The sequence below is a fragment of the Python bivittatus genome, unplaced genomic scaffold, assembly GCF_059951505.1.
Source record: "Python bivittatus isolate LINGU-HERP-01145 unplaced genomic scaffold, Pbiv_v1 ctg000080_np1212, whole genome shotgun sequence".
Classification (NCBI taxonomy): Eukaryota; Metazoa; Chordata; class Lepidosauria; order Squamata; family Pythonidae; genus Python; species Python bivittatus.
In genome coordinates this window covers 5,193,058-5,265,146 of record NW_028277035.1, presented here as the reverse complement: position 1 = coordinate 5,265,146, position 72,089 = coordinate 5,193,058, and the positions used below count along the sequence as shown (strand labels likewise).

The 72,089-nt window shown below is 41.2% G+C and overlaps 1 long non-coding RNA gene across 1 annotated transcript; it reads right to left on the bottom strand.

The window, feature by feature from the left end:
* Nucleotides 1-25,277: 25,277 nt before the first annotated feature.
* LOC148216606 (uncharacterized) lies at nucleotides 25,278-47,461 on the bottom strand. Its single transcript, XR_015795038.1, has 4 exons — nucleotides 47,392-47,461; nucleotides 42,991-43,222; nucleotides 30,843-31,020; nucleotides 25,278-26,505 (listed from the first exon to the last, which is right to left on the bottom strand). It is a non-coding gene; the product is annotated as an uncharacterized LOC148216606 (long non-coding RNA).
* Between the last annotated feature and the right edge of the window lie 24,628 nt (nucleotides 47,462-72,089).

The window sequence follows — 72,089 nt, the reverse complement described above, 5'->3', positions numbered from 1 at the left end:
GTGAGATGGGAAGGGGGAAGTCCTTAGAAAGGAACACAAAGTATAATATCCTGATGTATGTTCGTTTAGTAACAATGCGCCCCGGCATTTTCCAAACTGGTACGGGTAAGCTGCTCTGTTCTCACAGCTGAAGCAAATTCCTTGCGGGCCTGAATCGATTCAACTTTAGTTTTAAAGACATGAATGCCTTTAAAACTAGATCTCAGAGCAATGTTTTGAACCACTCTTTGATCGGCTCAGAATCTGATTATTCTTAGAGTCTTTGGGAGTTAAGACGATTTCCAGATTGAGTTCCATTTTGGAAGCTGCTGTTATGGAACTCACTTTTCCATAGCTCCAAGAGCAGTTCCCAGTTTTTGCAATTCCCGTTGATGGGAATTCTTGCCTCCCCCATCTTCTGCCTCCAAGATTCAAGCCAACTATTGGTTCAGTGTCCTGTTCTTTAAGTATCCATTGTTTAGAAATAATAATCCCCCCCCCCCCGCTCTTTCTCTGGCTCAGTCATTTTGGCAATGTGCACAGTGGTCACAGCTATTGGGAAAAGCATCCAGTTGCAAAACTGCTGACATGCTAGCTTTCCATTTTCATAAGTCAGAGCGGCATTTAATTCAAAAGGAAGCTGGTGAGTGAGTGAGAAGCCTTGGTGGGAACATCAGTGCTTCCATACAATCCACTTATCCTTGTGCAAATTCCCATCACAGCAACCTCTCCAATTCTTGTGCAGGCCACAAGACAAATGTACACACAAATAATATATTGAAAAGCATAGATTTGGCACAGGGAGTGAGGCACTTACTATTTATTTTATTTCTTTTTCATGAAGAGTACGTATAAGGGTTTTTTTGTTACTCTACAACTGGTGAGTGCTCGGGGAAAAGGACAGGAAAATGATTTGATGATGTTTTCTACATTCTCCTATTGGCTTGGTAGAAGGAGAGAGGATGAGTACTAATTGACCCTTGATTTATTTTCTTTTCTTTATTTATTACTAGATTTATAAAGCTGACCAGCTCAACAGTGTGACTCTGGGCAATGTGCAACAACAGAAAACAAAGCATAATCCAAAAAAGAACCACATAATGTTAAAACATACACAATATATAAAGATGAAATACAGAATATAAAATGGCAAACAGCAACATAATAAAAACAACCAAAAAGGGACTCTACTCAACAGGCCCCTAGTGCCTGGGGGGAAAGCCACATCTTAATGGCTTTCCTAAAGGTGAGCAGAGTTGAGGCCTGTTATACATCGGGGGGGGGGGGGGGGGAGAGGTTGTTCCAGAGAACCAGATTCTCAATGAATCCTCAGTGCATTTCAATATTGGCAGAGAACTGCCAGTAGTGAAGATGATTCCAGACTGGTTACAAACTGCTCTTTGGAAGATGGAAACACTGGTCTGTGGAAGTCTACCTAGAATGCTTCAGAGATTAGAGCAAGAAATCATTTGTAATAACCAGTAGGATGTAGTGGTTAAGGTCTTGGACCAGGACTATGGAGAGGCAAATTCAAGTCTACTTTTAGCCATGGAAAAGACTCATTGGATGTTTTGCCTCACAGCCTTACTGTGTTGGGGAATAAAATGAATGGAGATCCCTAGGTAAACCACTTTGACCTCTTGGAGGCAAGGTTAGATACAAATATAAAGATGGTGACAGGCATCAGGAAGGAAGTAGAACTGCTTAATTCCTACTTTGTATCTGTTCTTTCAGAAAAGGAAATAGCAGCCCGTTTTGTCAGAAGTGGCACTATAGGGAGTGGACAAGAAATGCAGATCAAAATAGGTAAGAATTGGTGAGAGAATACGTAGTAGCTTTGAATGAATTCAAGTCTCCTGGGCCAGATGGTTTACAACCCAGGGTGTTGAAGGAACTGGCAGATGTCATCTCAGAACCACTGACTGAAATCTTTGAGAAAGCCTGGAGCAAAGGGAAGTGCCAGAAGACTGGAGCAGAACCAATGTGGTTTCAGTATTTAAGAAAAGGAAAAAAGTGGACCCACGATATGACAGAACAATTAGCTTAACATCAATGCCTGGGAAAATTCTAGAAAAGATAATTAAGCAGTGAGTTTGTAAGCACCTAGAAATAAATAGGGTGATTACCTGAAGCCAGCATGGATTTGTTAAAAACAGGTTGTGCCAGACAATCTTACTGTTTTGACTAGATTAGTAGACCAAGCGAATGAGGTAGATATAGTATTCTTAGACTTCAGTATGGAATTTGATAAAGTAGAACATAGTCTCCTTCTTGATAAAATGGAAAAAATGCAGGCTGGATGGTCCCACTATCAGATGGATTCGCAGTTGGCTGAACAACCAGAGCCAACACATAATCCTCAATGGGTCTATGTCCACATAGAGGGAGGTATGCAGTGGGGTACCTCAGGTTCTATCCTGCTCCCAGTACTGTTCAACATCTTCATAAATGAATTAATGTAGATGAAGAAATAGAAGGCACACTCATAAAATTTGAGGATGACACAAAGCTGGGGGAGATTGCCAATACCCCTGAAGACAGGCTCAAGATTCAAAAGGATCTTGATAAACTTGAACATTGGGCCTTATCCAACACAATGTTGTTCAATATTGAGAAATATTAGATTCTGCACTTAGGCAGGAAAATCTAGATGCACAGGATCAAGATAGGTGATACCTATGTTACCAATACTACTTGAGAGAAAGATTTGGGGGTCTTAGTAAATCACAGATTAAGGGTGAGCCAGCAGTGTGATGCAGCTGTCCAAAAAGCCAATGCAGTTTTGGCCTGCATCTATAGAGGTATAGTGTCAAGATCACAGGAGGTGATAGTACTGCTCTATGCTACACTGGTGAGACCATATCTGGAGTACTGTGTCTGGTTCTGGTTACCACAGTACAAAAAGGATGCTGAGGAACTGGAAAGAGTGCTGAGAAGAGCAACAAAGAAGAGCAACCTACGAAGAGCAGTTAAAGGAACTTGGAACTTGTTTAGCTTAAAGAAGAAAAGGCTATGGGGAGACATGATAACAGTCTTCCAATACATGAAGGGGCATCACAGGGAAGAGGGAGTAGATTTATTCTCCCGAGCACCTGAGGGGAAGACAAGAACCAGTGGGTGGAAGCTGAGAAGAAACTGACTGTGAGAACTATTAGGCAATGGAACAGCCTGTCTCCTGAAGTTGTCTCCATTGCTGGAAGTTTTCAAGAAAATACTAGTATAAGTAAATACTAGTAAAATGGTATGAGCTTTGTTGCACAGGGCAGGGGGTTGGACTAGAAGACCCACAAGATTCCAAAAATGAAAAATCTAACACATACGTTTTGTAAAGTATAACATGCATACCAAGTACCTCAGCCCATTTCAGCTCTTCACCTCCTTGACTATATATCAGATGAAGTCCAACTCTTGCTTCTTACACTGAAACAGTCTTGGTCTTGTAAGCTCTTCTGCAAGGGTTCTTTTTAATCCCCAGTATTCAAAATGAATAAATGCAAACCAAGAAATGGATCCATCCACTCACCTGCCTTCAAATATGGCTTTTCATCACTATCTAATAGGGCACAAGAAAGAGTCTTCCTACCCAGGATAAAAAAAGTAACCCAAGGTTTGGCAGGTACCTCATGTTTTTAGAAAGCTAAAATTACAACTAGAACCACTTTGGTGCAGTGGTTAAGGCATCAGGCTAGGAAGTCAGAAAGCGTGAGTTCTAGTCCCGCCTGAGGCACGAAGCCAGCTGGGTGACCTTGGGCCAGTCACTCTCTCCCAGCCCTAGGAAGCAGGCAAGGGCAAACCAATTCCAAAATGTAGCCAAGAAAACTACAGGGACTTGTCCAGGCAGTCGCCAGGAGTCAACACTGACTTGAAGGCACCAAAAAAAAAAAAAATTACAACTGCCTTTACAAAAAAGAATCTGAGGAAATAGTTGGACTTAGCACCAGAGTAAAAAAACAAAAACAAAAAACCAAAATGCATAAGGGCACTCAGAAGCCCTAAATATCTGGAAGATGACACTTACCTTTACTCACATCTAATATTGGAGTAAATGGACTAAACTTTTCTATAGTTACCCTCTAGGGTTGTTGTTGTTGTTTTTTCTCTCTCTCCCTGGGCTGTCATATGACTATTAGTAAAAACCTTTTGTATATGAGCTGACCATATAAAAGACAAAAAGGTTAATGGGAGGGGAGGAATGCAATCTGCCCTCTTAGGTTACAACAACTGCTTCATTTTAAAGTTAAATTATTGAGGGGAAATCCTTTCTTTCAAGAAAATCCAGTCCGTATAGCAGAAGCAGAAATGGAAAAAAGGAGAATGGAGGAGTTATGGTACTACCTCCAAAAATCCCTCTTGAGAATATTTAGCAAGTTAGTACTCCTAATTTTGCTGCCTCAGATTAAGGGATTGGGAGGAGGCCATATTATTATTACTATTACTATTGTTATTTTCAGGGTTTTGTTATCCCGCCTTTCTATCACCTATACCATTTTTACAGATTCTTTGCCCATGGCAAAGACTCACCTCTAATAACATCTATACTTTGAGAAGGAAAAAATATGCCAGATTTCATCCTAATCTGATTTAAATGTGCCAAGTTTGCAAATACAGCTATTTAGCTACTCATAATAACAGTAGCTTAAAAATCACTGTTGCATTTGTTGTCTTTCACCCATGAGGCATCATGATATGCTAATATGCATGGCCTAATTGATGTCATTAATTCAATAAAAGGAACCACTTCACATGTACAAGCAGTGAAAGATTATTAAGAGTGCCATGCATACTACGGAGCTGTGTTTAAGTCATGCTTATTATGTTTGTTGGATTAGATTAGTCGTGAAGTATTTGCATCAAAAGAAATTTGGACTCTGGGCAAAGAAAACAAAATGTTACACTTAAGTTATTCATCTACTTTATCGGTGTAATTTTGAAGGTAGAATATTCACTAGCCATGCAGAACGTTTGACCTTGATATCAGCATATTACACAGCCATTGGATCTTCCTCCTGAAGAAATCCAAGAAGTTCTCTGTAATATTCCTCTGCTTTCTCTAATGTGGTTGTTTTGGTCCCCCGCTCTCTTCCCTGTTTTTCAATTTCCTTTTCTAGAATATAAACCTCTTTCTTGTCATATTTCATTTCATCTTGAATATTTCTACTGTCACCACTCATCTTTGTGTTCTCCTGCCAGCTGGGTTCTATTTGGTCTAGATGAAGAAGGAATGCCAATGGAACCATGAAAAAAGTTCAGGCATTGATCCTTTCCATAAGCCACCATCCTTTCCATCCTTCTTCATAACTGTACTCTAAGAACCATGTATTATTTATTCAATCGATTTATATGGCCACCCATCTCACAAATGCAGCTCCAGGAGGCTAACCATATTTTAAAACCATGCAACCAATGAAATAAAAACAGTAACCAAAGACAAGGGTAAACATACTATGGCAACCGAGGAAACTGGTAACCAATTCACCTCAGCTCAACAAACTTCCTAAGCCTGGGAAAATAGCCAGATCTTAATGGCTTTTTGAATGGCCAACATGGTTGGAGCTAACCTAAAATCAGATGAAATAGTGTTTCAGGGGGCAGGCGCTGCAGTAGAAAAGGCAGGGTCATGCCTGATGGCATGCCAAGATGGCATTCTCGAATAAGTGGGACCTGGAGCATGCCCCTCCTGCCAGATCAGATGGGATGGGATGGTTAGAGACAATTGCAGAAAGACAGTCCCTCAAATAACCCAGCTCCATGCCATGAAGGTCTTAACAGGTGACAACCAGAACCTTGAATTGCACCCAGAAACCAAAGTAAAGGAGGAAGAAAAGAGAACTGGAGGACTCAGTCTATTTCCTGTTTTTATGGGATGAGTGTCAATGGTGTTATAGCCAAAATAAAGTTTCCCCACCTTCACCTCCAGGTACAGATGGTGTCATTTTGGTGATGGTCCCTTAAATAACCCAGCCCCATACCATGAAGGTCTTTATAGGTGACAATCAGCACCTTGCAGAATTGTAAAATAAATGAATAAATAAACATCTCCCTGAGAAGACCAGAGGACAACTGTGCATCTGTGCATTGCAGGCCATCAATCAGTGACAACATTTTGGTAGCCAAAGACTGCACTTAATATTTGGGTGGAGCCCAAGAGCCACAGTAAGCAGGTTAAGGATCAAATTTTGTTTTCCCAGCTTTAGGAAGGAAGGAAGGAAGGAAACATTGAAAGTAAGGCTTATGCAGCAAAATAGGACAAGTGGGGCTGGGGAAGAACAATTCTTATTTTTGCCACAAATGAAACAATCATTTCTATGGTGCATCTTTTCTTACATATAAAAGGAACATTGACTAGTTGTGAGGGTTGCCAAGCCATACTTCTGTGTTTTAGTTTTTAAGAAGAACGTAAAGACTCATTGGTCACCTTTCTTTCAAGGGCAAATCTATCCCCACCCAGGCATTCTAATTTTGCCCAACTCTCCCTTCCCCCTTTGCCTACCCTTAGTTGAAATATCTCCATGTATTCTTTTTGCAGAGGACAAATAATTTGCAGAAGTGGGGGAACTGTTTGCATTTTCAGCCCAGCCTGAAAATTATTGGGTTTGGAGCTGTACTCTTAACAATGTCTAATCAATATGCAGATGGAGGTTAACAGGTTGGTAGGAAAGCAATCTGGGTTAACTCTTACTAGCCAATTATTCCTTTACAAAGAATATTTGCATAGCTGCCTGATAAACAGTTTGATCAAAGAAAGAACATTTTAGTGATATTTCTCAGGATCAGTTCAGCAGGGGAAGCCTAACCCTTTTGGCTGAAATCAAGTAGGATAAATCCTTCATCGTTGAAACTTATGTTAAAACTTTTTTTTGTAACTCTGCCACAAAAAACCTAATAACTATCCCCACCCCACCCCACCCCACCCCACCCCACCCAATCTTGGGTTATGTCTCTTTGAAATCAACTACATTGCCAAGTCTCAAGCTCATGTATTTCCCAGAGCTTCTGAGTAGTAGTAATTGGTATCCCACAAGACAAACTGCAAGCCTCTCAAAGGCCATAACTCCACAAGGTCATTCAATCATACTGAGGACTAAACTATCCAGTCTGCTCTAAGTGGGAAATGCAGGATCCTAAGTAGCTCTCTGATTGCCCCTCCAAACATCTGGGAGGTGAAGAGCCTGCCATTTCTCAGTGACCTCCTTTGGATAGCAGCTAATTACAGCTATCATGTTGATGGATGTTCTTGCTCCATGGCAACACATCAGCCCAATTTCTTGTTGAATATCAGATCTTCTTTTTGACATATGGAAGGCTTTTATTTTACATTCCCCCTCCCCTCCTTCTTCTTGGGTTCATCCTGCTGGTGGCTTTGAGAACCTTTACTGGAATCTAATTCACCCTACCCAATTATGCATGAGGTATTTTGCCTGGTTTTGATTCTAATCTGAGCAGCTTTCCCAGTTTAATGTTCCTTCCCTCTTAATCTGTTGCTCTTCTGTCTGAGATTCTATTAGATATTTCTGCCTTAACTAATGAAATCTTGAACTCTTGGCTGTCATCTAGCTTAGTGTCCACCTTGGAGAAGCATTTCTGTATTAGCTGCACACATTTAGCTGGTTTAAAATGTATCCATGCCAGGTAGAATGCAAATATGAACCATATCCTCAAGGCTTCCAAACTCTTGGTGTTCAGGTGGAGGTAATGGGGTATGAATAAACCCTATATGCAGTCATCGTGCCTGTGGATGCAACTAATTTATCTTCTTATGACCCTGCTTCTAAGGTGTGTTATGATCACAGACATTGGCTGCATTATATATATAATGATTGCATTCAGTAGGTTCATCATACTGCCTTGATATCAGCCTTCTCTCAGATAGGTACCCTTCCAGATCATTCAGGACTCAAAATTCCCAGCTATGCAAGGACACCAGGCTGTTTTATCTGATCAGTCGGCAAACGTGCCCAGACCTTACTCATATGATTTCTTTTGTTCATCTGGTTCCAGTTTGACTTACGTCCAGGAGATTTAGGGGGGTATGTGAAGTGATTAAGCAGGATCTGAAAGGAGCAACCCTTGGAAGCCAATAAAAGCATGTGATTTAGTGGGTTTGAACTGCTCTCTTACTCATGCACCAAATCTGGACCTCAGATGAGCTCTGGAGCATTAGCACATGACATAGGAACTTCTAATGTGGGAGACGGAGGTTTCCGAGACTTTGCTCTTAAATTTTTCATTTAGGGAATTCTGGCCTCTTCCTTTCACTGGAATTTTGTGCTTTGAATTACAGGTGCACAACCTTTGGGTGGCTGAGGTCTGAATCAGCTTTTATGGCATGTTGAGAGTCCTTTAGGTAAGCAAAGTCCTTTAGGTAGGTAAAGATAAATAGACGGGGGAAGGACAAAACTTAAATTTGATTCAATTTAATTTTAATTACAATTACATCAAGGTAATTAAATACAGTTGATATGGTTCCTCTTTGTGTGTGTTTAGTAACTCCTCTCATCTTTTAATCATATTAAAAATATGATTTGGGATAGCCTATGGGGGCTGTGGGAACCATACTTAAGGCTTTTGAAGGCTTCATATGACCTATGGCATAGCTGCACAACATTCAGCTCTTCAGAAGTTGCCGAATTACAACTCAACATGGCTAATAATCAGGGATGCTGGGAAATCATCTGGGAGCCCACATGCTGGGTCCCCATGTCCTAGTTCTCAGGTTTATAGCTTCTGCTTTAAAACATTATTGTTTGCAGAGAGAACCAGGTATATCCAAGTTGCTAAAGTAAAGAACAACAAACTGATTTTCCACCTCACAACCAAGGTTTATATGTCTGATAACTATATGGAAAGCAGGGTCAGAATGCAGTGAAATTTTGAATAAGCAGAATTGGCTCATAAGGCTGCAACTATGTTTTATAGCAAAGCTTTGATGCATGGCAACCAAACTCTGAAGAGGAAAGTTTTCTCAGCATGGAGATGCAGTGATGGGATAGGTTTGGCCACTGATGAGGCTGGTGACTGGTGTTGTCCTTATGACTTTAATGCAGGATAAATAAAGGGCAGTAATTGATGGGTTCCCTTGTGTGCTTTTTGCTACTCACCCAGCATCACCTGCAGTGGGAAAAACAACCACCAATCACTATCTTTAAAGTGTGATGGACCAGCATTGGGCAACTAGGTGCAGTTGCCTGGCATGGAGGATTTAGCCACCCTTCAAATTACCTGAGTGACAGATACTAACAGAGAGGTTTGTGTGCTATTTCAGAACATGTGTTCTGGAAGAACTTTAAACACATGTACAACAATAGCATGGCTGACAGGTTGGTATATCAGCAGACATGTTGGTTGATAGAAGACAGGTTGGTATATCAGAAGACATGGGATGGAGTTCTCCCCACACATGGGATCATCTGCAGCCCACTTCATCCTGTTTTCAGTCTTACTCCACTCCACTGGCCTGTCTGCCAAGCAATTTTTTGAAATGAGTTAAGGGTTCTTCCAAAGAATAGTAGACCCTGTTCAGAAATCCCCCAAATGACAGGTCACTTTTGTGATGGAGTGTTCCAGAGAGCATCAAGCACCTCACTCCCACCTCACCCCATGACTGTATCTATGACCTGTTACTAATGCTGAAAGGGGAAGCAGAACTCTTGTCAAATTTCATCCTAGCTCCAACATATCCCAAATCAATTATTTCAAATTATGGGAATAGCACTGAGTGGCTACAGCTGACAGCACCTAGAAGTAGCCTGCTAAATTGGTAAAATAGTAGGCAAAAGCATGCCACCTGCCCTTCCTCCAAAGTAATACAAACAGTAGAAAGGGTGGCTATGTAAAACTCCTCCTCGGCAGAAACAGTGTGAAATGCACTCATTTGGGACAGAACCAACAACGCGCAACTCTCTTCTCCAATTTAAATTGACCCTTCTGGATTAGCTTTCTCTCTAGGGAACATAAATACAAATCTAGCTGTCTTTCCCAAAACTGATAAACCTGTGAATATAAGAAGCCTGAATAAGATCCGACAGGTGCTTGGAAATGCACTAGTTGGGCATTATATTGGAAGGTCTCTGTGCAGAAGTCAGGTACTCAGGCCAAAATGATCACGAAGGCCAGCGCTCTGCAGTAGAGGTGAAGAGGGTTGACTTCATTAGCCTAAAGTTGACAATAGGAGCTAGGCAGAGCTGAACTCCATCTGGGCCATCACCAACATTATCAATGAAGCCCTGTAAGCCATTCATATATCAAGGCTTTATGTTGGAAGAAAGGGGGAAATAGTACTTTAAAACTGGAACAATTTGAGATAAATTTAAGCTGTCTCTGCCATGGGCTTAGCATAAGACAAAAGTGATACAATGAGTATATGTCCTTTAAAAATAGTTAGCATGGCATCTTCGTATTGCAGTTAGTGGGATATGAAGATGAGGCCTTTGTCAAGGTCACACTTTTCCTTGAATCTGGAATTTGCAATGGTTGAGTAGAATTCAGCTTTTCACTTTGAGCTGACCATAATCCATAAGCAGGTTTTTAATAGCTGAGAGGTAAAGCACATGTTCTGCAGGGCTCTTACTAAGTTTGCACTTCTATGTACTCTTGCATGTCTGCAGAGGGCATTGAAGGAAGATTTTTGCAAAAGTGTATTATGTACACACTGGATTTGTGCACAGTCTAGTCAACTGTTTTACTGCATCACCAGAATGCCTTATTTGTAACAAATTTATTGGACTTCCTTATTATATCAATATCATCCAGTGTCTTTCCATACCTCAAATGTATTTATTTTTTCTGAAGCCTGCCTTATTATGAGCAGCATTCAAAGATCCAGTCATTTCATGACCCTGGAGGCTTTCTTTATATCATGTTCTTCATGTATGGGAAGTTTCTCCATACCTTCGTAAGTCCTCCCCATAACATTCATACCATTCCTGGTTTTCAGTTATTCAGGCATTTCTCTCACCCCTATAATACTGAGAGATCAGACTTGAAGCACAAGTTTCACAGGCTTCAGTTTTCATTGATAAAAGGGAAATCAGTAAGGATGACCACTTTTCTTAGCTGAAGTTAATACCAGGGAAATTTTTGTTGAGGACTGCCTTTGATCTTTGAATGGCATGTCAGGAGCTAAACTCCAAAAAGTAGGGGGGCAGAGACAAAATTTAAATCGGAGTAAATTTAAATTAAATTCAGTTAGTACTTTTCCTATGCCTACTCAGCAAATATTTGCCCTTTTCTCTCACGCTAACAATTTCAATTTGATGGTAAATTTGGAATGTCTGGGAAGTTCACCCAAGCTACTCGATACTGCATGTGGCTCTGGAGTCAGAGGTGTGCATTTCTGAGATATTGATGGATTTCTATCCCTCCTGAGCACTCAAGAAAACTTACATGGAGGTCTCCACTAGTTTCCTCAACAGCAACCCTGTAAGACATGTTGAGAAGAGTGATTGGCCCAAAGTCACTAAGCAAGGTCCATGACCAGTCAGAATTTGAACCCAAGTCTCCTCAGTCCATCTCCAACATCTTAATCTCTACACTAAATTGCCTGTATTGCATCTGAGGTTTGTTTTGGACTACGTGGTTCATTTCTGACGTTGTTAACAGGATCATCAGAGTCTATATAGTGATATTGACCAGAAAGTAGAATTTCTGCAAGGTTTTGTTTGGTTTTCAATTAATCTATTTTTATGTATTAAACAGCAGCTCTGCATGCAAGCAAACTTTTCCCCCTCTTGTGGATAATGTGGTGCTCCTGGCCTGGCTGTGGACTCCCTATCTAACTGGGATTGTGGAAGAATAAACGCAAGAAAGAATATGGGGGTGGGGGAGACTTGGAGCCAGCCTGCGATGACATTCTAAATGGAGAATATGAGAGTCCTGGAAGATTTTACTGAGTCCAGTAGAAGCCAGATGCTTGCTTTTAAGCAATGAGAAGCAGCCATGAATCAGTTTCTACATGTAGTCCCAAGTTCCCAAATGGCTGACTGGCTTATAATTCATCCTCTCCTGGTGCAACAGAGAGAGCTATAAATAAGCCTCCTGATACCTCAAAGTTAATTAATGGTGGATTTCACTCTTTCTGTACTATTCTTTTCCCCCCCTTTGTTCTTTGGGTGGCAATTGCATCAAAGGACTGTTAAGATTCCCTTCTTACTTTCACCTGGATTTGCACGGCCCTTTCTCTTGGATACGGGGATTTAACTCTATTCGATTAATTGGTAAACATAAATTGTTCAGACAGCTGTGCCCCAGAAATGATGGTGCACAGGTGAGCGGATGGCAGCAGCTCGCAATGTCATCTGCCACTGCCAGTCATTAATTCAACACTAACCAGCTTTTAGGAAGGCCTTGGGCAGCGCCAGTATCTCCATTGAGGGGGAAAGCATGGAGGTAAATTGCTTCCCAAAGAGCAAAAATGGTGGGACTCCAGGACCAAAAGCATTATCTGCATCGTCTCTCTCAGGGAATTCTAACTGTGAGGAAACGACACTGACACTCAGCCATAACAGTCCTCAGGGATTTAAGTGCTCCCAGCTAGTGGAAATCACCTACTCAGATTCCTCAGGCTACTTTTGAAAACTAATTTCTATTTGTTAAAGAAAAGAGACTTTGAGTGACTTTTGTCTGGGTGCTAACTGACATGAGGTTTGTTACACATCAGCAGAGGAATAGGAAGCGGTTGAGATACATCCCCCCCATTCAAGGAGGAAGAGCACATTTTCATGTGAGACAGCAGCTTGTCTTTTATCAGTGCAACATAAAGGTTGCATGCAATGGAAGTGTACATGGAAGTGCTTTAACATAAAGGTGAAAAAATACAACAAAAAGAAAAAAAGTGTTAATATATAATTATAACAGTGAACAGTTACAATTCTATATATGCTTATCTAATGGAAATATTATTCAAGTATGTATATATTTCTAATACATTTATATGACTATCATTTTTTTTAACCCAGTGAATTTTGTATAAATGAGTCTTATTTGTATAAATAAGTATTTCATTATACTTGTCTGTACAAAGTCTATGTCTAGAGGCAATCCGCTCATAAGTAGCAAGTGCGATCAGGTCTTCAATCCATTGAATAAATGGGGCCATGCGTTTATCTTCCCAAAGTTGCAATATCAGTCTTTTGGTCCATAGTAAGGGCACGGAGAATCCATTTACATTGTCCAGTTGTCAAGTTCCATATACTAGGTATATAGTTCAAAAGAATATTATCTTCTGAAAATTTTAGCTTTTGTCGCACAGTCATATTTATATAGTCTACTACTTTCTCCCAAAACTTAGTAAGTGTAGGACATTGTAAAAAATATATGCTTTAAAGAGGCATTGTCCTTATTACATCTCCAACAAAATGCTGTTTTTGACAGTCCTTTTCTATACAGATGTAGTGGAGTCCAATAAATTCTAAATATTATTTTTTCTGTTGTATTAAGTCGCAGTTTGAAGTTCATTGACACTCTTGCTATAGAAATTAAGACATTCTCCCATTGTCTAGGCAATATTGAAACCTCTAATTCTTTATTCCACTCATCCCTTAACACCTGCATATCAAACTGATTTATTGATAATAAATATCTATACAAACTAATAGTAGGTTTTTTAGTTTTAAAGGATTTAACAAGTTGTTCTAATATCTCAGGTGTCTCAGAAGCTGAAAAGGCTGCTGGTCCAAACAATGTTGTTAACAAATGTTGTAACTATAAATATTGCCATTGGGTTACATCTGATAGATGATATTTATCTCTTAACACAGAATACATTAACAATTCATCTTTATCATCTATTAGTTGGTCCAAAGTCAGTATCCCTGCTTCCATCCAATTTTTCCATATCACCCTCTCTTTCCCAATTTTTAAAGTTGGGTTTCCCCATAAAGTCAATTTGCCTTGGAAAAAGGGTGATTTTTTTTTTTTATTAGACATTGCATTCCATAGCTTTCTGACTGACATGATTGTTTCCAGAGATACTAGATTTCTAGTGTATTTCGATCCTAATACTGTCCATCGGACCAAAGCTACTATTTATGCATATTCCAAAGTTTCCCAAATCAGAAAATCAACACCGCTTGTTGGCTTCCAGTATTTAGTTCTTGACAGTAGAAAAGCATGATGCTATAGCTCCAGATTCGGAAGACCGAATCCTCCCTCATTAATTGATAACTGCATTGTCTGTAAAGATATTCTCGGAATTGAAGAACCCCATAGAAATTTTCTAAACAAATAATTTATTTTCTGAAAATATTTTCCAGATAGAAAAACTGGAATTCCTCTCAGAATATAAATGAATCTGGGAATAATATTAGTTTTGAGAGTGTTCACCTTTCCCCAAAGGGTGAAGTCTAATGACTCCCATCTATTGATATCTGAAGAAACCTCTCTCTATATTTTATTTATATTGTATGTTGCTTTCTGAGTTATATCCTTTGGTATACACATACCTAAATATTTAATAGATTCAGTAGAAATATGGAATTGATATTCTTTAAATGAATGGGTAACTAAGTTTTCACCTATTGGCATTAATTCCGATTTGGACCAGTTAATAGAGAATCCTGCTATTTTACTAAAGGCATCTATCATTTGCATCAACACTGGAATAGTAGTGTGAGGTGTAGAAATAAACAAAAGAATGTCATCTGCAAATAAAACCAATTTGTGTTCAACTGAGTTGTGTACTACTCCGTAGATCTCCCTGTGTTGTCAACAAACAGTCTGATTCTCACAGTTGGACACAAGTTTTTCTCAGTCTTTTCTTTAAGGATTTCTGTATGTGGAAATACAATCATGAAGGTACATGGGGACCCACAAAGCAGTAGCAGAAGAAAAGGAAAAGAGAATTCTTTCTCTATCACAAGAAAAACATTAACTCGTTAACTAAAGTAAATGTGTTGTGCAAACCCAGATATTGCACCTAAGAAATAAGGCACATGATGTACTAAAAAAGAAGAGGTAGAGTTGGTTAAACTGTGATGTGAAAGTATGCTCATTTAAAAAATAAATTAACCAGAAGATCTCTAAGAATGGCAACAGTTGAAGCTGACTTTCCCAGCTGGTCAAACACATAAAATGTTTCTGGGCTCTTCTTCATGGCTTATGTATCTATCAGATTTATATGGCTGCCCATCAGTCCAATAAAACTCTGGGTGGTAAACAAACCAAGTTGACATCACCATCCCAAGAATCTCAAGATATACACAACATATACATCCATGCCAGAGTTCCACTAACTAACTTCCTGGTCCCAATGCCTGAGAGAAGAGCCAGATCTTCACAGTTTCCAAAAGGCCAATAGGATCAGGGCCCTCCATATCTCAAAAAGGAGGTTATTCCATACAGCAGATGCCATGACAGAAAAAGCATGCTTCCTAGGATATGCACACAAACATCCTGGCAACATGCTTTACCAAGGGGAATCACAGCATGCCTATTCTTCCAGATCTAATGGGCTGGGCAAAACTGTCATGCAGAAGTCCTGCAAGTAAACCCACCCCATGCCATGTGCAAGTAACTTGACCCCATGCCATCCCACAAATTCCAAAATCTTATTTCAAATTTATCTGGATCCTTAGTCTTTTTGTAACTTTCCAAAATCAAAGTTTTAATCATCCATTTGCTGTTTATTAATTTTTTTAAAGTTCTTAAATTTGTAATTAAAACTTTCTTTCTCTAAGGACTGAAAGAAACTCACCTGGTGCTGTCAAGCTTGTCAAACCAAAGGTTTCTAATAGCTGAAAAGCAGTTAACAAGCAATTTCTGAAAGTGATTAGAAAAGGAAGTATGCAAACTTAGTGTCCTTTCAAAGGCACCAACCACAGTTTGAGCAAGATGGCTATTACCTCATCTCCCAGAGAGCTCTAAACTTGATGAAGACTACTATCTTGCAATCTCCTCATGAGGAGCAGTTGTCTGGAGCACTTGTGGGTGATCTCAATTCCTCTCCTTGTTCAGAGGAATTATTGAAGAACCGGTCTACTTGCTGTCTCTTCATTCTGCTGAGGTTGTTGGCTTCACTTTTCATGGAGCCATCTTCAGTCTGCCATTCCTTCCTCTGGAAGTCTGGAAAGAGTTAACTTTTAAGATATCTATGCTCTGTTTGATTCAGAGGGAACAAGACTTAAGTTCTGTATAGCCTTTGGGAAGGAAAACACACACACACTTACCTAATCCACAAGCCTGCATGTATTATAGAGACCCACTAGAAAATTAGGTACCACTACCTGTAGTCCATCACAGCTTCTGCTCCACAGGCTATTTCTTGATCCTGTGTACATCAGTGCTTTCTGCAAGAAGGTCATTTCTTTACATTGCTTCTGTTATCATATGGCTGTCAATTAGTGCCAAAGGCATGTTCTGTGCTGTCAATTACATACCCACACAGGGCCAACTTCTGATAATGAACTGGAAGTATTTGTTGTAGTTATAAATCTTGCACCAAAGTAACACAATCATGCTGCAAACTCAGTTTTCTGTGTAAAAAACAGGCATGAGAGCTTACAGGCATGTAATCTCCAGTTCAGGAAGAATCAAGAATAGTCCATTTTCAGACCAAGGGAATCCAACAACAGCATATACAGAGAGAGAGAGTTACAGGTGGGAAATTAAAAGGTTACTTGCCGAAAAGAGCTAGTCTGTTATATAACCCTGACTATCCACTTGACTAATGGGCTGAGTCACACTTCTATCAAGTAGATGCTTGACTTCCTTTGCTCTTCTCTCTTTCCTTTGCCACACGTTGCTGGACTTGGACTTTGATTAGCTTAGGCTCCAGGTCAGCTGACCAAATCTGTCCCTGTGTCCTCTTCAGCTACTTCCTGTGATGCAGGCTGAGACTCAGTCTAGTCAATCTCTTCAGCTTCTGACTCTGAAAATTAGGGCTGATCCCTAACAAGGCACTGCCTTTTGAGATTCGTAAGCAGTTGATCTTTTGAAAAATAAGAACAAGGGATAAACTCTTGCTTTTCATAGGTCTTCCTTGCCCTGTCCAGACTCGGTTAAGGTCAATCTAGCAGAACAGTGTTTAGGTCGCTCTGCTAAATACTGAAGGCAAGAATTGCTTCTTGCTTTGCTTTTAAATTATCCCAGGTCTATACCTTGTGATAGACTCTTATTGGTCTGCTAATGCCATTGCCCTAAATGAGAAACCAACTGAGAGACTTAACCCAGAGAGGGTCAGCTTCATTCGGAAATATTCACAGTATCCTGGGATTCACTGAACATACTGGACAATAAAACCTACACTAACAATGTTGATTCTGAATAAAGTGGTGTGCAAACAACCCTTTGAGTACATACTTTGGGGACTTCAGGGAACACAGAGCATTAGAAATCTGCACATAAATAAAACAAATGTGGCTCTCGAATTATGATTCCAGATTGGCTACAGATTCTGCTTCCCATTTGGGGCTAACTAAACAGGAGAACCCTTTATTTCCAGTCATTTATGGTCTCTTCAGGAGGCCCTAAATATGAACAGAACTCCAAGTGTGTGTACTTTATCTTGAACTTGTAGAGGGTGCAAAGACCCTTGGTTTGAAGTCTTTGATCTCGGTTAGTTCTTGCTGTCAGCAACATGATTAACTTTCCTTGTCATTTCTTCTGATTTGGAGCAGATAACAAACAATGACCAAAGAATTATTCTCTTCCTCCCTCCCTATCTACCACCTCCTTGAGAATTATTGCCAATCCTAAAAGAATTGCCCCTTCAGTCAAATGTGCCTTTAATGAAAAATACATATCCACAGGCTTTCTTTCAGCCTGTATTATTAATGTGACCTTTACTGAACTGTGTCCCTCTTCTTTTGATTTCTGTGAATAAATGTAATTAGGAGGGTGTGTGAGTTACAGCTGAGCTTCAGCAAGGGGTTCGAACTCTGGGTAGGTGAGCAAGATGTTACCCAATTAACTCACTCAATAGTGCAACCATGGAGACAAGTGGAAGGTTCATGCAGTAGCTAACACTACAGGGGGAAACAGATCTTTATTTAAAAATCAGAGTGACGAGGAGGATATTTTCTTTCAATAGGTACAGCAGATTGAATGTGTGAAGCTGGAAATTTCTCTGTTTACCTAGAGGTGTGAATTAATTTCTTCAAATACATCCTTAAAATAAGAAACTATGTTTCTGTATTTCAGAAATAGACATGTTTTATGTTACCATGAGCGGGGTTAGACAATGCGATATCTTCCAAATGTTTTGGAGATCAGTTTGCATCAGCCTCAAGCAAGTATGACCAATGGCAAGTATGTATAAGGGGCTCTAGTTCAAAATATCTGGAAGGCAGGAGTGTCCCTGACTTTTCTATAACCAACTTATCAGCTTAAAACAACAATATTTTTCAAATGTTTATTTTCAGTACTAAGAAATCTTTAAAATATATATTTTTCTTCCTGCCACCATATTATTATTATCATGGTTGGTTGCACAGTCAGCCAGATGTTTAGACTGGATTTGGCATTTTTATCCACCTATCAAGTCCTTCCCAAGGACCTGGGATAGGTGGATGTTGTTGTTTGATGGTGTTAAAGGTATCATCACAGGATATAAGCTGTTCCAAGTAAAGCCGCCTTTTGCAATTGACTGATGGTGATTTTGCCAGTGCATATGGTGTTCAGGTGGTGCTCCAGATGTTTTGGGATTGCATCTAAGGCGCCTATTACTATTGGTACTACCTTTGTTTTCTTTTGCCATAGTCATTCTACTTCTATTTGCAGGTCTTTATATTTTGTACTTTTCTCCAGTTCTTTCTCTTCTCTTCTGCTGTCTCCAGGTACTGCAGTGTCCACTACCCAGACTTTTTTGTCTTTCTTAGCAACAATTGTTAAGTCTGGGGTGTTGTGTGATGGGTGCTTGTCTGTTTGAATTCTAAAGTCCCAGAGCACTTTAGCTTCTTCATTTTCTATTACTTTGTCTGTTTTGTGGTCCCAGCAGTTCTTGCTTGCAGGCAAATGGTATTTATTGCGGATATTCCCATGCACCCTTGTTGCTACTTTGTTATGCCGTTGTTTGTAGTCAGTCTGTGCGATCTTCTTGCAGCAGCGAACGAGGTGATCCACTGTTTCTTCAGCCTCTTTGCAGGTGGCATTTGCTGTCTGTTGCTGTCTTCTCAATTCTGGCTTTGTATACATTTGTTCTTAAGGCTTGGTCTTCTGCAGCCAGAATTAGTCCCTCTGTCTCTTTCTTTGGCTTTCCTGCGCTTAGCCATTGCCAGGTCTTGTTGTTATCTGCTTTGCCTGCTAGTTTTTTGGTTGTTCTACCTGTTGCCATTAGTTTGGTCTTTAGTCCCATTTTTTCACTATGCAGCTTAACTTTTCTTACTAGAGCTTGCAGGTCCTTTGTATTTTCAGTTATCAGGGTAGTGTTATCAGCATAGCACAGGTTATTTATGTACCTTCCTCCAGTTTTAAAACCATGCTCATCTTCTTCCAATCCAGCTTCTCTTAATATAGGGAAGTAGAATATAGGCTGAATAAATAAGGGGAGAGTATACAGCCTTGTTGCACTCCTTTGCCAACCTGAATCCAGTCTGTTTTGCCATGTTCTGTGGCTTCCTGACCTGTATATAAGTTTCTCATGAGGACAATGAGATGTTCTGGGATTCTCATTTTTCTAAGCACATTCCACAGTTTGACATGATCAACACAATCAAAGGCCTTTGTATATTCAATAAAGCACATAGTGATTTTGATATATTTTTAAATTCACATGTAAGTGTGGATTTGACTCCCAAATAAACATGAGCAGGATTGCAAATATTCTTATGAAAAAGCTCCTGAGGCCATCCAGTTGCTTTGCTTTGTTCATTTTTTAAGAATAAGATTTTACAGAGAGTATAAATGAGGATATATAATTGGCACTTGTACCTCATGTCAGAACAAGAGTATGGCATTGTACCTGCAAAGCATTTCAGTCTTCAGTTAAATCATGGGATTCCAACTTATTTTCTCTCTGTGTTTCTCTGTTCCAAACTTCAAAGTAGTTGTTACTCTACACATGCACTCCCCCCCACCCCCCACCCCCACACAAGCACCCTGCATCTGCTTTCCCATGGATGCATATATCTCACTGTCTCCAAGCTTTGATTGTTTTCAAGAACACAGATTGCCAATTATACCCAACCACTTGCTCCTGTTTAGAAATATCACTGAATCCGATTATTAACTGGATATCTAGTTAACACAAGAATGGTTAATGGACGGTGATAACAATGTTGTTACAAGGAAATCAGATATTCTGTACCAAAAGGAACAGGGAAATTATCCAACTGAAGCTGGAAGGGAGCAGTCAGTATGTATCATGGTGAGACAATAAAGTGTTTAACTGGTAAAACAAAAACAAAAAATATTCAAACCATGGATTTTAGAAAGATCAGTTTTAATAAATTAAGAGGAATAGTAAGGAAGATGCCATGGGGGAAAAAATTGATGCTGGCTGGAACTTCCTGAAAGGAAATTAAAGATAGTGTAGTCTCAAATAATGCCAATGAGGAAGAGAACTAGGAGACAGCAAAAGGAATTAATGTGATTGGACTGCTTAAGAAGGAGCTCAGACGAAAGGAAAATGCTTACCAGACATGGAAAGAAGGGCTAATTGATCGAGGAAGCCTACAAAACCTCAGCTCAGAATGTAGGAATGAGGCCAGAAAGGTAAGGGAGAAAATTAACTAACTCTTAACAGAAAGAGAATCTCGCAAGAAGGATTTCTTCAAATATGTCAGTAGCAAGAGTGAAACAAAAGAGGTGGTGGCTTCACTGAATAGATGATAAAGAGAAAGCAGAGGAACTCAACTCCTACTTTGCCTCTATCTTTACACTCAAAAGAAATGGTGAATTGAATAGCATAGACTGGGAACAAATACAACATATGTAGGTCAGGAAGGATGTGGTAAAGGATCTACTAACTGATTCCAAGTTTATCAGTCCCCAGATCCTGATAAAATATTCCTTAGAATATTGAAGCGAGTGGCTTAAAGACTGTCAGGACCTCTCTCAGTTGTCTTTGAAGAGACCTAGGAAGGTGCCAGAGGACTGGAAAAGAACCAGTGTGGTTCTACTCTTTAAAAAAGGGGGGGAAATGATTCCAGTAAATCTAAAATCAATACTTGGAAATATGTTAGAGCAGATAATAAAACAGGGCATTTGTAAACATCCTGAAGTCACTGCCATAATTGCTAGGAGCCAGAATGGCTTTGTCACAAATATTTCATTTCAGACAAATCTCATTGTTCAGCATTTTTATTAATGATCTTGATAACAGGATTGGTGGGTTGCTTATCAAATTTATGGATGACAGAAAGTAAGGCATGAACCAGGATGAGAGAATGTGATTACAATCTAATCTGGACAGGCTGGAAGACAGGGCTGAGAGCAACAAGATATCCTTCAACAGGGAGAAATATGAAGTATTACATTTAGGAATGAAAAACACAGGGCACACACTGAAGATGGGGGATTCATCATTTGGAAAACAACATCAGAGAAGGACTTGAGTGTGGTCATTGACAACAAGCTGAACGTGAGAGAGCAACGTGTGAGACCCCTGCTAGAATGGCTAACCATGTTGGTGTAGGTACTGCCAAAGTGCATAGCTGGAAGTGCTAGCATAGTACCAGGCTGCATTAGGAGAGCATTGTATCAAGAAATCCCCTCTGAGACCACTGCTCTATGTACAGTTGTGGGCAGCTCATCTTCAGAAGGATATTGACAGGTTAGAACAGGTTCAGAGTAGGACAACAAGAATGGTACAAGGACTTGAGGACTTTTCCTTTGAGGACAGGCTAAATGAACTTGGGATGTTCAGTCTGGATAAAAGGGCACTGAAGGGAAATATGATAGTTAATTCTCAGATACAGAAAAGGGTGCCAGAGGGAAGACTGTGAGGAACCATTCTCCATTGCTACAGAAACTAGGATCAGAAAGAATGGCTATAAGTTGCAGCTAGCTAGATTTTGTTTAAATTTATTTATTTATTTAATCAATTAATTAATTAATTAATTTCTCCCCTGCCATTCTCCCTGCAATGGGAGGGATATAACAGAAGGAAACTCTTCCTGGCAGTGAGATTTGTACAACAGTGGAACGGTCTACCTACAGAGGTTGTGGGTTCACTATTTCTGGAGGTTTTTGGATAACCACCTCTTAAGTGTGGCAACTGATTTTCCTGTACATTGCAGAAGGTTGAACTAGATGATCCTTATTGTTCTTTCCAGCTCCACAATCTTATGATTCTCTGGGACCTGCCTTCATACTAGTAATAGGATCACCTTACCTTGTTAAAAATAGAAAGACAAGCAAGTTGAATTGTTTACATTACTGACTTCCAATGAAATAGCTCTCCTACCCAGATTATCACTATTGATGGCCTAAAGACAGATAGAGGTGCATGTTATTTATTAAGCTACGCTACAATTAAGCCCAAGTGCAAGACAAAGGAGACAGCAATATCAGTAAATCAGTTGGGAAGGATAGGAAGAAGGGAATAAAATATTCTATTGCTGGAAGTCTTTCAGAGATATTTAAGGGTCATATATTAATAATTACATTGCAAAATGTAGATTTTTGAAACACTTTCTGGCATGTGTTAAGGACAACTTTCTGTTTTACCAAGCTGAGCAAACTTGTTCTTTTACACATAATTCTTATCAGCACAGAGGTAAACACTAAACTATGGGGAGAAGAGCTACATTACAAGAAATTTTCTAGATTATTCATAAAACTGGATACAGTAAGCCATGTCAATATTAGTCTGTAAGAATTCCAAATATGACAATAAAAAAGCTTCTTTACTGGGGCAACTGATCAAATATATTCAAAATTCCCCCATATTTGAAATCAAAAAATCAAACTGTTACTCCTATTTGTCTTTGATGTGACATGAAATTAGAATGGTGTATTGTGTGTGTCTTTGTAAAAGAAGGTAATTTTTATACTAGCAACACTGGGCATTTATCTTGGATAGTAAAACAAAGTAGCCAAATTAGATGGTGTTACCTAATGATTGGAGAGAAGGATATCTTCCAAGTCAAGCTCCATTTTCAGATTCTTAACACCATGAATATGTCAGGCAATCATAATAAAAGCAGAAGCTCAAAATGAATTTATAATAGAACTGATATCAGAAAGCAGCAAGAAAGTGTTCTTATATGCTTTTATGTTTGTAGAAAGGAAAATGGCTGAATCATTGCTCAGCTTGGAAAGAAAAGAAGATGAAAAGTTAAAAAGAGGGGAAACTATTCTATACCCCTTTGGTTCACTTCATCATCACACACAAAACCTGTGTGCGATGATGAAACATTTAGAAATGCAAAACAAAGGACAAAGAAATATTACAAAGGAGAATGTTGAAGTATATCTAATGTGCACAGCAACTAAGACAATGGCTTTTATTTCAACCAGCTGCTTTTCAAAAAACACTGGCAGTATGCAAGTTTTGCTTTGTGTTTTTGATGTCATGAGACCAAGACATCACAAGCACTGCAATGTACTTTAAAGAATCCTTGGGCAAGCTGAATGAATTCAAATAAGTAGGATATGACAAGATTCACTGACAAAAATCTCAAGGCCAATATTGTGTCACATAATTAGACCAATTCATGGGAACGTGAAATGTTCCTGATTTTAAAAAATGTTACTATAGCTTGGCTTTTATGTCTTGGAAAACCTGAACATACAATTTATTATATTTTAACCAATTCCAACCTTCCAAGTCATGCAAACATGAATAGAACTACCCCTTGGTTCCCTGCTTTTCTAGAGAAGTGTTAATTGAATTCTAAAATTTCAACCGCAGATTATTCAGGCATAGTTTTGTCACAAAACTTCATTCATGCCTATCCTACTAAGAAATTCAGAGTTCCTACCTAGGAAGGGGGCAGGAGTGGAAGTACCTGCCAGATGGTAGGTTTGAAAAACCCAATGTTTGCAAAAAAAAATCTTGCTGGAATGAGCAATAAGCTACCGGAATGAAAACATCCTTTGCATACCTGCTACTGATAATGTTTAATATTTTGTTGTAGTCTGGCTGTCTTTATCAAAAGCCCCTCATGTGCCTATCCAGTTCCTTATGATCCCTCAATGTGGGAAAACAAAACAGGGTATCCCACACAGTTTCAGGGTGAGGTTTGCTTTGAATTGAAGAAAGAAGTCCTTTAGGTAAATCATTGCCTTCCAATCATTTAGCAACTTAAATATTAAAATCAACATCTTGAACTAAGTCTAGGATTGTATTAGTTATGCATTTATATGGCTGTCCAACTCAAACTATGTGACTCTGGGTGGCATACAAAAAGACAAAAAAGAAAACCATAGTTAATTAATACAGCATAGCATAGCTCATTAAAACGGATTAAACAAGGAAATGACGATCAGAACCGGAAACTTCTGCCAACTCACCCATTAGGGACTCAGCCAAATTGCTTCCTGCTGCCGTACCAGAAACCAATGGAGATATATCTGTGAGCTGTCAATGGTTTATGTGCTGCATTGTGCAGCCAGCTGAAATTTCTACAAGCAGCACCTCAAGGAGCATGCATAATGTATAGTCCTCTCACCAGGGTATCACCAAAACTTATATAATTGGGACAAGTTCTGCCTTCTTTAGGAAAAGATGTATTGATGTCCCACACTATATACTCATCATGGTGGCCACTCCTCTATTCAGAAACAATGATACTTCCAGAAGAAATCTTATATGATACTGGAAACTTCCATTAGTTAAAAATGGGCAGCTAGGCCTTTAAGAGAGATGGTCATACTATGCCAATGCTTTGTTATCTGCACATAGCTGTCGGCCCATCTCTGGGTCCAATTCAAAGTGCTGGAAAGAAATAAAGTCTGAAATGGCATGAGGTCAGCTACCTGAAGGAATCTAAAATCTTTACCTGAAACCCCTTTCTAGCTGCCTCTCCTGTGGCAAGGGGGGTGCTGGTTACTCATGGAAGAGTCTTCTTGATGTGGCTCTTTGCTTGGGGAACACTTTTCCCAGAGAAAAGTTTTCTATGCATTGCCCATACATTATAATCTTTTCAGTGCCAGATGAGGACCTTTGTAAGAACTGTGAGCTGTTTAGAATGTATGTGTTTTGCTGCAACATTACTGAGATTTTATGGTTTATTTATTGCCATTATTATTGTTGTGGCTATCTATTTTTATTGTGTCTAATGTGCTGTTTTCCATGTAGATTTTTATATTGTTTTTATATTGCTTTATTTTTATAGAATATTTCAATTAACTGTGCACTGCCCAGAGAACTGCTGTTACTAGGTATAAGAGTACAATAATTGATAAGTAGAACTGCACTTGGTTCTTAAAGGGAACCATTACCCGGTCTACAACAGAATGAACATTTTCTCATAAACCATCAGATCCAAAATGTGTACAGTATATACATCTATAAGAAATGTACATGGTGATTCAGTATATGCCTCATGCTAAGCCATATTTTAACCCAGGTTTGTTGAATTAAATACAGTTGATGGGCTCATATAGTACATTCAGCCAAAACCAAATAAATCATGCTTGAGTTTAGTGCAATGTATAAATTCAGCCACTCAGCATGTAGCAAAATTATGGTACCACATCCTTTTCACTCATGCATATAGGGATTTATTTAAGGCATGGCTAATATGAATAGAAAGTTTAAGAGTTTAGAGCTGCAGCAATTACAGGGACCACACCAGAGAACACCAAGACTCAAGATCTAAGTAGACTATAAGCAAACAAGGTATATAAACACACCCAAGTCAATATGCCTGCATTTTTAAATTTGCATTTCTATTCTATTCACTTATTGCAAGACCTATATTCTGCCATCCCACCAAGACACACACAAATAAGTTTGAGTACAGTTGATGGTGGCCTACACAGATATTGTGCTCTAGAACCAAGGAACAGATTCTCTTAGCCCATAGCTGCCATTGACTGATCCTGGCTGTCTTCACCTTGATGATGAGGCAAATGTCAGACTTCTCAAAAAGATCCTCCAATGTTGTAGCCAGGTTTGGAATAGTTCATCATGTTGGGAACTGGTCAGTATTGTTCCTGCAACACCACTCATCTCATTTGACAGCAAAGTAAATCCCATTGGAAGGTACATAGTAGTGTCCTTTATTTATGTCTATCTGTAGCTGTTTTGGCTATCTAGGCAGTGAGTTTGAAAACTTGCCCTCTGCAGAAGTTTTTGCCTCCAGTTCAATGTGGAAGGAAACCAGATAACAATTTTTGGATCATGAGGCTCCAGTACAAGATTATAAACATCTCATACATTTTCAAGATTACATCCCATATATTTTAAATGTAACCTTGAAAAATGTGAGTGATGTATATCTACCTCTTAATACTTGTTTGTTGGAGAGGGAATATATTTGGTGGCCAACTCAGATTTGGCTTTGCATGCTTACAGATACTGAAAGAACATCTGTATAACTCTCACAAGTAAATGTAACATCACTGGGACAATATAAAGGGATCTGACATGGCTTTGCCATAATGCAACTTGTGATGTTTAAAACCATTCATCAAGTTATGAAGAATCTATAAAGAAAAAAAGATATCAGATTAACACAGTTGTAATAAAGGTTCTAACAAAAGGCTAAGGATTTTATATGTACAATATAAGGATTATGCAGAAAGACTACTGAAAGGATCACGCCTAGGTAAAATTAATCATTCAAGTTCTCTGTGCTCTCCTTTCTCTTGAACAGAGGACCTTTCAGAGACAGTCATTCTTTTAGTCTTACCAAATGGAATAAATGTTTCTCTCTCTCTCTGTCCTCTCTCTTTTAATCCTGAAAGAATTAATAATGTTCTAGGGGTCTGTTCCTGCTTCATTTTGGGAAAAAATTATTTTCTTCCTATCAGGTGAAAGAAAGAGTTGTTAGTTCAGGCTAAGCCAGGTGCTCGCTTAAAAACCTAGTATCTATTTCTGGAACTGAAAATGGAATTTGGAATGTGGGAAATATATGTCTTAGCTCTGTATGGCTTGTAAGATGCACTGACATTTTCTTGGCAATTAACTTCTTTAAAAGTCACATTTTGAAATTACTTTAGTAGTTGTGGAATGGAAGGGTCATTATGGTATTATTAAGGTACAAAGAGAAAATTCTTTCTCCTGCTGGTCCTTTACATTTCCTTATTTTCATCCACCTTGCCTGTCGGTGCATCTCTTTCAGTGGAACTAGTGAACAGATTTATTCAAGCTGTTGCTTTAACCAAACTCTTCCTGTTCTGGCACCCTCCAGATGTTTTGGGACAAAGGCCATTCCGACTGGGAATTCTGGGAGCTGCCATCTCAACACATCTGGAGTGTGCTAAGTTAGGGAAGACTGTTTAACTTACAGAAGTGAAATTGATTAAAAACAGGCTTATATATTTTACTTATTGTCCAGTAGAACTCAGTATATGCACAAGTTTCTCTTAATCACAGCAAAGATCCTGCATAAGTCAGGATCTGATACCTTTACATGTTCCTATTTAAACAGTATACAATCCAGGAGAATATTTAGGTATTACAATGGGGAGTTTCCAATGAGCAAGACAAAAGCTTAATGACATTCAAGCAAAGGAATTGCCTTGCTACCAGAACTCTGATCCTTAGTTTTAAAATAAAACCAATCCAAGTATTAACACACATATCTGTCTTGTATAAACTCATTTAATCTTCAGCTGTGATGATCTCTAATGTCTTAGGGGAAATTCTAATGTGAAAAAAAAAAGAGCAGAAATTGGTGGGAGGTGAACCCAATTGCACTACTATGGATTTTTCTTTATTGCTTTCACTCTGGCTTAGGGGAAAAAAGGAATTGGGTAGGAAGTGACAGCCTTCCATCCTGTTTCACAGCTACTAGGACAGTTGTAAAAATAACTACTGCAATGTATCTGGCAGCCCTTCAAAGTAGGCACGATCAGGAAACAAACATTGTTAGTGTCATGGATTCAGTCTGAAGAAGGAGCACAACACTGAGACAAAGAACCATGTTTACTGCAATGATTGTTGGGTGCCTGCCAGAACCCCAAACAATGGGAAAGCAAAGATTTTTATAGAAGTTGAGGGCTACAAAGGGGGAAATCTTAGGGTTCTGATTGGTTGGCCAGTTTGGGGAAGCAAGGCAGGTCCTTGTCAGATTATCTGGGGTTAGGTCTATTATTAGGCAAAATGGGCCTTTCCAGAGGGCAGCAGAGCTGGGAAGCCCATTGCTAAGCAGATGGAATGTTGAGGTCTTCAGCTGATAGAGGATGGAGGGGTTTCTTTGGGTTGCAATTTCCTTGTAAGGGCTGCATTTGGGCTGTACTGTGAACTGGTAAGGAGGCTTCTATTCTTTGGTTTAGATGGGATTGCAGGAGGGCTTTGTCTGGGGGCAGGGAAGGTCAATTTGGGTCTGATATGATCAGGCAAAGAAATGAACTGGTTTGACCCTGGTCATATCCAAGAGACAAGGGGGGAAAGGGTGCAGTCTCCATTTTGTTTGTTAAGATTTATTTTCTCCACTACAGTTAGGAGTCTTGGAATGTATTTTAATGTGGTTAAGGTATTGTAGCAGAATCTTGAAAACCTGTCAAAGCACCTCTCTACTTCAATGTGTACCTGACCCAACAAAGGAGTTGTCCCTGAAATGAGCTCATGGCCTGGCATGTGAATATCCAATCTACATACACTGAGAGTAGAGATTGCAAGCAAGCACAAGCACTCAATGGGATAGAGGTGCTTATATTCAATTTTGCATACAGTTTCAACAATCACAAGATTGCAGAAGTTACAAATCATTCATATGTCAATAGGCTTCAAGCTTCAGCCCAAGATATGCCCTTTCATGGTAACATTCCTCTGCTATCTTAAAGAAACCACCAGTTGAGGATGTTCCCTCCCTGCATGCACACATGTTGTTTTTCAAACTGTTCTTTCTAACAAAGAGGGGAAGATCCTTGACAGGGCATAATGGAGTAATCTGAGGCTGGTACCTCAAAGGCGGAGCCATTTTGAGTTTCCTATGCTTTCTACTTTCCCAACACTCAAATAGCTTTTCTCTACTAGCTTGGCATTTCCCTACCCTTTCTCTAAATCAGACCCACACTCTTTCATATCACACACACATATACACCATCAGAGTCACTCCCTCTTCTTACGTGCAGTGACAGGCCTAGCAGCTTGTCAAGGTCAATGGACAAATCTGAGATGGAAAATTTAGATGAAACTGGAATGTGCTCCCACACTTGTTGTCCAACAACAGCAACTGGAAAGACTTAGGAGGAAGCAAGGAGTCATCTTTTTTTAATGTCAGATGGAACTAGTAGGGAAGTTATGGTGCATGAATATACTCTGTTACTTTCCAGGATCACTCCTTGTCAAGGTAGCCCTTCCAGTGAATCAAATATTCAACCCTCCACCTCCTGCATCTAGAATCCAAGATACACTCCATTTTGTATTTCTATTCCCCGTCTACAAGGACTGGTGTGGGAGAGGAACATGATGAATGTAAGGGATAGGGAGATCACTGCCACACATGGAGAAAAGCGTGAGAAATCAGGTATTGTAACTGAGATGGGCAATAGCAAACAAAAGGTCACTGAGTTTATCTGATCTATATCAGTAAAGGGGGCAATGAACTGTGAGTCTACGTTCTAGGATAATTGGGAGGAAGGTAAAAATTATACTTTTTACCAAGGTAAAAGCTATACTAAATCCCCCATAGCAGTCTTTGCACCTTCTTGCCTATGCTCATGTTTGTATGCAACCTTGGCCAGATCTAGCTGTTATTTTACAAGAAGTTCTGCCGTCTGTCTCTCGGAGAAAATCAGAGGCTCGTGCAGCCATAGAGGCTGGATTTTTGAGGGCAAATGGTGGGGATTATAGCCATAAACTGCTTGAAAGGGAGACATGCTAACTGAGGAACGCCAAGAGTTGGTATATGTAAATTCTGCAAATGACAACAAATTAGGCCAATTGTCCTGCTGATAGGAAATGTAACAATGCAAAAATTGTTTCAGTGTTATGTTTGTTTTTTCTGATTGTCCATTTGATTGTGGGTGATGAGATGATAACAAATAGAACTTGAGCCCGCATTAATCAATTTAAGTTGAATATCTGCCAGATGGTTTGAGTGAAGTATTGCAGTGATTTTATCAACTAAATTAACAGACCATTTAATTCTTTTTTGGTCTGAAAGTATAAATATGAACATTTAGCATGTGAAAGAAGGCTTTTAAGAACTTGGATGTAAATTGAGAGCCCTAATCCAAGATCGCATGATTAACTAATCCCCACTACTGAAAATCATAGTCTCAAAAAGGTTTTGCAACCTCCAAAGCAGATGGTAGCTCCTTACATGGAATAAAATGAGGCATCTTGGTAAACAGGTCCATATTCTTGCACATCTGAAAGATTACTAATAAAATCCAGGAAAACTATGACAGGCTGACATATATTCATTGACATCTGCTCTCATCTTTGGTCAGCAGTATCTCTGAGAAAAAAATATGTTTTGAACATATCCCCATCCTAAAGTTTTATTGTCATGGCAAACATACAAATAAATCTTCCCTAAGAGTAAGAAGAATATACAGTATAAATTATTATTGTGAAACAGTTGTCTTTCAGTTGCTGAGAAACAAGAATCAGTCTGTGGGTCTTCTTGGAGGTCATCCATCTCAGTCTTATTGTGTTGTAAGTGAATCTGATTCAACAGATCCACTGCCTGCCCCCTCCCTCTAGCTTCTCTGGAATTTCCCTTTGGGAAGTGGGGGGAAACTGTTTGGTTTCAAGATCATGATGGGGAGAACAAGCAGAGAAAGTGAAATTCAGGCTTACATGAAAGAACATCTGGTAATTTACTTTCTGAGCTAAAAACATGGGTGATGAAAAAAATTATACCTACCTGATCCGACGATGAGTGAGGGTCTGCACTTTATGCAGGTGCTCCAAATTCCTGTGACCTAGCTATATCTGGATGGGTTGTTTCTTCTAGGAAATGTCTCCATTGTTGAAATGCTACTTTTATTGCCAGCAACTCTTAAGTGAAGATATCATAGTTCTGTTCATCTGAAAAAAGGAGCCTGGAATAAAAAGCATAAGGAAAGAGGTCTTCTCTCCTGCTCCACCCAAACCTGGAGCAGAACAGTTCCCAAAGTAGAGTTTGAGGCATCAGTTTGCACACAAAGGGGCAGCTAGGATCCAGATATATGAATAGTGGTTGGGATGAAAAGAGATTCTTCAAGCCCTAAAAGGTGGCTTGCTTTTCAGTAGACCATTTCAATTGGCATCCTTTTTTCAGAAGTAGAGTTGTGCCTTGTGCCCTGAGCAAAATCAGGGATGAATCTTTTACTGTATAAAAGTTGACAGAGATAGAAAACATTGGGGATCTTTAAAATCTCTAGGTGCCTTGCATGAAGTAGGGATTGAGCTAAGGCTTTGGCTGGATTGTACATCAAGCCTTTAGGAATAACCCCAAGCTCTCTCTGGAACCCAGCTGGGTTCATTAGGCACCAGAAGCAGATTGATCAAATAATTCCAGGCTCCCTGCAGTACAGATTAGCACCAGAGCATTCCAAGATGACTGGAAAGTAGTCTAACCATGGCAGGGGAGTGATGACATTTTTCTTTCTCCAACTTCAGAACACTACACCGCTATTTTGATAGGAAGATCAGGTCCAAAGTATATCAGGAATGTGCTATTGCTCCCCTGAATAAGCAGCTAAAGGTGAAAAAATAAATTAGAAAGGCATCTGAAAAAGAAATAATAATAACAAAAACAACCACTGGCAGTGGTGGTCCCAGTGCTTATCAGCACACTGAATGCCATACCAAAAAAACTTTGGATGGCACTTGGAAAATCCGCGCATTGACAAAATATCAATCTGTCAATTACAAAAGGCCACACTGCTCAGATCCGCATATATATTACACTGATACATTACAACATCCTAGGTTCTTGGGAAGAATCTTCATGCGAATGAGGGCCAACACCAGTTAAAGAACTGGCAGCTGCACTTTCACACTGCTGTGTATACAATAATAATAAGTGATTTCAGTCACTCTCCACATAAACTGGGGAAGTGTGTCAGGTTCAGTCAGCACGGGGCTTCGGGGAAGCTCGCAGCCAGACCACGCGAACTCCACCGGCGGTAGCTAGCGAGGAAAAGAAGAACTGAAAGCGCCGCTAATTAATGGGCCACCTGCGCCCAGCCAAACAGGAAAACCGCAGCGGAAGCTTTAACTATACACTGATAACGGCGCGAGCCAACAATGAACGGGGCCGCAGGCAGCGAAACAAGATCGCCGCGCAGCACAGAACCCTCGGGCTTGCACGTAACGGGGAGGGACCAACCCAAGCCGGAGGGGACTGCCAATCAAGGACAACGGACCCTGACCGAACCTGCCATCATGGACAATCAAGAGGGATTATTGGGGGGACGATAATCCGCAGCGGTAACGCGATCGCGGGGCAGAAAAAAAAGCGCGGGAAGGGGGGAATATAACGAGTGATGCAATTGTACCAAGCCAGTCCTGGCTTTGCTTGTGACTGCTACGTTACGCATGAGTAAACCTCTTTTGTGAACCACACGTGTCACAGGAGTTTCTCTGTCGAACGGGGCAAACCTCACATAAAGCCAGGACTCACCATTAGCGCTACCTGGTACCACCGAGGAGCGTTTCCCTTTCTAATACAGGCATGACCAGCGACGAGGAATCCGTGGGTCAGCTGGAGCACGAGGAACCCAGGCTCGAGGAGGGACGGTCAGAGCCACCCGGGAGCGACGGGACAGCGGCAAGGGCCGGGTACCCTCCAACCGAGCGGTGGTCGATGTGCGTGAACCAAGGGCCAGACAGCTCAGGCGTCACGATGACCCGGGGTTCGGGGCCCCGGAACCGCGAGTGGGACGAGAAGCTCGCCCGACTAGAGGAGAGGGTCGAGCGGCGCCTAGACGCTGTGGAGGTGATGCTCCAGACCTTGCTACAGAGAGTGGGACCATCGGCAGTGAGCGATGGCACGAGCAACAGGGGTGGCAGTCCGGCACCCCAGCCGGCACCGCCCACGATGCCCTGGCCGCATTTTTTGATGCACGTCAGGGGTTTTATGCAGAGGGGTGGTCACCTATTCGCTAGGGACGAGGATAGAGTATCCTACGTGGCCGAGCTGTTAGACGGCCAAGCGGCTAGCTGGGTGATCGGACTATACGACGCCAACGCGGCGGAACTGCGGAGTTTCCCGGACTTCATGCAGGCGCTCCGGGACAGATTTGAGGACACATTGAGCGCCAAGCGGGCTGAGGACAACATCCTGCAGTTCAGACAGCGGGACAAGTCGGTATCGGAGTACGCCCTGGAGTTCCAGAGGTTGGTAGAGAAGCTCACGGACTGGCCGGAGTCCCTGAGGGTGAAGTATTTTAAGAGGGGGCTCAATCCAGAGATCCTGGAGCGGGCACTGGGACGGGATGACCCGTCCACAGTGAAAGATTGGATCTGGCTGGCCGGAACGGCGGAATCGGCGTGGCGGCAGATTCAACAAAGCGCGAGGCGATGGGACCAGACGAGGGACCGGCCGAGGGAGTGACCCCCAGAGGAAAGGCGGAGCAGTCGGCGGCAGTCCACCGGGGGGTGAGAGGCGACCAGAACCCCGAACCTGTGCTTCTGGTGCGGAGGCAGAGGCCACCGAGTGGCGCAGTGCCCGACGGAGCGGGAAGGAGCCTCACCATGGCCCGAAGTCAAGCCCCCGCGTCCTACTGGGAAAAGGGCCGGCGACCGACCGCGGAAGAGTGCAGTGGCGGCGGTGACCGAAAGAGGACGGCGGGGGTGGTCGACCCCGGAGACGGCATCCTCCGGAGAGGACTTGGAGCCGGCGGGAAACGAGGCGCGCTCGCACTGAACGGCGTCCCAGTGCGAGCAGGGGAACCGAGGCGCGCGGACCCAATCGGGGATGAGGACTGCCCTCCGTTCCGGGTGAGGATACACATCCGGGGGGTGAGATCCGGAGGGGAGGCACAGCTGCGGGCGCTGCTGGATTCAGGCTGCACCCACTGCTTGATGCACCCAGCTGTGGTCTCGGGACTCGGACTACAGCTGAGGCGCCTCCGGGAGCCCATTGCATTCAGCCAGCTAGACGGCACGCTGGCGGGGGGGGCCAGCTCAGTATTACACCGAGCCGGTCCAGATGACGATCGGGAGCCACTGGGAAGAACTAAGATTTGTGGTGGTCCCGGTGGCCGACTACGCGGTGGTGCTCGGCTTGGCGTGGCTGCGGCGACGGAACCCACGGGTCGACTGGACGACGGAGGCAGTGCGATTCGGGGTCGACAGGTCAGCGGAGTGCGAGAGCAGAGGGGACCGGGCCGTGGCAACGGGCGCGACCGCAACCACAGACGGGCAAGTGGAGGATCCGAGGCACAGGGAGGCGGGGCGAGAGCAGACGGAGCCCGAGACCCGGGCGGCAACAGCAGCAACAGCAGCGCCGGAACCCCGGAGACTCGCAACGATCCCGAGGCGTGGGGAGGCAGCGCGACTGGCGGAACAACTGCAAAACGAGAGACAGAGTCCGGGGAACCCACGACGAGCGGCGGAATCCCGAGGCAATATCGAGACCTGGTGGCGGTGTTCGGGGAAAAAGAGTCCGACCAGCTCCCTCCACACCGACCCAGTGATTGCGCCATCGAGTTAGAGCCAGGGGCAACGCTGCCCAAACCGAAAATGTACTCCCTGTCAATGAGGGAGATGGGGGCTCTGCGGGAGTTCATAGACAAGAACCTAGCGCGGGGATTCATCCAACCCGCGAAGTCACCATTAGCGGCCCCGGTACTATTCCAGGAGAAGAAGGATGGCTCGCTTCGGATGTGCGTGGACTACCGGGGGCTGAACGCAATCAGCACCGAGTACAAATACCCCCTCCCTCTGATGAAGGACTTAATGTCACACCTATCTAAGGGGAGGGTGTTCACAAAACTGGACTTGCGCGAAGCTTACTTTAGGGTCAGGATCCGCGCTAAAGATGAGTGGAAAACGGCATTCAACACGCCGCTCGGAAGCTACCAGTTTTCCGTGATGCCGTTCGGATTAAAAGGGGCCCTGGGGGTGTTTATGCAGCTAATAAACGAGGTGCTGCACGACCTACTCTACCGGGGCATCCTGGTCTACCTGGACAACATCCTCATCTACACCGAAACCCTGGCGGAGCATGTGAGCCTGCTGAGCACGGTGCTCCAGAGGCTGCTGAAGGCGCAGCTGTACGCGAAGCTATCAAAATGCGAGTTTCATCGGGAGCAGCTGGACTACCTCGGCTACTGGATATCCAGTCAGGGAATTGAGATGGACCCGGCGAAAGTAAAGGATGTTCTGGGCTAGGAAGCGCCGCGAACCCGGAGGCAACTTCAAAGCTTCTTGGGGTTTGCGAACTTCTACAGACAGTTTATCCCGAACTTCGCCCAAATCGCCCTTCCCCTAACAGACTTGCTAAAAACCAAGGGCACTGGAAAACCCCCCAAGCCCAGCATGACACTTGCATGGACTGCAGAATGCCAGGGGGCATTTGAGGAGCTAAAACGGCGGTTCAGAGCGGAGCCGATCCTGCGCCATCCCGACCCAGATCGGCGGTTTATCATCCAAGCAGATGCGTCAGACGTGGCGACGAGGGCGGTCCTGCTCCAGCCCAGTCCGGAGGGGGCCATCCACCCATGCGCCTACGCCTCCCGCAAATTCACAGAGACAGAGAGAAGGTGGATGGTGTGGGAGAAAGAGGCGTACGCCGTCAAGTGGGCGTTAGCCACGTGGAGGCATCTATTGGAGGGGGCAGCTGAACCATTCGAGGTGTGGACGGACCACAAGAACCTCGAGGCCCTGAAGGCCCTGCGTAAGCTATCACCCAAACAGGCGCGGTGGTCCCAATACTTCGGGAGGTTCAGGTTCACCCTAAAACACATCCCCGGGAAGCGCAACTTCCTAGCAGACGGGTTGTCTCGCATGCCCCAGCACGCCAGCCTACGAGAGGAGATCGTGGACTCCATCATCCCTGCCAGCAGGCTGGCTGCAAAGGCGGTGACCCGGAGCCAGACCAAGGGGGAGCGACGGGACGCGGCGCCTGAGGTAAAGCAAGGGTTCGCGGAGGCGGCGGAGCGGGACGCTTGGCTCAAGCAAAACCGAGAAGTGCTAACCAACCAAGAGGGTTGTGGTGGCATGAAGGGAAGTTGTACGTGCCCGAGGGGTGCCGACGGGAGGTCATGGAAAGAGCCCACGACAGCCGGAACGCGGGGCATTACGGCTTCATGAAGATGCTCCACTTAATTCGGCGGCAGTTCTGGTGGCCAACGCTCCGGAAGGACGTGGAGGCATACTCGGGGGGTTGCCCGGTGTGCGCGATGGCGAAAGGGGCCAAAGGCAAGCCTAGGGGGTTACTCCAGTCGGTAGCGGAGCCCGACGGCCCATGGCAAGAGATCGCCATGGACTTCATAGTAGAGCTCCCGGAGAGTAAGGGGAAGACCGCCATTTGGGTGGTTACGGACTTATTCTCCAAACAAGCGCACTTTGTAGCGTGCCAGCGAGTCCCCACGGCAGAGAGGTTGGCGAGGCTGTTCGTGCAACATATTTACCGGCTGCACGGCACGCCCTGACGGGTCGTCAGCGATCAGGGTGGCAACTTCATCGCGCGGTTCTGGAGGGAGTTCCTGAAGCGGGTGGGGACGAAGCAAGCCCTTTCCTCCGCGGCGCATCCGCAGACGGACGAAGCCACGGAACGCCTGAACGGGGGGCTCGAACAGTACCTGCGCTGCTACGTGGGGCACCAACAGGACGATTGGGCGGAGCTACTGCCATTCGCGGAAGTAGCATACAATAACGCCGTCCACAAGAGTACCGGCTTTTCTCCATTCAAAGTAGCCACCGGGAGAGACTTCGTCCCCATGCCGGAGTGGCCTCAGCCGGAATCCCAAATCAACTCCCTGGACGCCTGGTTCGCCCAAATCGACGCCACCCGGCGAGCAGCGCACACGGCATTGCAAAGAGCCAAAGCCGATTACAAAAAACACGCGGACCGCAAGAGACTCCCCGAGGGGCAGTGGAAAGTGGGGGACCAGGTGTATTTGTCAACCAAAAACCTAAAGACGCACCAGACATCGAAAAAACTCAGCCCGAGGTTTGTGGGGCCATTCCCCATTGCAGAGGTCATCAATCCAGTAACCGTCAGGCTGACACTCCCGAAAAGCCTCGGGAAGATCCACCCGGTGTTCCATTGCAGCCTGCTAAAGCTGCACCAGCCGGGGAACGCCTGGCACAAGGCAGAGGGGGTGCCACCACCCATCATGGTCGGTGGGGAGCAGCATTTCGAGATCAACCAGATACTGGATGCCAGGAGGCACAAGGGGCAGGTCCAGCTCCTAGTGCAATGGAAACATTTTCCCAAGTCCCACAGCGAATGGGTAAGCAAAACCCACATAAGAGCGCCGGACCTAGTGCGGGACTTTTACAATAAATACCCCGGGAAACCGAAATAAAGTCGGGGGGGAGTTGTCTTCAGGGGGGCGGTATGTCAGGTTCGGTCAGCACGGGGCTTCAGGGAAGCTCGCAGCCAGACCACGCGAACTCCACTGGCGGTAGCTAGCGAGGAAAAGAGGAACTGAAAGCCCCGCTAATTAATGGGCCACCTGCGCCCAGCCAAACAGGAAAACCGCAGCGGAAGCTTTAACTATACACTGATAACGGCGCGAGCCAACAATGAACGGGGCCGCAGGCAGCGAAACAAGATCGCCGCGCAGCACAGAACCCTCGGGCTTGCACGTAACGGGGAGGGACCAACCCAAGCCGGAGGGGACTGCCAATCAAGGACAACGGACCCTGACCGAACCTGCCATCATGGACAATCAAGAGGGATTATTGGGGGGACGATAATCCGCAGCGGTAACGCGATCGCGGGGCAGAAAAAAAAGCGCGGGAAGGGGGGAATATAACGAGTGATGCAATTGTACCAAGCCAGTCCTGGCTTTGCTTGTGACTGCTACGTTACGCATGAGTAAACCTCTTTTGTGAACCACACGTGTCACGGGAGTTTCTCTGTCGAACGGGGCAAACCTCACAAAGTGCACATTCTGGACAAGCTAATCAAAAATCCAGAAAAGGGAGACATGACACTAGTTTCTAATGCCCAGAAACTTGCCCAAGACCTTAAGTTTTTAGAATCAGTTGAGATTGGTGATCATAGTGCTATAACCTTCAACAGGCATGGAAGTTGATACTTGCTAAAAAAAAAAAAATGTGCAACAGAGTCACATTTGACTTCAGCAGAGGAAATTTCAATAACTTCCAAAAAGTTTGGGGGAGGGCAATGAAAAGAAAGTTGAAAGGGAGAGCCAAGAAGTTCAATTCTCTCTATAATGTTAGAGATTATTCTAAACTATAATAATAGAATCTCATTTAAAATGTCTATCTCATATCAAGAAAAATATCATAACATCCAACAGGACTCCCGACCGGCAAACTGGGAGTGTGTGGTGGTGGTCAGAGATTATTAAAAGCAGGAGGGCTTTCTTCAAATTATGAAATCTTGCCCAGATAAAAGCAAAAAAGAATATAAACACTGGCAAAAGATGCATTAAATTAATAAAAGATGAATTCAATTAATAAAAAAGAAAAGAAAAACAAAAGATTCTGAGGAGCACACAGTAAAGAACATTAAGATGAACATCTTTTTAAATCTTTAAAAATGTTTAAAATAGAACCAGAGAGGTACTGTACAATAGGGATAAAAGAGGATAGGGAAATGGCAGAGAAATTAATTTGTTGTTTCTTTCTTCACCGCTAAGGACATAGGACAGATGCCCGTGCCTGAGATGGCTTTTTTAGAAGGAGAATTGGATGAACAGAGAGAAGTAGAAATAACAAAGATGACATTATTAGCCAAACTGACAAACTAAAAATGAATAAATCCCCAAGTCCAGATGGTATCCACCCAAGGATTCTTAAAGAATTTAAATATGAAATAGCTGATCTTTGTACAAAAATATGCAATTTCTTTTTAGCATCAACATCTGTTCCTAAAGTCTGGAAAATAGTCATTGTGTTCAAACTTTTTACAAAGGATCAAGGGCAATAAAAGAGGCTATAGTCCAATTAGCTTAACATCTATACAGGGAAAATGATTGAAAGTTATTAAAAAAGAAAAAAGCAAATACATAAAAGAATTAATCTTCCTGCAAAGAAAACAGCATGGCTTTCAGCAAAGGTATGTCTTATCTCATTTCTTTAGACTTTTTTGAGGAGAACAGCAAGCCTGTCAGCAAAGGTCACCAATCAATATTGTATACTTGAACTTCTAAAAAGCCTTGACCAGGTTCCTCACTTGGGATCAGGTGTATCCATAGACTGGCAACTGGTTAAAAAGCAGGAAACAGAAAGTGGGAGTGAAAGAACTGCCAGTATAACCGAGTCCTTGTACAAATCTGTGGTAGGACCGCACCCAGGAGCATTGTATACACTTCTGGTCACCTTAAGAAGAATATCATACAGTGCAAAGTGCAACAAAGAATATCATAAAGTACAAAGAAGGAAACCAAAATTATAAGGAGCTGGAGCAATTCTCCTATGAGGAAAAACTCATAGTTGTGGCTCTTTAGCTTGGAATGAAGAGTTAGAACAGTTACGTTGGAGGTATATAAAATAATACATGGAGAAAGTGATGTGTGTTTGTGTGATTTTTCCCTCCTCCTTTCACAAGACCTGAACTCAAGGTCATCCACTGAAACTAAATGCAGGGAGATTCAAGAGTGAAAAACGAAAATACTTTGTTCACAATGCATAGTTCAACTGTGGAATTTGCTGCCAGCGGTTGTGATTATGGCAATCAATTTGGATAATTTAAAAAAGAGATTGGGCAGATTCAGGGAGGATCATACTATCAATGGCTAGCAATATTGACGGCTGTTTACTATCTCCTCAATCATATGCAGAATCCCTAAATATTGGTTGCCAGGAAGTGATGGTGAAGGGTGCTCTTGTCCTCCAGTCCAGGCTGTGAGTATCCAGTTGACTATTGTGTGACAAAGTTTGGCCTAATACAGCCAGGCCCTTCCTATGTTCTTATTGTAACCTTGATCCTTGATCTAACTGCTTGCCCACATTTATAACACTAAACATTCCTTAATGGCAACCCTAGAGCCAAGCAAGGGGCATTTTTACTTACCCTTCATTTTCAGACCTTGCAATTGAATCCTATACATGTCACCTCAGAATGGAACATTTTCAGGCACACTATATGTATATAAAAGACGGCAGCCCTGAAGCACTTGAATTTTCTCTGATGTAAAACCTGCTTTCTTCCAACTGTACTTATGCAAAATCCAATTTTAATGTAATTTAAGAACTACAGGGGTAAGATCAAATGCTTTTGAAACCTTAACTAAAGCTAGTCACACATCTAGGGGATCTTAGGTCAGCTATTTCTTATTCCTCCCAGAATCCAAGATATAACTAGTTATCTAGAAAATAGATATTAAAACTTTTCTTCTGCCAACTAAAGCTTAGACCATACAAGTATTTTCCAAGTGTAAAACAAATACCCATGCACAGCATTCACAATATGATTGATTTTAAAATTGTCTACATCTCTCTTAGACCCCCCAAAGATTTTTTTTTAATCAATAGCAGAATTTTCAAAAACTTACCCAGATAATAGCTGTCGTTAGTTCTGGGATGGGGATGGGGAATATGTTGCATATATTTAAGAGGATGATTTGACCAGACCTGTAACCTTTACGCACACACTTCTCTCTTTCCAATATGAATCTAGGGTGCAATGTGTATGTGTGTGTAATAATCAAGAAGGTTACACCCCATTGCTGATAGACTTTTTTCGTCTGCTCTATAATCCATTAGAGTATTTTTCTTTTCGTTTTAGATCTAATCACAGCTAGCAGAGCAGGTTGAAGCATTTCAAGTGATTTCTGTTGCCTTATCCAGCTGTCCTTTTAAGGTTGTTATTGAACGCTAGGGCTTGTGTTGATTTGCATGCTATTTTCCTTTTGATCTCCATAGCAACCACTACCAAATGGCCTGAGAATAATAGCTGTATTTTTTATTGTGGGGGAGGGGAGCTGAAAGCAGACTTGGGTGCAAGAAACCAGTGCTGGAAGGTTGTTGTTATTGTTTTTAAAATAACATTAACATTAAAATAAGCCTTTGAGGCTAGTAAAGTAATGTGCTCTTTCCTCAGTTTTTTTCCCCCTACTTCATACCCACCTTTTGTACTGTAACATTTAACAGGTGTTCATGAAGGCCATTTAAAAGAAAGAAATGCCTTTAGCAAAGGCTGGAATAAACAACCGGAAGGATAGCAAAGTGCATTGAGTGGAACATTTGCAAGATGCCTCCTCCGACTGGGACTTTCCAAACATTGAGTTGGCCAGTTCAAAGGCTACCTTTCCCATTTAGACATCTGAGAATTAAACCATGGCACTAATTCAGTTCCTGGACTGCCCCCTGGAAAAGCAGGACAGAGTAAATGAAAGAATGTCAATGAGCCTTTCTAGCAACTGGAAACCCTTGTAAAGTACTTATTCCTCATTAGAGAGACACAGGGCTGATCTGCATTTCCTGCTTACCCCAACGTATTATATTAGGAGTCAGGAATAGATGACATCCTCAGCCCATCCCTAGCCTGGTGTGAAGGTGACCCCCATCCAGGTTTTCTTGCACCATATCAAAAATAGTGTCCCCCCTGCCCCCATTAATACCAGCAGAACACCCTGGTCCACCTGCTGAGTTTCATTCTGTCTTACACAGATGCCTCCATTCCAACTGGTTAGTGTGTGCTCTGGAGGGCACCTCCCTCCCAGTCCCGTTCTCTACCTTTGACAGCCATTTTGTACACAGATGCTGGGCTGCCTGACACTGAAAATGTGAACCTCTGCAGAGATGGGGAGTGGGGGTGGGGGAGAGTGTTTCAAGACGGAGAAGGTAAAATCTCTTCTCTTCTCTTCTCTTCTCTTCTCTTCTCTTCTCTTCTCTTCTCTTCTCTTCTCTTCTCTTCTCTTCTCTTCTCTTCTCTTCTCTTCTCTTCTCTTCTCTTCTCTTCTCTTCTCTTCTCTTCTCTCCTCTCCTCTCCTCTCCTCTCCTCTCCTCTCCTCTCCTCTCCTCTCCTCTCTGGGTGAAATTGGCAAGGCTTCTGCCAAGTTTCATTTTGTATCCCAAGTGACAGAAAGAACTGTAAAATTGTTGTGTTCCACACAAAAAAACTGTTGTGTTGTGAAATTGGAGAAGAGAGTACTTTACAGTATATGCTGCTTTGAGCTCCTGGAGGAAAGGTGGGATAACATTTAACAAGCAAAGCAATACATTATTCCCTGCCCCTCTCACTCCCAAGCTTAGATGAATTGCTTATGTCTTTTAGGAAGCTGTTCCCTGATGCATAACTTCCTGCTATCCTGCTATTTAAAGAAAAGTGAGGCACCTTTTGGTGGCTTGGGACAGATTTAACATTCTTTGGGAATAAAAAAGATGTTCAGGGCTGTCTGAGGATGAAGAGGAGGTAGGTATGCCATGTGGAGTTGAGGGGGACCGGAACATTTCTTTGTTTTAAAAAAGCAAAGAAATTTTAGGGCTTTCACTGCTGTTATACTATTTAAATGGCAGGAAATGGCTGCTGATTTTCAGCAGTTGTAGTTGGATTGGACTCATGGGGTCACAAAAATGGGGTTTGGAGGCTGTTTGCAGCACTGGAGTCACAGACGGGCTTTTTATAATGCTCTTAATTGCCCTTGTGTTGTATTTTGTTCTGAACTGGACTATGTTCCCTCACAGATTCCTTCTACTTTGAAATGCCACGACATACTAAAGCAGGTTTCACCTGTAGCATGGATGGCAGTAATGAATGGAAGTGTCTGCAGTCAATTGTTCCCAGCGATTAGACGCAGAACAAATCAATAGTGCATTTTGGAAAGTTTCATAAACATATGTTCAAATTTAGTTGAATGTACATAAAGCATTTATAAGGGGAATATACTGATAGCCATCAAATAAACAGAATCCATAAACAATATTGTAGGGGAACTTACCTTTCCACACTGATGACTTTTGCTATCAAAAATCTGTGATTTGTCATGGCGGCTGCAAAATTCTGGGATGAATCTGGTGAAGAATCCCTTGCAAAGGGATTTTAAAATTCACTACTCCAATGATGTCAGCAGTCTCCACCATGACAGCCAATACTGCCTCTTTCAGTTTAATAGTCAGCTGAGGACACTTCACATTTCCTTGAACGTGGGAGGATGAAACCAGTCAGCTGGCCTGTGAAAGACGTGTGGATGAAAGCTGAGTGGTTCCAGTCAGACAAAAGTGAATCTCGGAGGTTGAGGGGGAAAGAGACTGGTGTGACAAATTTAACCTAACTAAAATAACAAAATCTAAAATTTGACCCACCACTGAATAATTTGAGCTGTAACAAATGAAAGAAATACCAATACATTCACAAAGAAATGGCACTAAATAATGCCATAGAAAACTGTAAGTTAAAATACAAATGAAATTAACAACAAACTAAATAAACTATAGGTAACAATATTAGAAAATGTAATTCTAATTATCTAGAATTGATGAAGATCATGGAGGGTAGAAACAATAAGGCCAAATAAGAATGGCTGAAGATACATATGATTTCAGACTGACTGTGTAAAACAAATAATAACCTAGACTAATGAAATAAATTTAACAGTCACACAGAAGAGAGAAAAAGGAAACAGAAATGCCCATCAGCAAAGGCCTGAGTTATGTGATTGTAGTCCATCAATAAAAGGATTTCGTTTGGTGGGAAAAAAGAAAAGAAAAAAGAAAAGAGCTTCCTGCTAGAAGTTATTCTAGATAGAATGTTATAATTTTGAATGTTAATTTGATAATAAATCTGAAGATGAAATATAGTCTTTTTAAAGAACTGGCACTTTTTCAAATCCAGTCAGAATCTCTCCAAAAGGGGAACAACAGGTAAACAAAAGGGAAGTTGAAATTGTCATCCTAGGATTGTATGAACTGATCCCCAGATGGACTCCAAATTGGGCTCAAGATTACAGATAGCTTGTGGTCTATCTCTGATAATAAGTGACAAAGGAAATTTTTAATTTAACATTTGCTACAGTAGCACTTAAAGGATTTCTTGCATAAATCTGAAAACATAAATATAACATGTTGCTAATATGTACAAATATTTTGCTAATCGGAAACCCCTTACTTTTAATGATCATTGAGGGAGATAATTGGCAACCCTAGTGAACTTGAGAGCACAGTGATAGTAGATGTTGTCTCCTTGAGCTATTGAGGTTTACAACAGTGAGGATCATCTTGGTATTTAACCATGGCTACTTTTGTTTGCTGATGTTGAAAAGTTAGCTTCACTCTGTAGAATACACCTGCTCAACTCCTGGCCATAATGGGGTTACATTTACTATTTAAATACATCTGGAGGTATCATTGACTTCAAATATGTTTTCATTTCCATTTTATTTTTCCTTTACCAGTTGCTCCTGGTCATAAGTTGATTTGCTTCCCTATGGAGGCCCATTAATTTTTATACTATTGAATATATTTTCAGAAGCAGACGGGGCAAGGCTGATAATAATCCATAAGTGACTTGGAACTTGGATATAATCTATGAACAGCTGTCCATTGAGAAGATGAGCAGGGGAAAAAAAAGCTGAGAAGATACTGACTGGGTAGAATAAATTACTTTCAACAGGCAGAAATTTGGAACAAATTAGTCATGGAGTTGCTTAAAATGTAAGTTTGCCCTTGAAGTATGTAGGCTGATGAAGTCACAAACAGGACAGGGGAAGCATGCAGAGCATGGCTGCTTGAATTCTTTCCTACCTCTTTAGGGCCACAGGAGGACTCTGTACTTTCTCCACGGTAGTGAAATAACATGAGACTAATCAGGGTACACACGTATGTATTACATTTTTGTGTTTGTCTATGAAGGTCTAATCAGGGCAGGGGCAAACATGCTTCATCTGTGTGTGTTTCTGCTGTTGAAACACTTGCTTTTCTGTGTATGTGTCCACTGGGAAACAATGCAGGCTACATATGACCAGGGTCATATGTCTCTGGGTCACATGACCAGGAAGAGGAGGGAGGATGGAATAGAGGAGTTAGCAGCATTCTGATACACTGGAATATATTAGGAGAATGTCTTTCTAGATTGCTTTTTTCTGCAATTCCCAGATTAGCCCATTGTTCAATTCAGTCTCTCTTTTCTCAGCTTCTCTGCATGAACTAAATTTGGTGCCATTCTCTTTTGATTTTTGGGAGAGATCGCAGTGATGGAGAGGCCGAGTCCAGAGCCCCTTCACATAATTTCTTTCCAATATTCTGCTGGGTTGGAAAGAATATGAACAGATTCTCTTTGATACAGCAGATTCCCTTAAGTATATGATTGCCTTCAGAAGAATCAACTTCCCTACAAATTTTAAGGGGAACACCAAGATGCTATCTCATACCACCCCTTCTGCTATGACCTCTGCATGAAACATTGATTAAAATAAAATGTTTTGCCCTCTAATTGATGTTATTGTAAATATTTTAATTGATATATAATACTGACTCCAGAAATAGTTTGGACAAACAAGTAGCACAATTGTTTTAATATATTTTATACATAAAAACGAAATGAAACCCCCTGTTTAAAGCTCTTTTTTCTCTCCAGATGAAGCTCCTGATTCCAAAAAATGGATGGTTGCATTAATCTTTTCCATATCATTCCACTATCATTCATAGATATTCATGGACAAAGAAAAAGGGGATAGTGCCCATCCAAAGAACAAGAATTCTCATTTTTAAAAAAACAGGTTCCTGTTCAAACATGCCCTGCTTGGTGAGAAAATAACTTCCTTCCACTTTTTATTGATGTGAAGAAAAAGAAATAAAGTCATCAAGATTATTATTTATCAATACAGAGACAATGTGAAATTAAAAAAAAAAAACCTCCATAGGAGGAGGACTTTCCAAGTTCATTTTAAATGTACTTATTTATTTCCTTAGTCTATCCATATTCCTTGATGGAGAACTGGGTGCCATCTCATAAGAACTATTCAATCCAGGATTTTAGTGTTTTACTAACTCTGCAAAACAACAACAACTACATAAGTAAGTAAGTAAGTAAAAAATTAAGTAGTTTGCATGATTTATGCCTGCCCTACAACAGAGCTGGGGTTGTTCATCCTTTGTTTGTTGGGGTGGGGGGAGAGATTTAGACAAGTGTACAACAACTTAGCATAAGGGTTCAGTATTATTAACTAGTTTCTTGGCATATTGGATTTTAGAATTGCTTCTTGTGGGTAGGGTTATGAGGTTTGTTACAGATTCAGCACAGTTGAGTACTGGATTGAGGAAAGATGAAAGGCATCAAGGAAAAGTTTCAATTTTATTCCCAAGTGGATGCTAGATCAAATGCTGATAGCAGTACGCCTAGAAGCAAGGGACTGGTAGAACTGTTCTATACGTTTCTCAGAAGTCAGATTCTTCCACCTTAATAGACATTGTACTGAGGATTCACCCTCAGTCAGTTACCAGGTTTTCTAGAAGTGGGAAGCTAAAAGTAGTCTGTGCCACTTTGAAAATCCCCCCAGATCCCTATGTTGAACTACTCCCTGGGTTAAGAATGCCTGGTTTAAGGATGATCCTTAGTTAAGAACTGAGCCTATTGTAGCTAAATTTGAGTTAAATACACAATGATTCAACTGAAATACACAATGGTTCGGGTTCATTACATGATACTACTTATATACAATATTATAGCATAATACTGTTCTGGCTTAAATACAAATTTGACTTAAGAACAGACCTTGGGAATGGAACTCATTCTTAAACTGGGGGCTACCCCTATTATGGTGGCCTTTCACTGATGATATCTGAGTTAAAATCCTTGCCTACCCAAAAAACTATGTATAGCCTTTAGCCACCCAAAGTTTGCCTCCATCCCTATTCAGCAAATGTTGAAAAAGTTATATTGAGTGCTGCCCTCTACCCTTAAAAAATGGATTTTTATTTGATTTTGATAACAAATCTTCCGACCCTCAAAATAATCAAACAGTTATTGATTAACTGGGTTAAGTGAAGCACTACAAACATTTGACTTCCTTCTCTACTTTCAGTGCTTAGGATGAAGACTTTAGTTGTAAATTCTGGAGAGAACTGTAAAGCCTATGATTTGGAGCAGCCCTGCCCTATGGGAACTGCCTGCCAGACCCATTGACTTGCCTGCCAAGTTCCACCCAGTTTCCTCCTCTTTTAATTAACACAGCAACCACAACTTTGTTACCCCAGCATGAAAGAAAGCTAATGAATCATGTCATACTTCGAAGCTGCATTAGAACTGCAACTGACACCCGTTTTTACATCTTTGTCAGCACCCACCCACTCTTACTTTTCCCCTCCCCTCTGCCAGCTGAAGTCCAGGGCCTCATACTGCTTACCTGTCATTCAACAGAGGAATTTGCATGCTAGTTAAGCTGTTAGGCTGAGTAATTACTAGGAGGGTCAGCAGCTCCTCCCATCAGCCCAACATGTAAAGCTTAGCTTCACCCAGTGAGCAACTGATGGCTCTATGTGTCACATGAGGGCTTGGCAGCAGGTGGAGGGGGAGATGCATGCCAGTATGACTCAGGGCTAATTGTTCTCTTTTACTGTTGTTCAAGCAGCTTAATTAGAGAAACAGGCTGGTTTTTCCGCTGCATGAATGGAAAGCATCAGAATCAATGGGGAGAGGGCAATCAGGAATTCCACTGCCTGCCAATAATACAGGCTGTAATTGTCTTCCAAAAGGGCTTCCCCACAACATATATTTTGGGAAAGTGCTACAATAATCAAGGAGGTGGTGTCTCCTCTTTCTCCCACAATTACAGCTGAGGGCAGGTCATTTCCACAGTTGTCCATGACATTTTAAGGTCAGCCAAATCCAGGGCAATGACAATGGGATGAAAGCAGGCATGCCACAAATTATGACTCAGCCAACCAGCCTATCGGCCAGATGTAGTGGACCGGCAGATGCTTGATACATAGCATGCTTTGTTGCCTGCCTAATACTGCAAAACCAATGTGTGTGAACATGCAATTGTTTTGTCCGTCACTTATGCTATACGGCTGGCAGATTGTATTCAGTTTGATGGATGACAGGAGGCATCAGCACCTGAATCGCTCTTACACCTTTATATAGAAACATGGGAACTTGTCCTATAGCCACTTATATCATTGGTCTACCCAGCTCAGGGGTTCCAAACGCAAATCATCACCAGGACTACCATGAAGACTAGTTCGTTAGCCTGAGGGCTATGTCACTGAAGCCTTTTCACACATTGATACAAGAGTCTCTAGGAGCATTTCAGTATGCTATTAAACATATCCTTGTTAAAACTTCTCTACTGTGAAACGGAACTACTTTTTCACCATTTCACTTTGGCCTCTTCTCTAACAGCATTCTTCATGAACCAGGACACCAGTAGTTTAGTCTGGTTGTTGTTAAACAACATAAAATCCTTGAACCTAATAATCTGAAACTTGGCAGGATTTGCCTTCTTGAAAGAGACAACGATGCCTGAAAAATATTTCTAGGTTTGCCAATAAATAAAAATTATATAGACAGTTCTCTTTAAAGGAAAAAAAAGGACATGTTTTGTCTTCAGTTTGGCATATCTCATTCTCCCCTAAAAGGCTATAAAGCCTGCCAATTTCATTCCATTTCAGATTATTTTAATAGAAAGCAGGCTAAGAATTTATTAAATAAATACCCTGTCACACAAGGAAAAGGGGGGGAAAAGCAATTTCCATTTGGTGTTCTCCATTTCAATTTCCATCGGGGAAGCATGAAGGTTTGGGATTTTGAATCAAGTTTTGGATTTGAGCCTCCTAGGGCTGTCATGGATGGAAAGTGGCCAGCCTGGAGCAGAAACTAGAACCAGCTTCTTTGGAATCCAGAACCAGGATTCACAATGCTAGGAAGGGAATAGGCCAATGTGTGCCAAGACCCCCCATTTGGGCACTGCTCCTGAGAGTCAGTATGAAAGAGTCCTGGAGGAGAGCTTTGCAGGAGTGAAGCACCTTTTCCATATCAGCCCTGAGCAGCAGGGTTCACTTGGCCATATCTGCCCCAGGAGTCATCCTCCTTCCTTCCTTCCTTCTGCTTGAGCAGGGATGGTGATCCACTTCCTTCACACCAGGCATGTTTCCCTCTCACCCAAGTTGCCAGAATCGGATGAAAGAGGCAACACCATTGTTGCTTCCTCCTTCACCTCTTCTTTTCCACAATTCTTTTGAACTCCCGCAGTTGGCTAGGAAGTACAGGGAAGAACTGAGTGATGCCAGCCTCCACTTGCCCACCCTGAAGTCTCCCCTGCTTTGGCTAAGGCAGGTGGAAGGGAGTTCCTGGGAGTGAGTTTAGAAACAGCAGGTGACCGGCAACTGAGAATGCCTCTTCTCCCTACCTCCATCACTGTTCATGATTACCAGCTGGTTCCTCCCACTCTCCTAGTAGGCCACCTTGAAGAAGGCTACCTGGCAGAAGATTACCTGGAGCCCAAGGTAGCCACAAGCGGTCTACGAAAGAAATTTCAGCCAGTGTGGGCAACTGTGCTATGGCCTGTAGCTTGGAAGTCATGGAACACTATTTATTTAAGGAACTCTGGTCTTGATAATATTGAACTGGTGCAGGGTCAGAAAGGAAGACCACTGCGGTGCTGGACAAGCAGTAACTTGGAGTGACTTTAGACTGATTTCCTCAGCAGGGTAAACTGATTTATGTTAATACAAACCTTAGCTCTTTCCAAAATGCTAAGGTACGTTATACCCACAAAATTGTCTTCAAGAAAGATTGTATACATTTGGGATTCTGTTATTAGCTTACAGGATTTTCCCCTCTCGTGTTGTACACATGGAGGTATTAAATGCTATTTATTTCAAATACTTGAAGAATAGGTCATTTATTTCATTCAATGTGCGGAAGGTTCTTTTTTTAATCTTTTACAAATAGCATTTGTTCAGGGAATAAATTACATTGTTTGGAATGCTTAAACTTAAAAAAGCTATTCTTAAGGATTAATTTTTAAACAATTGAATCGTGAGTGTAATATGAATGTAGTTAAGATGATAAATGCAACTAATTTTCTCCCTCTATTAGCTTCTTTCATATGCTACTTACAAATGCCAGTCAAACTCCGCAATCCTTTCATTTTATTATTCAGTGATGAGGTAGCTAGATTAAAAATACATGATGGCATTTTCTGAGTTGGATTTATAAGTACCATGACTGTTTAATTTTGGCCTGCCATTAGCTATAAATGGGCGAAAGAGTAGTTTGCAGACTAAAGACCACCACTGGAAAAAAAAGGGTTGGCTTGAGTAGTACCTTCTATAGCTATGTCACCACATGCCATTTTCAAATTGCAGTTCTGAAATATTATGCTCAAATCTCTATTATTAGTGGGCAATGTAATTGTAGTGCAGAAATAATATCCAGCCAATTTAAAAGTTCAAATTTTTGAGAACATCTAACAAATTTTAATTCCTATTCTTGTCTCAAAACTGTCCCCCCCCCCCCCCGCTCTGGCTTTCAAGAGCTTGGCTCATCCAGAGTTGAATCCTGCCTTTTCCCTGTTGACCTTTATAGTAGCACATCCTGTTGATTTGATAAAATGTGTGAGGTTTCTCTGCTAGCACAAAGCTACCCTTTGGTTTGCTTTATCTTAGATTGGAGGTGGGCAATCTTTTTAGCCTTGAGGGCCACACTAGATGCCAGGTGAGAAGCTCATTAATACCTGGAGGCCATAAGGAAATCCCACAACTGAGGTTGGGAAGTTAAAACAAGACACACACAGACACCTCACAAAACTATGGCAAACCACTTCCACATTGTTGCCAAGAAAACAACAGACATGTCCATGGAGTCAGCAGGGGCTGAGATGGTTTGAAGGAGGCTTTACCTTTATCTAGCAAAAACAAAGCTCTTAAATACATCCCAGCAACAAGTTGGCCATTATATGGTGGATTTGGACAGTAGAGACTGTAGTTCGTTCCTCATAGGTGCTTGCCTTATAGTATTCACAGTAAATGGTAAAGGAGATAGATTGTGGCTGGATTTTCTTACTTTCGAAACATGCCTAGCTCCTTCGGGTTTGAAATTTAATTGTTCAGAGTTCATTTCAGTTGAGCTGGAACCAAGTCTACCAGATGAAACAGGATCATCCTAAATATTCGGCTTTTTAAAGAAGCTATTCTTTCCACTCTATCTAAGGGGGATGCTAAATCCAATTAGAGAGAGAGAATAAACTGTTCCTTAAACTGGCAAATATGACTCACCTCAAGGGATATTTGTGGTTGCCTGTGGTGTCCCTGAAGCTAAATAAAAAAAAGTCACTGCGTATGCTTTCCACTATATAAAACGTATAGGATTGATAACAGAAATGAAAGCTATCCCTGCCTGAAACCCACAGTGTCAGCTGGCTTTGCAAAAGCGCAAACAGTAATTGATGTAAAAAAGACCATTTCCAAGCCATTTCTGATGATTCACACAGATTCCCTGTGTTGGTGGTTTGCTTTCTTTCCTTGCTATTATTTGTTTCAAAAGCTGTTAATTTTAGTGAGCAGAGTGTAAACACCATTAAGATTAGCAGAACTCAGCAAACAACAGGCCGTCTGTTGGAGTCATACACTGCTTCACTTAGTGCCTCTAAGGGCCCTTCCCCATTGCTGAGTTGAAGTACTTAGTGCCCCTAAGGGCCCTTGCGCCTTTTCTACTTGCACTTAACTACAGCACAAACATGTCCTCAAGCACAGCACGTCAGCTTAGCTTGGGAAAATGCCTTTTGAGTCAGCAGAAAATGGTGATGGCATGACACTGAGTGTCCCCATGGCCGATCCTTACCTTGTCTCTGTGGCTTCCATTTCCACTCACTTACCTGACTTTCCTCCAAAGTAATGAGTGCCAAAGCCTACCAGAGTTCATATACCTCAAGATTGTCCTTAGAATGTGTTAGAATAAGGGGGGAACTCTACTTTCATGTTGCAGGATGTCTTAGGTTGGGTACCAGATGAAGGCAATATCATGCAGATCCTACAGGAAAAAAGTATGGGCAGGACATGCTTGTACTGTGGTGAAGTGGAAGTGGGGAAAGGCTGTCCACTGTGCACAGCAGCATCAGTGGAGGGGATCAGATGGGGTCAAAATGGACAGATGGCAGATACAGTATGTCATTGCAATATAAGCCATGCCCATTTTTTATCTATGTGATATAGATACACATACCAAAGGGTCAGGGCTTACATTTGCAATAACATGTCTTCTCATCTTGGTCACTTCCTAAATGGATTATTGCAATGCATGCTACATGGGCTGCCTTTGAAAACCATTCAGAAGCTGTACTTGGTCCACAATCCAATAGCATGGGCAGTTAGAGGCACATCTTCTTACACCCACGTTATATCTCTGCTCTTTGGTCTGGATTGACTCCCAATAGGGTTCTGGATGCAATTCAAGGTACTGGTTACCACCTCTAAAGCCCTTCATGACATGGGACTGGGTTATTTGCCTTTCTCCAGTTGTTTCTGCCCATTCCAGTAGATCTTGCTCTGGGTCTTGTCTATTAAATAAATAATGCCATCAGGTGGGACCCAGGGAGCATGCCTTCTCAGTCACAGCTCCTGCCCTTTGGAACACCATACCCCTGAGACTTGCTTGGCCCCAACCCTGCTAGCATTTTGTACATTCTTGAAAATTGGGATGTTCCCTCAGGTATGGCCACACCTTTTTCTCTATGGGATCTGCATGATTATGAGCCTATTAAGGCTTTTTTTTTTTCTTAGTGTGATTGCTGTTATATGAGTTGGTTAGATTGTCCTCAAGTCCCAATATGTTGTTATTGTATTATTATTGTTATTTTTTTCTTGTTGTATTAGTTTTTTAATCCAAATTGTGTGATGGGTGGCTGTATACAGGAGATTGCTATAATAAATGAACAAATAATGTCCAACATTTTGATCCCACCTGTAGACCCCAATGTACCCGCATTCATGGACCACAACCAAATACTCTTTGGTCTCTCTTTCTCCATGCCATTTTCTTTCCCTTCCTTCCTTCCTTCCTTCCTTCCTTCCTTCCTTCCTTCCTTCCTTCCTTCCTTCCTTCCTTCCTTCCTTCCTTCCTTCCTTCCTTCCTTCCTTCTTACTTTTCTTCACTTCCTTTTTTTTAATATATTTTTTTATCTATTTATTTATTTACAGGACTTATATGACCACCTATCTCATCAATGACTCTAGGCAACTCACAACAATCCATAAAACATAGTTAAAAACATACCCTTACCCCCAGGCACCAGACCAAATATCCTTACAGCTCAACCCCGCCCCATCCAGCCAATGCTTGGGGGACGAGCCAGATCCTTGAAGCCCTCTTCTCACTCCTCACTCCTACTGTCACCTCACCCAATTAACCCTGTCAGCCCACAAAGCTTTAATGATATCTCACTCTTATGACTGAGGTGATGTCATCAAAGATGGCTGGAAAAAACGTATGTGGATCACCACAATCACTTATCTTAACGTACAGGAGCAGAAAAAGAGACTAAACATGAGGACGGAAAAGAGGAGCAGGTCTTGGGACCAAATGAAATATTCTTTAGTGGAAGGTATGAGTACAGCTGCCTTCATGCATATTTTGAGACAAATCAAAACTTAAAAATATTTGGGGCAGCCTGGCTTAGACTGTATTATACATTATTAGGTGTAGAAAGTTAGTTGAAACATCAAAATGAAAATACCTACTGAATGGTAGATTATTTAGGCTGACAGTGACATATCACAAAATGCAGTATGTGCATTAAACCTTTAAAGTGTACTTTCTTAACACCCCTGTACCTGTGATATCTTGTTCCTGACATCGGTTTCCATGGTGACTTGCTCAGTGGACTTATACAAAAAGTCCCCACCATGTGAATAAAGCCTACGTACACCTGAGTGCTTGGCAGGTGTGCCATAATTAAGATGGCAACATGATTTCAGTTGTATAGGAGGGCCTTGATGTAAGTTTTTGCCTGGTGCATCTGACTTCAATCATGCAATAAATAAACCTATACAAATTTGTTTTCACAGTCCTAATGTCACAGGAGTAAATTCACATATGGCTGCACTATTTTTCACATTTGCTAGGAAAATAGTATATTTGATGTAGTCAAGCCCCAAATAGATACACCTACACACATGCCAAGTGTTCAAGTTCTGTACTTCACAGAAAGTATAGAAACCACATCTGTTGAATAGTTTTCTGTGACCTTTTCTTTCTCAAGTCTTGGGTTTTACTTGCCAATAACAACACATGAAGTTTTGTTCACAACCATCACATCAAGTAGTGCGATGACACAAAATCATCAACAGTGATCCACAAACAGCCACTATCAAGAAGATTGATTGATTATGTGCCATCAAGTCAGTGCCAACTCTTAGTGACCACATAGATAGATTTGCTCCATGATGATATCTCCCTAACCTGGTCTTTCCAATGGTGCTCTCAAGAAGACTGTGTTGAATAATATAAAATCACCATAAATTTGTATGCCACCTGTGAAACAAAAGGCCTTTTCTGGACATACAGAATGCCAGGAGATTAGGGGCAGCCCTCTATTCGGCCCAAAATTATACTATGTGATAGAATTTCTACTTAAGTAGAAATCTCTCTCAAGAAGCTTGAAAATGACCTGTGATTTCTTTATGCTGGTTTTTTAGTTTTCCTTTTGTGTGGCACTAACTTTTGCTGAGGCTCAAACAACATAGGTCATATAATGGAGGAAGCTTGTGATTTTTAGAAATTATTACTGCATCTTTTATAAAGAATATCGCTTCAGAAGATAATCACAGAATGCCAAGAGAAGCATATATAAGTAAGAACATTAAGGTCACTTATTTCTGAAGGAAGACATGGAAAGTTAGATATCAATAGATTTCTATTGTAAAGGCAAATGCCAAAAACTGCAAATGCCAATATGAGATCATGAACTGTCAGGATTTTTGCATTTCCTGGAAATTCATTTCATCCCTCACACAGCCTTGAAATTTTTAAATGGTCCTCCTGGTGTGAGAAGCAACATCTTGAGACCCTCCCTTTAGGCTTCTGGTTTATTGTATTTGGCATAGGGGGTATGACATAACAGTTATGAAAAACAAGGTCTCTCTTTTGCCATAAGTGAGTTTAAGTCTTCTAAGCCAAGGTTAACAATCTATATTTATGAGTGGTAGCCAGCTGCCTCAATGCTTTCACATGTGTTTGTTAATGAACGGTAACCTGCAGGTCAGGTTATTATGTAAATAACCATTGTCAGGGTTAAAGGTGAAGAACCCAGTAATGAGTTGTGTTTCTCCATTTCTCTCATAGGTCTGTAATGAATACTGGATATTGCCATTCAAAAGGATTTATTTTTCTTGCTTGGTTTTCTTTTTTAGCTTTATATTTTTTTTGGAATATGGGGACCTGGGTGAATGAAATTTGTAATTAAGTTTAAGCTAGGATTTCTTTTCTCCACCCACCCCACCCCCACCCAGATGAATTGCATATCTGGAATTAGTTGCTCTCCGAGGTTCGGACAATCCCAGATTCCTGTCTCACCCACCAGCCTCCTGTTTTTCCCATACCTGCATTTCCTGGCCTGCTGCACTGCATCTAACCATTTCTTTAGGTTTCTGCATCTTGAGCTTTAGATACCCACACATCAACGGTCTGCATCTTTGCAGATAATGCTTAACAGGGAAGCACAGCCAGTAAGCCATATAAAAGGTTTTTCCATTAGGGAGTTAGCAGCAAACCTTTCAGGATTATTGATAGGTTGTGAACAGAAGGTGTAGCCTCACTGCATATGCTTTTAATATCATACTACGGTGGGATGGAGGAGAGGGGGGTAGGAGGCTGACTTTAACTCTTGGATACTTTATGCTTTGCATCATGTTGCAAAAACAATGACAGCACCCCTTTGCTCAAGGTATTAGAAATCCAGATGCAGCAGCACAACCACTATGGACAAAGTCATTGTTAACCAATTAACCAATTTTTAAGAGTCCAGCATCATGTTCATGTTCTTGACTGCCGCTTTTAATCTATGACACAATCTGAGTATGGGGTTTCAAGTCTGCTAGATTAATAATTTTTACTGGCATGTCAGAATGGATCAGTCCATCAGTCCAGTGCTGACCAACCAACTGCTCCAATGCAATTCATCCACATGAAAGCAGCAGCCAACAGTTAGGAATGTAGGGAGGTAGTTATATTCTACTGTCCAATGGTAGCAATAGTGCTAGGGGATTTTGGACAGGAGTTTTCCCAGTTAAACCTGGGGACAGCAAAGATTTAACCTAGAATTTTCTGCCAGCCAAGGCAGATATTAATTTGCTTCTAAACTAAACGATTGGACAGCCTAACACTGGATGGTCTGGATGGTCCAGAGCTACAGAGACTGCTATCCACTGAAATAGATCTCCTCATCTCTCTGTTCATCAAATCTTTTTAAAGCCATCAAAGCTAATGGGCAGCACCACTTCTTCAGGCAACATATTCCATAATTTATGTGAATTATCTTTTTCTCTCCCTATGCTTCAGTAAAGCAACTTCACTGAGTGATCCTGAGTTTTAGTAATATTCTCTTTAGTTATTTGTTTTCCCTAGAAGAAAGTCTTCAGTGATTTAGGCTTTTCTTCAAGGAAAGGTACTCCGAGCCATTGAATATATGGGCTGCTCGTTTTTGGACCATCCTCCATCCTATGGACATCTTTTTTTGAGACAGGCCCCAGTACTTTGCACAGTACTTCCAAGTGATTCTGGTTGCCCATTTCCTATTATGAAATATGCCTTTTCCCCCTACATACTAAACAGGTGCTTCTATGGAGCCAACGTGAACTTAGGAAAAATACTCACACTTAGTCCTCAATGAAAAAGAACATTTTAGGTGCACTTAATAGGTCTTTGGAGTTTGTAGATCTACTATCTTATTTCCAAAAGCAAGTGATGGTAGACTTAATGTCTGCTGAAGTGTTGATTAGATGACCTATTGTGATATAACAATTCAAGTATTACACCAATTTGAGTCCCCATTTAATTTAATAGCTCATAGGGCGACCTTGGATGCATTAAAATCTCTCTGTCCAACCTATCTAACAGGGTTGCTGTTTTGAGGATGAAATAAGATAAGACCCCATCTTCCATATTTATTGTTTTAATCTTGCTGAACAGATAGACTAGAAATGTAATGACAAATACATAATGAAATAAAGTTGATACTATACCACATTTAGGAAGGGACATTGTTTCTTAGGACACTGTCTTTACTTTACACAACTTGCCTGAGACTGTCTGAAATTTGGCATGAGAGTTGCCACTGCACAGGTTACCATCCTTGTGAATTTAATCATAGTCTCTCTGAAAAAATTACATACAGTAAAATTCAGATTTTAAAGAAATGCAGCTCACAAAACCCAAAACTGATTTCTATGAATTTTTTTACTTCATCCCCTTAAGTTCTGCATTCCCTAAAAAAATTAACCCCTTTGAGTATTCCAGATGTTTGACTCTGAGACCATGGAGCCAACAGAAGGAAGATCTGAGAACACTATTGTTAGATCTCAGGGTGGATTGCACTAGAGGGGTCGCGCATTCTTGTTCTATATTAACATCTTAATTCAAAGAAGGAAACCTCCGCTAGCTTTTTGTGTGATAGAACTGTGAGGTTAGTTTTAGTGCTGAAAACAATTTCCTGGCTTGTTCCAGAGCATTGGTTCTCAACGGGGGTGGTATCACCCCCCGGAGGGCGGTGGGAGGATGCTGAGGGGCGGTGAACTTGTTTTGGGCGGTAGGGGGGCGGTGGGCATGTTTTGGGTGGTAGAGGGGTGATGAGCATGTTTTGGCATTCGAACTTAGTTTTAAAACTCCCCAAAAAATTTATTAAATCGATTATCCGGTTTACACCATTTGTACCAGCAATAAAACGAACTTATGCGATGGCTGCCCTCACGCACTTCTAAGAATGGTGAGACGAATTTGTATTCTAGGTAGGCTGACCTTGAAGAACTCGACACTACGATTCTTCTCCGATCCCAACCAGCACAGCGCATGCGTCAGCTGTCTTCCCACGCGATTAATCGCAGTGCGTGCATTGAGCATCTTTTCAATATGAATGTTTGATTTGACCCATGTTTCTTGAGTTGCTTTTTGTTCGCTTCATTTCTGTTTTTTCCCCTCAGTTTCAATTTACTTTCATTGTTTATTTGGCCAGTGGGCTAGGTAAGTGCGCTTATTAGTTCTTTATCGTGGTCGTGAATTATTAATTTTGAGAAATAGTTATCTTTCCCTCATCATATTTTGCAGCCGCCAACGATGTCGGTTAATAAAAAGAAGTGTCGTCAATACAGTTCCACGTACTTGAAGTTCGGATTTGTTCAAATTAAATTACTTAAAATTTTTGCCTTTTATAATTCAGTAACTCCCCCCCCCCTCCCCATACCCTAAATTACAGGATTTTCACAAAGGGTGGCGTTGAAAAATTTTCCGCTCCTTAGGGGGGCGGCAGCTTCAAAAAGTTTGAGAATCACTGTTCCAGAGACACTCTGTTCCTTATAACTCTGTTCTTCCTAACCAATTACTTTGCATTTGGCTCTCACTGAGGCACCTGGCATTTAGGGAGAAGCAAACGTGATCCTCTAAGCCAAGTGTGCCTACTAGCCTCTAATCTGAATGTTGGGAATTGTGATCCAATAGATCTAGGGAATCCAGGCTTCAGAAGGCTGAATTAGGACCCTCCAGGCCTCTAGGAGTCCATTCCAAACAGGGCAGTTCTGTGTTGTTCTTATATGGCACATCAGAATCGCTCTTTGTATTTGAAATTTTGTTCTGGCAACCATAAAGCAAGGTTAGATATGCGCATAGGGGCACCTGCATTATATCTAATGGAGTCATTGGTGTGATTCATTGTTTGCAGAGGGGGCAGGATGGAGGGGATTTGTATGAACTATGTGCAGAAGGCTTATTTTAGCCATTTGAATAATGTGATGCTGCCACTAGGGTGTCTCAGCAAACGAGCGCTCTCCTATCTCCCAGGCTTTCTAGTTCCAATAAAAGCAAAATATGAATGATGGTCTGACTTGCTCAGCCTCTGCTTTTTGCTTTTATGATTGAGAAATAGTTGTTGAAATTGTCAATAACAATAAATAAAATCAAGCTGCCTGGCTGTGAAGTGAAGGGGAGGGGGGAAACCTTTCTTTGCTGACATACTGTTTCGTTCTTTTGGGCATTATGTATATGGCAAAGCACACATACGGAGAGACAAAATGGAGAGTTTCCAGGGAGATAGGATGGGGCTTTTACATCTTTTATGTAGCCTTAAATCGACTTTCAGATTTGCTGGAGTCAGAGGCAAACATTTTTTACCAGTAATTGTCTTGTGTAGAAGGGGTCCTTCAATGTCACCAAAAGATCTCACTTAAGAAAATAAATGTGCTTTTCATCGCTCATTGGCAGGAGCAGGGTATTGGGGGTGGGGGGGAGGTAATTGGGATCTTTTCCAGTCTGATAACCAAGACAAATAAGAGAGTGGGGGAAGGCAGAATTCCTGTCTTTATTATATTATCCTGCAGTTTGTATTATATGAGAACCACCCTGGAAGTTTTTCTAAAGGACAGTCACTAAATTTTTGAAAGACTCACAAGTAATTATTAGTCAGTAGTAAGTTATGGATGTCAACAGATGGTAGCACCTGGTTGATCTTTTTCTGGACTTTGAAGGTTGAGCCTGGTTACTATTTGGATGGGAGGCCATCAAGGAATTCCAGGGTTGTAGACTGGTCTAGAGAAAGCCAATGTGGTGTAGTAGTTAAGGCACCAGACAGAAACTGGGAGACCGTGAGTTCTAGTCCTACCTAAGGCACGATGCCAGCTGGGGGATTTTGGGCCAGTCACTCTCTCTCAGCTGTAGGAAGAAGGCAAGGGCAAACCACTTCTGAAATCTTGCCAATAAAAGTGCAGGGACTGGTCCAGGCAGTTGCCAGGAGTCAACACTGACTCTAAGGCGCGCGCGCGCGCACACACACACACACACACACACAGAGGCTAGTCTGATAAGTTAGAAAAGCATCTTGAAAAGAAGGAAATAGGAAATCATTTGTCAATATAGTTACTGGGAGTTGAGTTGACTCAAGGATATTTTCACCTCTAATAAGTTATGGAGGAGGGCTATGGTAATTGTGTGGGCTTGGCAGTGTTGTATGCCCTCCCTCCCACATTCTTTCAGAAGAACTCTCTGGTAGCACTAAAGCAGCATTTGAGATGGTGAAACCTACAAGCCAGACCCCACTTTCCAGACTCAGTGTTGAAAGGCATCCCTTTTCTCCACCCAAAAAACAGGGATGTGCTTAGGCCTTGCTCCCTTCCATCCAGTAGGTAGTTGTTGTTGTTTTAATGTAAGCCTTAACCACACACACACACACACACACACACACACACACACACCATTCCTAGACTTAATTATCTGAGAGTTGTACTGTATGCCTACAGGCTGCTCAATTTTGCCAGGGATGGGAAACTACCTTGCAGCACAGATATGTAGGATCATTCCACTCTTTGCTATTTTTGCCTAAGGAGTGAATCTCTGCCATTATTAGGGACCCTCTCTTACCTGGCTGTACCTCATTTCTACTCTTTTAGAAAATAGAAAGCAAATTTCTGAAGTGCCTTTTTTTCTTTCTACAGCTTTGTTCAGGCATTATTGAAATAGGGTGGGGATGTACAAGAGGAAGTCCCCAACAATTTCTCCCTCTAAATTGACAATGTGAACTTGCCTAACCCAAGTGCCTGATAAGTAAACAAGAAAAAATAAAAACTTTTCCACTGGTGCTGCCTTAAGAAACAAAAGTGAAGATGAATGGACAAAGTGTAGTTGTGACCTTGTCACACTTTTTGTGTTCCTTCCTGAAAGCACCCTGGTGTATTCTTTCAGGAAAAGCAGGGATCTGGCAGTGCTAGAAAAAAAAAAGAAAGATGATTAGAACAGTAAGTACCCCATTTCATTTCATAAAAGAGGTGAAGATTTATTTGATCAAAGAAAGGAATTGTTACAACAGGAGCTGACAGAGAAAGCAACTCTCTTCAAGGAAAATAATTTAAAAAGGAGCAAGACCACTATATAAGAGTGACAAATGGAAATAAGAGACAGAAAATATTCTCCACTGCTGGAATTCAAAAATAGTGTTCAAGCCTTCGCCCTCCCACCCCCAAACAACAACAAAAACCACAGGCTTAGAATAAGAGATTGGGCTGAACAGGAGATGGAAAACGTGAGGCCTAAAGAGAAGTAGAGATACAAGTGCTACCTATAAGAGGACAAAGAGTTGTAGCAGTTGGCTCAGAAGTTGACAATAGATTGTAAGAATAACAAAAAAAGAGCTTCCTCAGACAAGTTCAAACTAAAAGGAAGAAACGGTCTACTAGCTGTTCACTGAAGATGGCTAAAGGGTAACAAATAACAAAGAAAAATTGCAGTTACTCAGTTCCAATTTTGATTCAATTTTCAAAGCAGTTATAAAGAGCTGATTGAAGGAGCAGGATTCCTGCTCAAGCTTTATAGAAACAACTAGAAGAATTTGCTGGTGGTCTTGTCAAACCATCTATCTATTACCTTTGAGAAACTCCAGAGAAGTAGATGAATACAGGGTGAAGTATCAGAATACTGGAGGTGAGCAAATGTTCTCCCTATTTTCAAAAATGGGAGAAAGAAGGATCCTGGGGGTTGTAGATTAATTAAACTGATGTTGATACCTGGGAAGATTCTACAATAGGCTATAACACAGTTAATCTGTAAGCCTCTTCAAAGCAGTGCAGGGTTACTAAGCATCATTATGAATTTTCAAAAACAAGTCTGGTCAAATTACTCTGGTCAGGGAATTTCCTTAGAAGATTATGGGAATGCTATGATCATAATAGATCTTGGATTCAGCAAAGGATTTAACAAAAGCACTCCATGACTCTCTGATTAACAGAAAGTTGATTGTGAGCTGAATAGAATGACTATTAAGTAAATCCAAAGCTAACTTCAAACTTTCTTCAAGGGATACTCATCAACAGTTCCTCATTAAACTGGAATGAAAAGGGATACCATAGGGTTTGGTCCTGGGCCCAGTATTCTTCAATATTTTCATTAATGACCCAGATGAGGAAGTGGAAGGAACATTTACTGAATGTGCAGATGATACAAAATTGAGTGGGATAGATCATAATCTAAAAAGGGGATATAAAATAGGGGGATACCTGGCTTCATAGTAGTACATATGAAAAGATTTTGGGAATTATAGCTGATTACAAGCTCCCTGTCAAGTCCAACTCCCCTGAAATCGTGCTTTGCTGCCATGGGTGGGTGAGCTTGTTCCAAGAAGGGATGAGCAAAGAATGCTGGGAGTGTATGCCAAGAGTATGTCATCCCAACAGGGTCATCCAACACATGAAGGTCATACCACGTGCCCAGATGAAGCAAGGAGGCACCTATATTGGGCAGCAGTGATATAGAAAGATGCTGGAGGCCGATGATCACTTTAGCAACAATAACAAAGGCATCATTTCATACTATGTGAGAGAAGGCAATGGTAAACCACTCCTGTATTTTATCAAGAAAATCACATGGAGAGACAGTAGACATCCTTCCCTTAAAGGCTTTCATCTGATGGTACCTAGGAGGTGTGCCTTTGCTGTAGCTGCCCCAGCCCTTTGGAATAGCCTCCCACTTGAGATTCAAGGGCCTCCATCCTTTTAGCCTTCCAGAAGTCCATGAAGACCTGGCTCTTCCCCCAAGCATAGGATGGGGTTGAGTCAGGTGGTCAATAGTATGGGTGTTCTGGATCCTGTTGGGAAGGGCTCCATTTGTATCTTGTTGTTTTTATTGAATGTTGTGTCAGACCCAGCCCAATTACAACGATGAAACAGTTCAGTCAAGTACAGTTCCTTTATTTGCTTACACCTTATAGACAGAATCTTGCCAAACTAAATCCATACTACAGCAACTAGTGGATATACCCTGGGAAATTCTAGGGAGTGGCTGTCCTGAATCTCTTACTGTTCCCACGCTCCTCCTGTGGACTGTGTTGCCTTTTGTCCTGCTGGAATGCCACCTCTCCTTTCTGATAGCCTTGATCTCCCACATGTTGTGAGCCACCTAGGATCACTATGTGAGATAGAAGGCCAAAAGGTTTTTTTTAATAAAAAAAATTGTTTGACAATATTGTGCTGGATGATGGGCCCCTTAGGTCAGATGACACTCAACATGCTGCTGAAGAGCTGAGAATCTTTCAGAGTATTAATGGTATCTATGACTAGCTAGATTAAAGCCTTCAGGATGTCTAGTTGCCGATGTTGCCATGCAGAAAAAAAACCCTCTGAAACTGCAAAAACAGAATTACAGTGAGAACATGGAATGTAAGAAGTATGAGCATGGAAAAGCTCAACACAGCGAAAGATAAAATAAATCAACTACACACACATCTTAGGCATCAGTGAACTGAAATGGATGGAATCACTTTCGGTCAGAAAATCATACTGTTAACTAATCAGAATACCAAAAAACAAAGAAAAAACAGTGCTGCTTTCATAGTCAGGAAGGACACAGCAAAAACAGCGCTTGGCTACAATATAATGACCAAATAATATCAATTGGACTTCACAGACAACCCTTTAATACAACAATTATCTAACTTCATGCTTCAACCACTGATGCAGAAGAAGAGGTTGATGGGTTTTATGGTCAAGTTCAATCTGAACTTGACACAACTTGCAAGCAAGGTATACTGCTTCTGATTGGAGAGTGGAATGCTAACATTAGAAACAGCATGGAAGAAAAAGTAGCTGGGCTATATGTTCTAGGAAACAGCAATGAGGTAGGAGGACAGTTTCTGCCAATCCAGTGGTTTCTTCATTGAAAGAAATGGTAAGCAGCCCTTTACTGGATGTGTTCAAGAGCAGACTTCTATTGGGAATGCTGTAATTTGGATTCCTTCGCTGAGCAGGCATTTCATTTGGTAGACTAATTGGTGATCACACATCATGCTAACCTGTAATATGAATTGCTTGGATTATTTGAGCAAACTATGGCTTAGCCTGATATCCATTTTCTAATTCAACACATGAATGGAATTAGAGCTAAACCAACCCACCCACCCCTATCATTAGATGTATCACATGACTTCTCTTTTGCACCTCTCTGTATCCACTCTTTCCTGGTTTGTTGGTATGGAATTCTGGGACTTTTAATCCAATACATTTCCCATGTTAAGGAAGGTTGGATTAAATAGCTTCAGTAACAGTTGAATATCAGTAGGCCAACTTCAGCATAAATACCATCAATTGGACTTGAAGAATAGGAGTCAGGAAAGACCCAGGCCCTAGTTGACTACAGGAATCTGGAAAGAACAATTCCTAATCAGGATCAGCCAGTGAAATCTTGCTATCTGAGATGAAGGACACAGAAAGACACTAAATTCTGAGAGTGGGGTGGCAGCATGTAATTCTTTTTGCCAGCAAAGAGGAACAGCTAAAGGGCTCCAGAGAAAAGCAGGGTGGTGATGCCAGAGCTATCCCTCAGCATCTGCCATCTCAATAGGTCACCTCCCTCTAATAGTATGCCTACGTTTGCTGTGAAATTCTACTGAATTTGAGCTCAGGTGGATTACTGTATCACATGCTGGAAGGCACATATAGCCTATTAAGTTCAGTTCCTCTTTCCCCCCTCACTAGTATGAAAAGATAAGATATATATTTACATTTTTACATATTACTGTATGTAAATCAATGCTGTCTGCAATTTTAGTTTCCCCAAGAACCCTCTTCAGGGTTCCCACATTAAGCATGTAGTCAGACCCAGCAATCAGAAGATGGGTATGTTCCCACCAGAAGGACTGCTAAGGCGAGGAGATAGCCCACACCATTATTTTGGACCTTTTGATGAAGAATAATCCCAGAAGTTGCTCCTGGCAAGAGATTGAGGAAGAACTCTGGTGCCTTGAGCTATGTTAAGAACCAGGGTGCCAGACCCTTCTTCCTTTCATCAATTCTTTGCCTGGCAACATGTGAGAACAATTCCTTCCCACCTAGGCTGCAGAATTCTATAACTGCATGAATAGAAGATACATGAAAGAGTATTCCATTCCACCTGATAGCCACCTCATTCTTAGCCATACTCCATTAGTTAATGGCCCAGGAAAAAAAGTTATGGAAGCTCCCCTTCCTGTTTTTGCCTTATGTGACCCTGTTTCATCACCACACTGTTGTCTGTGTGGTTGTCCATGTGTATGTGTAGCAGTGAAATAGGTTGAACCGTAGTCCTCTGTCACAAGCTACAATGACATCAAAATGGCAACATGTAGGTCATGATGTCATTGTGGAAATGGCAAGATTATATAATGTGCATCGGTCATGTCATGACTTCTGATGCAGGTATATAATTGGTGTCATTTGCCCAATGTCACAATGCAGGTGTCCTCATTTGCTCCCCCCTTGTCATTTTACAGATACATATGACTTGGGTGCCTGGTGACTTGCTGAAAGGACCATTGTGCATGTGGATGTTTGCCATAAAATCTTTGTGACAAGTCAGAGCTAAGAAAAATAGTCCTGTAACTCTCAGAATGTTTTCCTCATATAAATCACTTGTGATTAGCCTTCCCAGTTCTACTCAGTAAATCTTTAATACGTATTATCTCAAGGTGAGGTGTATGCGCATGTGTGTACCTGTGTGGGGTCAGCTTCCTTTCTTGTGATTTGCAGGAAATTGGGAAATGCTTAAAAGTTGCAAAGGCCACCTGTGGCAGATTAATGTCAGTTCTCATTTCTTTCCCTGGAGAATTTTCACATATTGAAGACCCTAAGGGGTGCATTGACATTCATAGCTCCTCCAGGGGGAGAAACATATGGAGGCTCCATGGGGACACACTTCATGATCTGAATTACCAATCAGTGTGTGTCTCGAGGCTCAGCTGGGGAAAGACGTGCAGATAACAAGACTTCATGCTTCTGCAATTCTCATTTTAATCGCCCTGTTACTAAATATGGTTTTCCTGTCAGTCAAGTCTAAAAGAAGGCTCAGGGAGCAGCTTACTTATCCACTTTGCTAGCGTACCCCATTACAGTTTATGCGACCACACCAGGGCAAGTGATTAGTGATTCACTGCCTCTCTGCTCCAAAAGGAAATCATTTTGTATTGTTTTCAGGTTTTCAATTGAGTGTCACATTCCCATTAACCAAGATCCAATGACAGATGTGTGATACATTCTCCTTCAAAGATGGACAGTCATGTTGCTTTGTGCACCTGGAGGCAGGGGGAGAGAATGGAGCATTGTGTATGCTGATGAGAGCTGGGTTCACAAAGTGTGCTAAGCTATGGCTTGTTTACCTCAACTAGATAGCACCCTCTACTGAAAGCTAATCATGGTTGGATCTGGTTGGTATTTGGATGGGATATGTCCAAGATATATCAGGACTGTAGGGTAGACTGGAAAGTTTTAAAACAAGTCCCAGAAGAAGACACTGGTGAACCACTTCCATATTGTTGCTAAGAAACCTGCCCGATGTATCCATGTGGTTACCAGGATTAAAACTCAATTTAAAAAAGAATTTATTGTGGTTTATTTAGCCATTGTTTGTTGAATAAGCTGCAATTGGCTGGGTTGACATAGTGTATTAAGCCATAAACAACTGACAAATCAGAATGGCTGAGTTGACAGAATAAGTGAAGCCAAGGCAAGCAAACCACATTATGGCTTAGTCCAGGCCACAGGGAACATCTGTAGCAGGCAAGATAACAAAGTAGGTGTGCTCAGATCACACCAGATCAAAACATCACAACCACAGCATCTCTCGCAGTTAATCAGTTATGAAGATTTGGTAGTTTCCCTGAATACCACGTTCCTGCAGATAATTTCTTACACAGTTCAGACAGGGAGTGGGATACACAATCTGATTCCTTTTGATATTCAGGGCTTAAACGTCAATGTTTTGAGTTAAAGCTGTTGTCAAGCTTCCTGGGGCTGATGGGAGTTGAAGTCCAATATGCTTGGAGGCCACTAGGTTGCCTGTCTGTGGAACAGACAATTTATTCAGAAATTGAATAAATTTCAGAAAACTAAAAATAGATCTGATAATAACAATGACCAGCTCTAAAATAATGACAGATCTCAGGATTAGCTATGTTTTCTTTTGTTTCAAAGACTGGAAAATAATTTAATCCTTCCTCTGAGGCATTTTTAAATATGTGGGTGCCTTAAAGAAAAATGAAGCTGTCATTAAAATGGCTCACTCCCCCCCCCCAAAAAAAAACCTTTCAACATAGCAGACTGTCCAAACCTGGCAAGATTTAGGAAAACATAAGAAACTAATTAAGCCTAGCCATAGAATAATACATAATCTCCCGGAATATGCCAGGCATTATGCAGGAAAGAGAAAAAGTTAAAACTATTCCTATTAGTGTGTCTTTATAGCGTGGTAGTGTTGTAAATTTGGAAAGTTTTGGCAGTAGAAAGCTAACAGAAGCAGAATGTCTGCAAATGTTCTTCAATAATCAGCAGCAAAGTTGCCAATGTTTAATTATATGAGAGATGGGGTAGGGGGAGCTCAAAATTGAATAATTATATTGGTAATTGGTCATTTTTAAATCTAATATTATGTATCCCAATATTCTGATGTTACTCAGTAGTTCCTCTTAAGGGGTCTGATGATATGGAGCTTTGCCAGGAAGTCTGAATGAACATACATTATGGGCTTTGTTTCCGAATATGCATCCAGACGTTAATCTCTTTTTCATAATAGCCCATCTAGTTTAAACCAGCTGGTTCTTTTGAGATGTAAGTTTGAAGTCATTACAAAATAAGTCCAGCTGCCGAACAATTTTGAGATTTGATTGCTAAACCTCTGGCATCAAAAATAGAGCTCATTTGCCTGCTGAGGAAAATGACAATCCAGCTCCATTACAGAACTTGCTTTACTGATGCTGGAGTCTCATCCCTGTGAAAGACCATGATCTCCAAATGGGGCTTCCTAGCCATATTTAATTGGAAATCAAAGGTGTTTTTCCTGAAACCTCCTTCTATGGAAAAAACTAGGCACATGTGCTGAATCCCAACATTGTGCTCAGAAAGGTAACATGGACCTACCTTCTCTGATTTCCTTTGGAATTCTGCAAGGAGAAGAGTTGCCTTCTCTTGTTTTTCCTCTTCACCAAATTGTATAAATTGTATCATATAAATAAAATAAACTCTTGATACTTGGAATATTTAGAGACTTTCACACAAAATTCAATCATTCCCCACACCCAAATTGCATTGTTAGTAAGCTACCATCTTTGGATATTCACCAGGTGTTGTCCTGTAGTTTTTACCCTGGACAAGGAAGCTCCGCACATTTGCTGAAGGGAGAGGACCCCACGTGCATGGATGTCTGCAGAGGGGGGAAGAGGGCAAGGGATGCCATTCTGTAATCACACGAATGACAAAAATTATATAATTTGCTGCCAATTGCATGATTGAATCATTTGCAGGATGATGTCATTATTTGTGTGATATGCACATGTATCATATATTATGGCTAGCCTCTCCTCTAGGTATCAGAGTGGCTTTTATCAGATACCTATGCCTGATAGCCAGAAGATGGACCAATTATTGATTTGTGAGAAGACTATACTAAGAAGAAAAATAAACGTATAGTGTCTTTCTTATTCTTCAATGATCAGTCATTCTAAGCCAAAACCAAATAGGTTATAGACTAGGATTATACCTCTTCTTCAGCCATGTTTTGTTTAATAGTGGTTTCTCAAATAAACCATAACTGGCTGGGTTTGCATTAAATGCTGAGCTATAAACCATGATTTACAAATCCCAGTGAGTGGGTTCATATACTGTAACACCCTAAACTGAAAACAACATTTTAGCTTAGAGTACTGTGTAAAACAGACCATAATGTATATCATGATTTATAGTGTAGCATGAAACATGATCCCAGTCAGAACTTGCCTTGAAATATTACCAATCCCATTGTTATTTTACTTTATTATTTTATTTATTACTTCATTCCATTCTATTTTTGGTCTACAGAATATATATGTAAATTGAACAGTGGCAGGTACACTCACATATATGTATGTATGTACATATGTATGTATGCATTAATGATGTATTGATGTATACATTATTTAGTTACACGTGTATGTCAAGAACTGGAAACATCTACATTTTGATCTTTAAAATGAAAATTAAGAAGCAGTACTGGAAATTAGTGTCATCTAACAAAACTGGCAAAGTGATTCAGTATATTCTTTATATATTTAATTGACTGATTAAATTTTCTGCCATAAGCTGTGATGATGGGACTTTACTTAGATGGCTTAAAAAGGGAATTAGAGAAATCTATAAAGAATAGTTCTAACACAAGCTATAAAGCTTCTCCAGACGGTATGCAAATGAACACTAGCTGTTGAAGAGCTTTATAGGCTATTTCCATGCTTTGTTTTCTGGAAGCATCTGGATGACAACTCTGAAATGCAGGATGCAGGATTAGAGGATCTTATTCAGACAGTCCTTTGTTCTTACATCTAGCACTTCAATAAAGCAATCTGAACTGTCTATCTGATAATGGTAGGGATCTGTCTCTCTTCTGCATACAAACAGGAGAGAATGTCAAGCTTCTTCCCCATCTGCAGAAGTGGAAGTGAGTTACATGTTGAAGGCAAGAGACAACATGAAGATCTCATTGTAAATATTGGAAGGAGTTTCTCTTAAGCACAACAAATCCCATTGAACTCAATATAAGCTTCTTCTTAATAGAGTATGCAAAGGTTTTTGGCAGCCATAGGTGATAAAAATCTCTGAGAATGAAGAATATATTTTCTTTCTACCAATGGAAGCCTTTATGATGGTGACATCCTAGTTTTCAAATAGTTTTTCCAGTCTGGCGCCATCTGCACTGGGTGAAAATATATTTTTGTTCATAAACGTCTTAAATGATCTATTTTTAAGCCAGGTTTTTGTGCTTTAAAATAACAATTTTTAAACTCTGTGTTTAGCTTTAAGCATTCTTAAGATATTATGTTGTGTTTTAATGTTGAATTGATTTGTGAGCATACCCAGAGAATTTCTATTAATGCACTGCCTCTCTATATAAAGAATTCTTCCTCCAAAGATTCATTGGTCAACATCAAAGTTCTTTCTGCAAGAGTATTTAAAAACAGTGGAGATCATGGAAAACAGCCAATGTTTTATAGTCTTACTACATCAATCAAACAGCCTGTAGATCTGTTACCACCAAAGCACAGGGATCACTCTCCCTGGATATGACACTTCAGTAAATAAAGAATTAGCCTTAACTAAGTAATCTTGTTAGCATGATTTAGTTTAAATGGATCTTGATTAAATGGAGCTTTATCCCATCCCAGCTGGAGATGATAAGTCTTTAGGAAGAACAGAAGAAGCTACTTTCCTTTAGGCTGGGACATTTAACTCCATCAAACATTTTTCCCTTTTCCCATTTCTAGCCCTTTATTACTGGCATTTTCTAACACAATTGCCCAAGGATCAGTCAGAGATACAAACTGGACCACCTGGCAATCCTCCAGAAGTACAGAGATATGAACTTCCCCCATGTCTTCACCATTAGAGCGAGGTCAGACTTCATCTCAGCCTTTCTTGGAATTACTTCTGATAGATGGGATTCCAGACTCAAAGAGAACAGATGTAATTGGTTCTTTACTTTATTTATCTTTGTATAACCTCTATAATATACCTGTTCTTTCCATCCATTCCTCAATTCTCTGGGAACTCACATTACATTTAGGCAACCACAAGGCAAATACCTGGCATTCTAAAACTGATTATGCTCACTTTATAGATCTTTATGACCTCGTGAGGGATTTGTCATCAAATTTTCATATATGATCTGAAAGCATTTATTTATTTATAGTTTAATGGCAGTCTCTCCAGTGTGAAGCTCCCCAGATAGCAAGGGATTCATACTAACATTGAAATTTACAGCACAAACATTTAAGCTGGCTAGTGCCTCATCTGAGGTAAAAAGTTCATAGATTATGGAATTCCACAGAATCATAATTGAAGAAACCAACCATTGCAGATTGGTTGACCCTACAGGCATTTAGGTATATTTTCCATATGGTTTTCTAGTCATGTTGATTAGACTTTGTTATGTCCCTCAGGCAGCTAGAGAGCTGCTGGTTCTTGAGCTCTACTATACATATACCAGAGGTCATAGTGTGTCATGCTAAAAAGAGCCCACTTTCTGCCAGCCACTAGCCTTGCATACTGGAGGAGTCAAAAAGAGGCCTCAGGTGAAAACAAAATGATTATGTTGTAGTGTTATAGGAGTATTTGTGGAATAAAAGTTAGGGAGCCCTAATTGGTTTTCCACTTAAGCAACTTACAAGAATTTTAAAGAGACTAACAGAAAGAGGAGTCAGTTAGTAAAATGTAAGGTACAGCAAAATGAAAGTGAAGAGAGAAAACTCTCATTTGGTTTAGCATCTTGCATGAATCTAGTCCCTGTGATTTGTAAATCTAGGTTCATGGCTTGGGATGTGTAAACACAGGCAATTGTGCCTTTTTCAAGCAACAAATCATGATTAAACAAACTACGGCTTAATGTTATATGCAAGTTAAGTATGCCAAGCTACATTTTGCTTAAATCAGAACTGGTTAGATTCACACTCTGTAACAAACCCAACCAAATCATATTATCCTTTAGAGTGATGTGTGTACTTGGCATCTCTCCTGGCACAGGACATAAGTAAACTAAAAGGGGAAAAAAACCCCGTTTATTGTCATAATTTTGAGGTAAGCCATGCTTAGCTGCCTTTTTATGTAACCAAATAGATTTTCAAGAATGGATAAATTTCCTTCTCTTATACAAATGCCCATTTCTGCTCCCTTTTAAGAAAGGAAAAGTTAGGATTCTGCTTCTGGATGTCATCAAGTTGCAGTCTTAATAACAGTGAATCTTCCTTTGTATCCTGGCTGGAAACATTGACAGACATGCTAACTAACTGTCATTCACCCAAAAATTGATCTGTTGATCTGATGGCTGTAATTCATGACAGTTTATACTTTAATAATACTGTAATACATA